The sequence below is a fragment of the Aulonocara sp. 'chitande type north' Nkhata Bay genome, linkage group LG9 (assembly GCF_057382095.1).
Source record: "Aulonocara sp. 'chitande type north' Nkhata Bay isolate Kocher_YH1m ecotype deep benthic linkage group LG9, A_spYH_male_GT1.1, whole genome shotgun sequence".
Taxonomy (NCBI): domain Eukaryota; kingdom Metazoa; phylum Chordata; class Actinopteri; order Cichliformes; family Cichlidae; genus Aulonocara; species Aulonocara sp. 'chitande type north' Nkhata Bay.
In genome coordinates, this window is record NC_141352.1 from 28778147 (window position 1) to 28850235 (window position 72089).

A 72089-nucleotide genomic window follows, 5' to 3' on the forward strand; every position below is an offset into this window, starting at 1 on the left:
TCTGTTGCTCTCTGTGAGAGGAGACCGTTAAAGGCGAGGCTCTCCAGAGTGTAGCAAAACAGGAAACCTCAGCTGTGTGTGTGTAAGTGTGCAAACGAATAGATTAGAAGTGCAAGTGAGCCACGAGTAAAGAAAGGTCACGTTTCGTGATTTGTTTTTCTCACCACTGATCACGCGCTCAACACTCTACACATACTTGCATCACACGCGCGCTCTCAAGCATCGGTATAGGGCTTTGAAGCTGACGTCACGCCGCAATGCATTGTGGGAGCGGATCTAGAAGGGTGGCAAGTGCCACCCTAAAATGATCCCTTGCCACCCCAGTTTTGCATATGAAAGTGTTGTTTATTAAAATAAGATAGCATTAACAGTTTGAGCGTAGTTACAGTCAGCTGTGAATATAAATGTTAAAACTGAATATATTGCATAGCGTCCCCCCCCCCCCCCCCCCCCCCCCTCCATCAGTAACAAATGGTTCAGCCCATAGCAGGACCGGCTTTTTTCTTTTTTTCAGTAGTTTCACATAAGTTTGTAATTTTTACTCCAGGATGCGGATGGATGATGTGCGTCCTGCGCCACCCATACGATCTGGGGCGTATCGGAGCCATTTTTGGACTGCTTGTGCAAAGACAAACTCGGACATAGAGTTTGCCCCTAACTGCTGCGTCAGGCCATCTAGGACAAAAATACACACACAAACAAAAAAAGTGAATTAGAGCACATGAATAAGCTCTTGTTAACTGTCTTCAGCGGGGAGAAAGTATGTAAACTCCTAGGCTGATAAACATGAAAGTTACCAGGCGTAAATCTGCAAACTGCCGCATTTGATTCCCAAAGAGCTATGAGCGGAAAAAGTGATAAGTCTTAGCATGGTGTGTCGTGTATCCTTTAAAACAAAATAAACATGGGGGTCCTCGGGCTGTACAAACTACAACCTGAGGACTAAACAAGCTGAAGACCAAAGACTCTATCTCCAGATTAACCGGACATGAAAGTCTTGTTATTAAGAAAGACAAAGTAATATAACAAAAACTGGACAGGAAATGTGAAACACACCCAGCAGATCAATTGATCCCTTTATTGTTCACTTTAGGCTCATAAAACTACAATAAACGGTAAAACTTACAGCGCTGTGCAGATGCATGTTTGGTATCTTTAAATGCCCTTTTTTGCTTTGTCTGGTCCTTGGTTTTTTTCCCTGCCCAGTTGAGTACCGAGGCTCGTTTGTAATGGCATAAGCCATTACACAGCGGACTCGCACCTCCAGTGTGGTCCCTCCAATCAAGGCAAAGCGTCTCACCTATAGACACATTTTAAGAGATGTAATTAGCGTGTCTCGTGTCTTAAATGTGTATGCAAGTGCTTGTGTGTATAATCAACATGCCGTCGTTATGTATTTAAATCACATCTGACAGCTATTACACTTTATAGTTACAAAGTGTACATAACCTTTATATACTTACCATTGCCTTATTTGCCTCTTGTGATCTAAGAGCTGCCTCTGCATTGTTTAGCTCCTCAATGTTGTGCAAGGGCAAATCCAGAGGCAGTACCCCAGCATCTACCGATTCATTGCAGCAGGGATGGCGGATGGCTCTGACCTCCTCACGGAGTTCATTAACTGCTCTGGTCCGGTCTGACAGCATAGTTAACATCTTTTGTGAGGTCGCATCTGTTTCAAAGAACAATTCTAGAAAGATTAATGGCTTAAGCAGTGAGAGGCGAAAAACTAATATATCCATAAATGATGGTGTAACATTCTGCATTCAAGTATAAGTTGTTCTAACTGCTAAAAGTGTTTGCTAGTTTTTGCCTGTCACATATATTTGATATTTGTATATGTAGCTGCCATCACCAGTGTGTGAATTGTGTGTGAATGGGTGGATGACTGAATGTGTAAAGCGCTTTGGGGTCCTTAGGGACTAGTTAAAGCGCTGTACAAATACAGGCCATTTACCATTTATACCATGTAAAATCTGAAATTCCAAGATTTTCAAACTTGCCTTGTAATAGTGGCCTCACAGAGTCTCTGGACTCTACAGAAAAAAATCACAACAAGATGACATTCAGGAGTATAAATTTGTGCTTTGAAGATAAGAGCACAATGACATTGTGATTCAGCTTTAAAACAATTTGAAAAGCATACCATCTATAGGGAAGTCCTCGACATCAGACTCTGCATGCTGGGGAGATCGCAAAGCTGTGTCATTTTGTGTGTCCTGCCAGAGTGGCGAAAGGTGCCGGAAGCTGGGCGGGGCATTATGATGCTCGCTGTCAGTGGGCTGGGGGGAAGACTGCGGAGTGGTGAGGGCTGTTTAGAAAAAGTTAATTTTTGTTAAGTGGATGGTAGTTACCAAATCAGATCTGAAAAAAAGAGGAAAAATAGGGCACAATGTCAATAAGGAGGGAAAACTAGATACAAAGACGGCTCATAGAAGCTGAACCGAGTCCTATGTGTGAAGGGACAGTAACTGCGTGTGCATATGTAAGCATTTAAACACTGAAGATAGTAAAATTAACAGTATTTTGTCTAAGTCTGCCATTGTAGGAATTCATGGCACCAAGACAAAAACGTGGCGCACAGTGTGACGTCAAAATAGGCGCACACCTTTGACGCTGCGTTTTCTCCGTTTTCCTCGTCCACACGTAAATGCTAAAACGGAGTTTTCGAAAATATCCACCCTAGCAGGCTTCTGTGGAGATCAGGGAAATTATTTTACTGCTATTGTTAAATAATCATCATCATTACCATTGCATTAATAATATAATTTACAGTATTGATATTGCATTCAGATGTTTAAACAGTGTGTGTGTCTTTCAGAAAGACTAAGTTGCAGGCTGACAGGAAGTTGCAGGCTTTGCAGAAATGAAACAAGTTATTCTGAGGAGCTGGTTAGACGAGGCTATTTGAATTACTAGGTTATTCAAATTGTCTGGTATACTTTTATATTCTTTTATTAAGCTTTTAGTAGAGGTTCTTGATTAGAACATTTATTCAATATAGTACATATAGTTTCAGTTAGGTTGTTACACATAGAGTTGGATGTCTCGAGACCACTTTTACGTGGTCTTGGTCTCGTCTTGGTCTCGGCGGACTTTTGTCTTGGTCTTGGTCTCGCTGTTTCGGTCTTGCGTTCTCAAATCGACATAGTGTTCGGAAGATTTGGAGTCAACCATCAGCGGAGTGGGGGGGGGGGTGGCTTACTGGGCTTAAGCCCGTGTCATTTTTTCAGAAGCATGGGGTCTTTTGGAGTGTAATTTTTTAGTTAGATGCCTGACTGACAACTGTATAAAACAAAAACAACACACGAAGCACAGAGCGCACCGTCGTAAATTCCCCCTAATTTTGGTATGATCCGAGCTCAGGCACTAGGCGACTGAGCACAGCACCCATGTGAGCGAGGGGGGAGAAGCTGCTGCCTGCGAGTTTGCTGCAGACAGAGGAGAGCTTAAGTTTGACCAGGTACCAAAGCAAATCATTCGTACTGAACTAATAATGTAAATATGACGGTGTATCACAAAAGATTGATATCAAACTGATCACTTGGTTGCGTTACTTGCTCTTCGAGTGAATCAACAAATGGATAAATAAAAAGCCGAACAGCAATGCTGATTTTTTAGAGAGTCTTAGCTTACATTTCATATTTTCAGTTGTTTCCCTCCACGGCTAAACAAACTCTCTAAATCGGTTTCAATTGTGTACTGATGAACACAACAATGGACATAAGGAGCTTCTTTCAAAGAAAAAACTCAGGTAGATGTTATTTTATATATTGTGCTTTGGATGTTGTTCAGTATATCTATGCAAAACAAGAGGAATTTCAATACACAGCAGTATATTCACAGTTGAAACCAGATATTTACATACACTTTATGGAGAAAACATAAAAACTTTTTTTACTGTTAAACATCAATTTAGAGTAAACTTTTGTTTTAGATAAATAAATGTTGAAATATCTTTTGAATTAGTTAAATGTCAGAATAAAAAGAGGGAGCTGTCTATTTTAATCACTTTCATGAAATTTAGGAGTACATATACACTAAGTTTATTGTTAATTAATAAGAAAACTCCAGACGATTCGATTCTGAGCTGAAGAAGCTTCTGATAGGTTAGTAGAGTCCATGTGAGTAAATTGGTGGCACAGCTGTGGATGCATATAAGGCAAAACACAGAGCCTGTTTCTGTGACATGGGAAAATCAAGAGATGTCAACCAAAACACCAGGAAAAGAATCGTGGAGCTCCATAAGTGTGGCTCAATTTTGAATACAATTTGGTGCCATTTGCAATTAAGAAATACAGATAGTTTCTCTCTTTACTCTTAAAGTTAACAAATATGTTTTTTATATTTATCAATCTAAAAAAGTAAACATTTAGTCTGATTTGATGTTACAATTAAAAAAGTGTTTGTGTTTTTATCTGAAGAGTACATAAATATGTGGTTTCAACTGTATATTTGATGATGTTGGTGTTTGGCTTGTCAGCACAAAGAGGGAGAGAGAGGAACAGAGAGGGAGAGAGAGGAACAGAGAGGGAGAGAGAGGAGCAGAGAGGGAGAGAGAGAATGACGACAGAACAGAGATGGAACAAGAGCAGGTGAGACACACATGTTAGTCAAATGGTTGTTTGCCAAAACTCATCAGAACATGTATCTAGTACCTAGTGTTTCTTTTTAGATACCATTTGTTACTTTTCAAATTCTATATTTATTAAGTTATGCAGGCTTGTTTGCACAACAAGGCTAAATAATTATATAAACTTTTCTCAATCTAAATATTGTACTTTGGTAGAATTAAAAAATAAGTGTAGTGCAGGTCTATGATGATTTTTAGTGCTACTATCATCTAGTTCTGATTCTGGTTCTGTCTTGGTTAAGTCCTCAGTAGTCCTGGGCCCTATTTCAGGAAGCCGGTTTAGTGCAAACTCTGAGTAAGTATACCCTGAGTTAACGAAAACTCTGGGTTATCGGTTTCACAAAGCGAGTTTAGATTAATCCTGAGTGAGTTACTATGACGACACACTCCGTGAAGCTAACCTGCCCCCTAGCAGGTTTACTTCAACTAACCCTGACGTTCTCCGCCTCTGTGTCGGAAACCTGACTGTAGGAAGTGTCAGACATGGCGTGCTCCTTCCTTGAAGAGCCAGTAGATGTTGAAGCCCAAATTCTCCGCAGAGCTCTCCGCTGGGAGAGAGTGATTAGAGCGCGTTTGGACATTTTATCATTTCCTGATGATTTTCTGTGTGAACGTCACCGTTTGTCAGCACAATCTATAATTCATTTGAATAACATCCTCAGGCCTAATATTGCTCATGTGACACATCGCGGACATTCTCTCAGTTCTGTACATATTATTTGTATTGCACTTCGGTTTTTTGCAAACGGGAGCTTTCTGTATAATATTGGTGACGCTGAGCACGTTTCCAAGGCTACCGTCTGTCGGGCAGTCAGGAATGTTACAGTTGCACTGAAACGTCTCCTGTACTTGTTTGTGGTGTTCCCATTATCACAAATGTGGAAGCCAACTGCTCAGCCTCTGTGAGTGGTGGTGGTGGAGGACCCCCACCTGTTTTTCGGGCCTCCGCTTTTTTTCTGTTGGCTATAATGGGTCACATTTGAGCATACAGAGTAATCAAATATGTACTTGTAATGTGCTCAGATAATTTCAATAAGTGCTTACAGAAAGAAAATTAATGTAGCCTCTAACTGCAATTGATTTACATCGGACAAACAGACCAAGCACTATGGCTCATAATACAATTACACCTTACCTGTTTGGACTATATTTTTATATTTCATTTTTACTTGCTGCCAGGCACGTTTGGGGCCTGTTGGGTTGCACCTGCGCTCACATCACATCACAAAATAAAATGTATGAGATAAAAAATAAAATATAATAAAATAACGTGTTAAATGGGTGGAAATCCCTAGATCAATGTTTAAATTAACACTCACGCATTGACTCTGTCGGCTATGTTTTGCCATGCATGCTCCCTTTGTTTTGCAGCTGAGGCTGTGTTACTTTTTTCCTGCAAAATTTGCATGTTATCGGCATATGCTGCCATCAGAATTTCGGCCTCAAGCGCTGTAAGGTACGTTGACCGCGCCTTCTTTCCCTCCGTCTCCATGGTGACTCGCTTAATCTGTGCTCCACTAATCAGGGCTTTATGTATCCTCGTGCGCGCGCTTAACTCGAGGTTAAAGCAACTCCGCGTTGATTGAACTAATTGTTATCAGCCTTTCTGAAACCGAATATTCCGAGTTGGACAGTTCGGGGTTACTCAACCCTGAGTATCATTTTTCACTCTGAGTTTTCTAAACCGGCTTCCTGAAATAGGGCCCTGATTTTGAACTGTTGTAGTCCTGTTTTAATTCCGGATCAGTTCTGGGTCTGGTTGAATTGGGGTTTAGTCCCTGTGTCTTGATACAGGCCCGACTTTGTTCTGCCTTGCTGCTTAATTAAAAAAAACTAGTTTAAGGTGTCCTGCATAGAATAGCATCTGGCTGCAGTTTAAAGACTTTTTTTGTCTCGGTCTCGGTCTTGGTCTTGGTCTCGTCTTGACTCGGTCTCGGTCTTGGTCTCGTCTCAACTTGTTCTTGGTCTTGTCTTGGTCTCGATACCCTCTGGTCTTGGTCTTGTCTTGGTCTCGATACCCCCCTGGTCTTGGTCTTGTCTTGGTCTCGGATTAGGCGGTCTTGACTACAAGTCTAGTTACACATAAGGATGAGCCTCTGTTCTGGTGAAAGGTCAGAAGTGCAACGGGTGAGATGAGAGAGCATTTAAGGGCGAGACACACATACAGTTAGTGAGCGTTAGTAGGCAAGAGGTGACATACACATATACGCACACACATTAGTTAGACTCATTTATAGGTGAGAAGTTGGTCATGTTTGTCTCTGGAAAGAGGAACAGTTTCTTGTTGTCTCTGCAAGAAAGAGGAACAGCGTCTGGCAGGATGTGGGGCTCGTGTTCCAGACGAGATAGAAGACAACGTTCTTTTAAACCGTGTTAAAAGTCATTGTGCTTTTGATTTGACGTATGTATATATTCTGTCTGTGACGTATGAAGGGGCGTCATTAATTCAAACCCTGATGCTATAAAAATCTGTGTATGCTTTGATTAAGTCGGAGAACCGTTCCTGTCTGCGAACAGGCACTGGTCTTCCCACGCGTGTATTCATTAAAATCAATTGTTTTGACCAAGATCTTCTGGACCATGGTTGTTTGTACTCTCCTTCATCAATATTTGAACCTTAACACTTCTTTAAAAATCTCAGTTTTCAGTTAACGAAAACGCAGTTTACGTGTGGACAAAAGGTGCAAACACAAGTTAGGTGAGCGTGCAACGTAAAGTTTGAATTGAGTGCGAATTGAAGCGGGTGCTCTCCAATCATTAAAAGTAACAAAGTCATTGAACACATTTATACAGTTACCTTTACGTTTATCAATTATATATCACAGATTTAATTTTTTTGTAGTACTATGCTAAAAAGCAACTACAGAGCGAAAGTCTGGGTCAAGCGCCGAGGCGATGGCAAGAACAAAGGAATCCTCGACGCGTTAAAGCTAGCTTTGTAAGGGATTATAACAGCAAAGTATGAAACGAAAATGTTTTCTTTGTTGATAGACTTTGTTTGCAGTGCAATTTATTTGTTGCCAGATTGTAAGATGAAAGTAGACACAGTTTCAGGCTCCCACATTTTGTCCGAAACTGTACATTAACGAGTTTTTTTTCTTTCTTTTTTTTCTTTCTTTTTTTTGCTGTTATTCAAATGCAACCGTGGAAATAACGAATAGAAAAAAATTCATTCATTCTTACCTTATACTAATCGTGGTGCAGGCCAGTGCAGTGCATGAACTGATGCCTTCTCCGGTCAATTCCGCTGAGAGTAAATCTAATGTCCTCCTCTACTGTACAAGACAATGGTTACCTGGAGGGATGTACCAATGTGATAGGGGTGCTGCAGAATAGTCCAAGTGATCGCTGCTTTAATTTCCCGGTCAACTATACATAAATTGCATGTCGACACGATTTTTTAAAGCTGGTGCACTAGACCAAAAGTCATTGATAACAAAAGAACAATAAATCTACTTTCTCCGGTACTTTATACGCGCTCAGTTGCAATGCAATTTAACGCTCAACTACAGATCGATGGCTTTTTGATGGTGGCCAGCGCCGAATGATGGTCAACTATAAATAGATGTTTTCTCGACGTTGTTGTTGTCACCTGGTCGACTACAAATAGATCAAATATCAATGACAAAAAAACAACGGTAAATCAACTTCATTACAAGGGCAAACCTGGTAGGGTCCGTCAGACCGGTGACAGCCATCCAGGGAACCTGTTTCAGTTGCCGAAGATTCCGCGAATTCGCTCCACCGCAGCGAAGATGAGGTAAGAGAAGGCGGTAATGCTGAATCTCTTCAGCCAAGCCGACAACAGGTACCAGCCAGGTGCCAATAGGTTCCAGGAAGCGACAGGAGACAAAACGCCAGTGCAAAGGTCTGAATTCAGTCAGAGTGCATTCGGAAACTAATCTGTTACTGCCAGAGGAAAGAGCCAAATATGATTTCAGTTTCACGAGTAGCCCGCTACGTTTTCCCCGACGTTTAAAGCGCTTCCTCTTATGAGATGTGGTAGGGGTGTAATCCAGGTGATGCGGTACTCCAGATAGTAGCAGAGGTAGAAAAAAGTCCTGTCCATCAGCGTTAGTCCTTCCCAAATTCTCTGTGGCAAATCGAATATTTAACAGAGCTTCACGATCGTAGGTCAATAGAGAGTCAGCGTTGTTCAATAAAAGTGACGAAAACAATAGAAACACGCAGAGCAAAAGTGGATCCGACAACCGTGGACGGCGAGCCATGCACACCGGCACCATCTTACACGGAAGAATATATATATTTCGAGATGATGGCAGCAGCAGCAGCCGTTCTCAGCATGAGTAGCTTAATGTTGTTCGTGTGTAATTCACGTTGAGTAGGCTAACCACGTTATTACATTAATGCATGTAAGGTGAACTAGCAAACATCATCATAGCTACATGCGGCTGTCTTCTTGTTTGATGGCAGATACTCCCTTCACCCTGGCCAAAAAGGCTAAAATGACCAAAGAAAAAGTGGAAAACAGTTAAACATGAGAGGTTTTTGGACAAAGTTTGTGTGTTTGTTTGTTTTTTTTGTTTTTGTTTTTTTGTTTTTTTTCCTTCATTGTTTAAGCACTGCTTCCAGCCAAGTGTGATACCATATATGCCTCATAGCTGTAGAAAAGGCTAAAATTGTTATCTTTTTACAAAAAACAGCTGAACATGAGAGGTTTTTGGACCAATTTTGTGTTCTCCATTCTTTAAGCACCGGTTTGAGCACCGTTTAAGCATCGGCACGGTTTCAAAAGTACCGGTTTGGCACCGGTATCGGATAAAACCTAAACGATACCCATCCCTAGTGTTGAGCGCTCAGTGCATCTGCGTTCGACTACTACGCCTAGGCTGCACTGTCGAGTGCAGATCCACTGAGCGTAGCGCAAGCTAGCAAGACAGAAGCTAAGCTCGTTGCAACATGGCAACTGCCTCAATGCTACCCGAAATTGAAGCTCCCCCACCCTCATTCAGATCTGGTGTTTGGAACTGTCTTGATTTTCATGTGAAGCATGACCCTGATGGTAAGCGCGTCATGGACAAAAGTAAAACAGTATGTCGGCTGTGCCACGGAATGCTCAATTGGTGGGAACTAGTGTGTTAGCGCAGTTAGCTTGTTAATGTGTTGACGCCGTCCAGCCCCACGCACGGGGCGATCCATGGTAACTCGTTAAGGGAGATTTGTGGCGTTAACGTCATTTTAACGAGATTAACGCTGACAGCACTAGTGGGAACACAATGAATATGACTACACATTTATGCCGACATCATCCTAGTGCAAAGACAAGTGGAAGCAGACAAAAACAACAAGCACGCATGCCACAAACTTTACAGAGTGATTTAGACAGCTGTTAGCACATGATTCTCCTTATAGGGACCTGATATGTTTAATATGCTGCTGAGAATATAGCCAGAAGAAGAGTATAGTATAGCTTTTATTTTGGAAAGAGCCATTTCTCTGTAATAAACTCTCTTTCCAAAGATGAGTGATTCCTCAATCAGATTTATTTATTTATTTTTTGTTGTTTCAGCAACATTAAATTTAAAAACTGTACTTTTGAGTTAAAATATATATTTATAATTTTAATAAATGACAAATTAAAAAGGCATGAAAATTTTTGTCTCTAAAAAAATATTGAACCGTGACACCAAAGTATCGAACCGACTGAACTGTGAATTTTGTGTATCGTTGCACTCCTAGTGTGAGGTAAAAGTGCTACAATGAAAAACATTTCAAGAAAATGTAAAATAAATGTATTCCAGGATAAAACACAGCTGTCTTTGTCTTGTGCAAATCGTTGTGTCGGCTCACTGGGCATTTGATTCCAATAACAGGCCTCAGTCTCTCCTGCTACTGGTCTGCATACTGCTAAATTTGGTATCGGTGCTCAAACCTTTTGTGTCTGTTTGCACACCTCGGGAAGCAAAAATTTGTTTTTTTGTCAGATGAACATATGAGACACTTTGACTCTTCAGTGCAGTGTGGAGCCTAACAAAGATCTGTTTTGTGTCCCAGCTGATCAGCAGGAGGAGAAGAGTCTGACGGAGCAGCAGAGGAACATTTTCAGCTACTTGGACTCAGCTCAGCCACTACAGAGGAAACAATGAGCTCAACACAGAAGGTGACAGACAGAGCAGGGCGATATGACCAAAAATATTTATCACGATATACATTTGAAAATTTGCGATAACAATACAACTGACGATATAATTGACACTAGACAAAATACTTTACAACTGCACAACTTTATTAGTGCAAAAAAACCCATCAATGTATTTTTACTTAAACAAGCAGCTGTTTTTTATGTGTATTAAAGTTATATAAAAATGTAACAGTGCAAATACAAATGCCTTGGAGCAAATGTCAGCCAATTTCCTCTGGAAAATCCTTTTGGTTAAACTCTCAGCAAGCAATTTGCATTTGCACTGTTAAATTTTTATATAACTTTAATGCACATAAAAAAACAGCTGCTTGTTTAAGTGAAAATACATTGATGGGATTTTTTGCACTAATAAAGTTGTGGAGTTGTAAAGTATTTTGTCTCGCCTCAATTATATCGTCAGTTATATCGTTATCACAAATTTTCAAATGTATATCGTGATAAATATTTTTGGTCATATCGCCCTACTCTACTTTCATGTGTTACTGTTTAGGCTTAAATAGGTTTGATGTTTGGTGCCTTTTTCTTAATGTAAAAAAACCCTCAGGTTACAATCAGACATTTTTCTTCACTGAACCAAGCTGGTCATTTTACCAGCTCAGCTCTAATTCATATGACAGATAATTTATGGTATAAACATCTAGATGATGGGAAAGTGGTATTCTTGGACTTTAGTGCTGCATTTGATTTGATAAATGATGATCTTTTGATTGATAAACTAAAATGTTATGGATTTTCACCAGCTGCTTTGTGCTGGATGAAAAGTTATTTGGACAGAAGATAGCAGAAGGTTTATTGTAATGGTTATTTCTCAGTTATGAACTGCGGTTTACCCCAAGGCAGCTGCCTCGCTCCACTTCTCTATTCAGTTTTCACTGACGATCTGCAATATGTCTTGGCTTAATCTTGGGTATGCCAAAGGTTCCACCTTGTTTTATTCAGCCAGTGACAATTCTGAACTGATCAGCGTGTCACAACAAAATTTGCTGAATGTGTTTGACTGGATAAGTAAAAACAACATGATTTTAAATGTATTTAAATCCAAATCTATGTTAATTACAGTGGGGCAAAAAAGTATTTAGTCAGCCACCGATTGTGCAAGTTCCCCCACCTAAAATGATGACAGAGGTCAGTAATTTGCACCAGAGGTACACTTCAACTGTGAGAGACAGAATGTGAAAAAAAAAGAATTTATTCGTAAATCAGGGTGGAAAATAAGTATTTGGTCACCTCAAACATGGAAAATCTCTGGCTCTCACAGACCTGTAACGTCTTCTGTAAGACGCTTTTCTGTCCACCACTCGTTACCTGTATGAATGGCACCTGTTTGAACTCATCATCTGTATAAAAGACACCTGTCCACAGCCTCAAACAGTCAGACTCCAAACTCCGCCATGGCCAAGACCAAAGAGCTTTCGAAGGACACCAGGAAAAGTATTGTAGACCTGCACCAGACTGGGAAGAGTGAATCTACAATAGGCAAGCAGCTTGGTGTGAAAAAATCAACTGTGGGAGCAATCATCAGAAAATGGAAGACATCAATCAATCAATCAATCAATCTTTATTTATAAAGCACTTTTCATACAAAAAAAATGTAGCACAAAGTGCTTTACATAGTTAAAAGCAGCCCACCCCACCCTCCAACTCACTCCCAACACTCTCAATACACATATATCCCCCCCCCCCCCCCCCCCCCCCCCCCCACACACACACACACGCACACACTTAAAGAGTAAAAATTGGGCTGGGCTCGCATGAGCCAAGTGAGGAAACACTATAACAGGGAGCCGTCTGCACCGGGAGCCGGTCACAGACCGCAGCCTCCAGGCTGGGCACACAGCAGGAGGGAGGCCAAGGAGCCCCCCAGCCAGGCTGAGAGGACCCCCAGAGACCCAGCAGCCACGGTCAATCACAGCCCCGGTGCAGAGAGCGCCCTCCGAGGAAACACTGGAGATATGACACAATACGATATATTCAGGGTAAAATGATAAAATAAATAAGAACAGGATACAATATAAATATCAATATAAATAGAGTAAGAAGATTAAAAAATGAATAAGAATAAAATCAAAAAATATTAGGTAAATCCTAAATTAATAATAGAATAACAGGATAGAATAAATAAGCATAAAATAAATAAACGCTAAGTAAAAGCTAAATTAAAAAGGTGGGTCTTGAGCCTGTTCTTAAAAACATGTACGTTCTCTGCGGCCCTGAGCTCCTCCGGCAGGCTGTTCCACAGACGAGGACCATACCACTGAAAAGCTGCCTCTCCGTGAGTATGTGTCCTGACTTTAGGGACAATCAAAAGGCCAGTACCAGAGGACCTCAGGGTCCGCGAGGGTTCGTATGGTAAAAGCAGATCTGAGAGATAAGAAGGCCCAAGACCATTAAGACATTTAAAAACCAATAAAAGAACTTTAAAATCGATCCTGAAACACACGGGGAGCCAGTGCAGCGATTCTAAAACCGGTGTAATGTGGGCCCGCCCTCTGGTCTTCGTCAGCACACGAGCTGCCGAGTTTTGCAAAAGTTGTAAAGTTGAAATATTCTTCTTAGGAAGACCAGAGAGCAGGGCATTACAGTAATCAATGCGACTGGTAATGAAAGCATGCATCAGCATCTCCGTGTTGGCCCGAGAGAGAATAGGGCGGACTCTGGCTATATTTTTTAGATGATAAAATCCAATTTTGGTTACATGTTTAACATGTGGGATAAAACCAAGCTCAGAGTCAAAAATAACACCCAGGTTTTTCACTTGTAGCGAAGGACATAGTGAAAATGCCTCTAATTTAGACAAGAGTTTCTCTCTCTGAGCCTCAGGACCGACGATTAAAACTTCAGTCTTGTCCTGGTTAAGCTGTAAAAAGTTTTCTGCCATCCAAGATCTTATATCCAAGATACAGTTAAAAAGGGCATCCATTGGTCTGGTGTCATCAGGAGACACGGAGATGTACAGCTGCGTGTCATCAGCGTAACTGTGGAAGTTCACTCCATGCCTCCTGATGACACTGCCGAGAGGGAGCATATACAAATTAAAAAGTACAGGGCCTAGAACCGACCCTTGAGGCACACCACATGTCATTTTATGGATCTTAGAGGAGCATGTATCCATACTCACCATAAAAGATCTGTCAGAGAGATAGGAAGTGAACCAGTTGTGTACAGCACCAGAGAGGCCCACCATGTGTTTCAATCTGTTTAAAAGAATAGCGTGGACATACAAGACCACTGATAACCTCCCACGATCTGGGGCTCCACGCAAGATCTCATCCCGTGGGGTCAAAATGATCATGAGAACGGTGAGCAAAGATCCCAGAACCACACGGGGGGACCTGGTGAATGACCTGCAGAGAGCTGGGACCAAAGTAACAAAGGTCACCATCAGTAACACACTACAACGGCAGGGAATCAAATCCCGCAGTGCCAGACGTGCTCCGCTGCTGAAGCCAGTGCATGTCCAGGCCCGTCTGAAGTTTGCCAGAGAGCACATGGATGATACAGCAGAGGATTGGGAGAATGTCATGTGGTCAGATGAAACCAAAGTAGAACTTTTTGGTATAAACTCAACTCGTCATGTTTGGAGGACGAAGAATACTGAGTTGCATCCCAAGAACACCATACCTACTGTGAAGCATGGGGGTGGAAACATCATGCTATGGGGCTGTTTTTCCGCCAAGGGGACAGGACGACTGATCCGTGTTAAGGACAGAATGAATGGGGCCATGTATCGTGAGATTTTGAGCCAAAACCTCCTTCCATCAGTGAGAACTTTGAAGATGAAACGAGGCTGGGTCTTCCAACATGACAATGATCCAAAACACACCGCCCGGGCAACAAAGGAGTGGCTCCGTAAGAAGCATTTGAAAGTCCTGGAGTGGCCTAGCCAGTCTCCAGACCTCAACCCCATAGAAAATCTGTGGCGGGAGTTGAAAGTCCGTGTTGCTCGGCGACAGCCCCAAAACATCACTGCTCTCGAGAAGATCTGCATGGAGGAATGGGCCAAAATACCAGCTACTGTGTGTGCAAACCTGGTAAAGACCTATAGTAAACGTTTGACCTCTGTTATTGCCAACAAAGGTTATGTTACAAAGTATTGAGTTGTATTTTTGTTATTGACCAAATACTTATTTTCCACCCTGATTTATGAATAAATTCTTTACAAATCCTACCATGTGGATTCATGGATTTTTTTTTTTTCCACATTCTGTCTCTCACAGTTGACGTGTACCTCTGGTGCAAATTACTGACCTCTGTCATCATTTTAAGTGGGGGAACTTGCACAATCGGTGGCTGACTAAATACTTTTTTGCCCCACTGTAGAAGCAGATTAGTCAACAGCCCACAACTGAGTCTTTCCATAGCCAGTGTTAGAAATCGTCACCCAGATGAAACTACTCGGCATTACCATAAATCACCACCTTTCATGGTCTCAGCACATCAATTGTTTTTAAGAAAATGGGACAAGGCATAGCTATGGCTATGAAATGCTCTTTCTGTATCACTTCTTCAATTATGAAAGATGTCATTAATGCACTAGTAATGTCTCATCTGGAGTATTGTTCAATCATTTGGTCAGCAGCTAATAAGACAGATCTTAACAGACTTCAGTTAGTCCAGAATAAAGCGTCCAGATTAGTGTTAAGATGTTCATACTATACTAATATTGATAAAATGCATAATCAACTTTCTTGGCTTCCTGTACAGACTAAAATATTCTATGGCTTACTTGTATTTATAAAGAAAGCAATTCTGTTAAACACACCACATTTATTTCTGCTCAGCTGCAGTATCCAGATGAAATACATAATCATATTACACAGTTTTCAACAAACTGCAATTTAGTAAATGCTCGAGTTAAAAGTAACTTTTTGTAAAACTGTTACATTTAGAGCAACGTTTAAGTGGAATAAATTGCCTTATAAAATTAGAGAATTATTCAAACTATTCAAAACTTCAATGAACACTTAACTATGGAAGCCCATTTCCGCCACTAAAAAAAAAAAAAAGGATCCATAACTCGAAATTTCGAGTTAGCGCTGCCAATCAGTAATCTATGTGAATGACGTCATTTCCTCGTTACCCGGAAGCTGAAGCCCTCAGCTACAAATGCTACAACTAAGCTAACGGTAGTACATCCAGTCGTGAATGCACAGATTGCTGAGTGTTTTCAGCCTGGCTTCACAAATGATGAAATCCCTGTGTTATTAGCTGAATCACATGGTGTTACTATCAGCAAACGTACTCGCGAAAGCGCCAATTTGTTGGGATCCGTTTTTGAGTGCACGTTCCTCTGCCATGTGCTTCCGGGTAACAAGAAAGCGACCTCATTCACCTATATTTTTGATTGGCAGAGCTAACTCGAAGTTTCGAGTTACTTTTCTCAAAATTTCGAGTTATATTTCTCAAAATTTCATCTTATGGATACTAGCTGTTTTGTTTTTATTTAGTGGCGGAAACGGGCTCCCATACTTAAAAGCCGATTCACAGAGCTTTTAGTTGTTGTAAATATTGTAAGAGATGATTTGTTTTTGAAATTTGTGTAATGTGCCTGAATGTTATTGATATTATTATTATATTGTTATTATTGATTGCTTATATTTTAACAATTGTGAAACCTCACTGTGGATGTAAGAGCCAAATTATGCGGATATCTTGAATCCACTTTATTGTATAATATTTTATGTGATTGTATTTGACGGAAGATGAGCAACATCTGTTGTGGAAGCTAATGGGGTTCTTTTTAAATAAACAAAAATACGATTTAATATCACTGAATAATTATGTATAAATCTATAAAAATTAAAGAAATATGTAATAGGAAACTACACTATAATATAAATTATAAAATAATATAAAAGTGTGTGTGCATGTGCGCGTGCAATCAGGAGGGATGGGCATGATTTTAGTGTTTGAACAGTCATGAATTATTTTTAACAGCAGGTTGGATGTAATGTGTTAGAACTACCAGCAGGTGGGGATAAGAGACCTTTAAGGTGTTTGGTGCCACACTCCACCTTCAGGTTTAAAACTAGTGTTAATGGAGGGAGTTTGAAGGTTGAGTTTGTTCCACGACTGCATTTCACTCACTGCCTCTGTTTGTATCTCTGTCACTGCAGGACCAACATGGAGCGAGAAGTCAGCGCTCTCAGGAGGCCGACAAACCTCACAGAAGAAAGGGAGAGAAAAAACACACCTGTGACGAGTGTGGGAAGGGTTTTACTTTGAAGGCTAATCTAAAACAGCATCAGCTCATCCACACTGGAGAGAGACCGTTCAGCTGTGACTTGTGTGGAAAGTCTTTTTCCTGGAAGGAATCCCTAAAACAACACCATCTCATCCACAGTGGAGTTAAAGCGTACAGCTGTGATCAGTGTGGCAGAGCTTTTACTCAAAGTGGCCACTTACAGAGGCATCTAGTTACCCACTCTGGAATTAAGGCATACAGCTGTGACATCTGTGGAAAAACTTTCAGCCATAGAGGGAACCGAAATATACACCTACGCATTCACACCAGACATGATGTGTACTGCTGTGAACAGTGTGGCAAAGAGTTTACAACAGGCTCACAGTTACAACAACACATGTTTATCCACACTGAGGAGAGACGTTATAAATGTGACCTGTGTGAGAAGACTTTTAAAGCTCCACATTACCTGAGACTACACCAACAGATCCACACCAGAAAGAGACTCTACAAGTGCAGTTACTGTGAGGTATGTATTTATATTGTTATCTTGTCATTTTAGCCTGACTGTTTGGAACAACTCTGCTCATTAAACTGTGTTAGCATGTTAGCAATTCTACTGCATGGAAAAGCAGCTCTGAGTGATTATTCAGATTTTCATGTCAGTTATGATTTTAGTATTACTGTAGTATTATGGTGGTAGTATTGTAGTTATTGCAGCCCAGTAAACTGAGTGTGTTAACTGAAACAGTCAAATGTAATTGGACGTCTGCAGAGATGCTCTTTATTTCAGGCGACGTTCAGGATAAAAGTGTTGAAGGACTGACTTACACTGTCTTTGTGTCTTTGTTTAGAAGCAGAGTGACACAGATGGATCCAGTTCTCAACCCTGTCATCACTGTGGTGGTGGGAAAGATTTTCGTTGTGACCTTTGTGGAAAAACTTTCAGTCAGCAAGCCACCCTAAAAAGACATCAACGTAGACACACTGGAGACAAACTGAAATACTGCAAAGAATGTGGGAGTAGCTTCCCCACATCAACTGAGTTAAAACAACATGAACTGATTCACAGTGGGGTTAAAAAGCACCTCTGTGATCAGTGTGGGTCATCCTTCACCACTGCATGTGAGCTTAAATCACACAAACGAGTCCACACAGGAGAGAAACCATACAAGTGCAGACACTGTGACAAAAGCTTCTCACAGTCAAATGGTCGTAACAATCATGAACGTACACACATGGAAGGAAACTACAGCTGTGACCAGTGTGACAAGAGCTTCAGGAATCTCAGTTCATACTCCAAACACAAACGATCCCACGTTACTAATAAACTGTTTCACTGTTACCAATGTGCCCAAACATTCACCTCATTGTCTGCTCTGTGCAAACATCAGCGTGATCACTCAGGGCTGAAATCACTCCCATCACTGGATCACAGTGAATCTGAAGAGACAGAAAGATCCTCTGGTTTCAGTGTCAGACTCAAAAAGCTTGAGATCAGGCTCCACAGAGTTCAGATAGAATCATTTGAACTTGTGTTGAACTGAACTGGTTGCTGGGCTGAACTTCTACATAATACAGATTTACATGAGATCTTATTTTCTGTCGTTTTACTGAGTCAGTTTTGTCCTTTTTTCTCTGTCCAGGGGCCCGTTCTTCGTACGTCGCTCACTACATCCAAGATCAAATGACACATCCAAGACCAAACCATCGCGCTAACCGTGAGCTCGCTAATCCGGTTCCCCGAACACACCTGCCGTTGACGATTAGTACAGCTGGACGCAGTAATGTGACATCACTGGGTGTCGTAAAAGGGGCTACGCATCGATAGTAGAAACATTGATCGGCAACCCGCTGATTGGTCAGCGAAAATGTCGAAGGAGCGCGCTCAGTATTGTTCGGCAGCAGAGCAAGAACTCTTGATTGAGGGATTTCAGGAGTTTCAGAGTTTAATTAAAACGCAAGGGAACACTGCAAAGGCTGCAAAAGCAAGGAGAGAGGGCTGGCAGAAAGTTGCTGACAAATTAAACTCGTAGGTGATTTAATAATAATAATAATAATAGATTGGATTTATATAGCGCTTTCCAAGGCACCCAAAGCGCTTTACAATGCCACTATTCAGTCACTCTCACATTCACACACTGGTGGAAGCAGCTACGGTTGTAGCCACAGCTGCCCTGGGGCAGACTGACAGAAGCCAGGCTGCCATATCGCGCCATCGGCCCCTCCGGCCAACACCAGTAGGCGGTAGGGTAGATCTATCATATGACACGATATTATCCAATATTATATGGCATTATATTGTATTATAATATGTTATATTATATCCCCTTACACATTAGAGCCAGAACAGGACCCACTAGAACATGGGAACAAATAAAAGTGAAATACAGGAGTATTCTACAGAATGGTAATATTTATCTCTTATATTGCTTTTCGTCTCTTGGAAAGAGACCCTGTAATAGTCTGTTAGTTTGTTCATAACAGCAACCAAGAAAAGGGCAGAGCAAAAAAAGACAGGTGGTGGTCCTGCACCCCCTTGTCAACAAGTTGGTTAGGTAAATAATACCCTCACGGGAATATCGATATCTCTCAATGAGCACACTGTCACGCTGAGCTGAAGGATCCTGTCTGTCCCGCAATATACGCTGAATTCTGAGGACTCTCCTTATCAATCTTGCACCTTCCTCAATGGGTTGGTTGCGTATACGGACAGGACATGGCTGCGACAGGCTTCCCAAATCCACCTTCGCTTTTATAGCCGTGGTCTCTCATCTTGATTACACGGAGTGATTTACAATTACTACTCTGAAATATGAATTACATCTGTAATAATCACATACACGTAATAGAATGTTAATAGTACATTTCCCTTTTTTAGGAAATGACCTGTATGTATCTGTGTGAAATCAATAAAAGGATCAAGTGCTGCATTATCTTTAGTTACATTGATGTTATTTATTTATGGTGAAACAGTGGTGGAATATCGCTGTTGCTTTCGTATAAATGAAGCGGACATACCTGCATGGCCGCGATCTAATCCTGTTTACATAAAGTAAACCTGCTCCCGAGCAGGTTTATGCTTACGGCCCTGCTGCTATGACAGCAAGTCCCGGATGAGCTTCGGGGAACCGAACGATCCAAGATCACGTGAAATCGTCAACAATCAAATCCAGCTAACTTACTTAGCGAGGTACGAAGAACGGACCCCTGGTTTTGCTCGTCTGTAAATAATTGAAACTCAGTCAAATAGTTCATTGTTCTCCAGCAAAACGTTTTGGAAACTCATGTTTAACCTTTCAAACTCTGACATGTTTTAGCACACAAGGCTTCATCGGGGAGTTCACTCATGATTGGACCATGAGAATAAAGGTTTTTAGTTCTCTCAAAGAGAGTCTTGGAGGTGTTCGATGTTTCTGTTTTTTCTACATATAGGAAGAAACTATTTTTCTAGCTTTGTGTAGTGTGGAAGTTTTTAATGTTTCTTTCATCTGTGATGTTCTTGAATGTGTTCACATGAAGATGGTACAAATAAACTGTCCTTTTAGCTTTAGCTCCTAATTTATTCATTATTTATGGATGTAGCACAGCAGCAGTGTCTTGATTAACACATGGAGGGCTCGGGATCTGATGGTGTCATCTCTCTAATTTGCCCACTGCGTAAATCTCACTCTTTGCCAAGAAATTGAAATAAATCTTGTTTCCCTGCTGGATAGTGATCCACTGTAACTCTGCTCCTCCTTCCTGTTTAGGATTTCTGTGGCTGAAGTAAAATTCCCTCCATCCATCACTTATCCCAGCTAACCCAAAGTAAAATAAAGTTTTGCTCATCTTAAAAAAGCATTACAATAATGGGCATTACCAATGCAAACTGAATAATACAGAAGATGAAAGAAGAGACTTGGATCAGTTAATAAAGCTCATGATCTTGATTCATTGTGGCTGCTACACAGATACTTCTGGGTCACTTCTCTCAGTTAGGAACCTTCCTCACCAGTGGCGTCGTTAGGCCTATTTTAGGGGTGCTGAAGCCTCCCTAAAATATTCTTAAGCCCCCCTAAATAATTTGGCGGGGTTTTTTTGTTTTTTTTTTAAACTTATTCGATTTTTGTTTTTTTACAGAACTTGCAGACAAATTCAATATAAAGATGCAGGAATATGAGTCTAAAGAAATAATAATATAAACCTGTCGCTATTCACACAAATATGATCATAACTCGGTTGGTCCCTTTCGCTTTACATTGTTAAGGTAGCGTCAGTGCTTCAACCTCCTTGATTCAGACATGTTTCCCTCTCTGAAGGCAACCATCCAAGTTGCCCTAACAGTGCCTGTCAGCAGCTGCTCGTGCGAACGGTCCTTTAGTGCACTGCGTCGGCTGCACTCCTGGCTGCGTCAAACAATGGGTCAGAAAAGACTTCACAGTCTTGCAGTCATGTCTATTGAAAAAGACACGATTCAGCATCTGAGTCACAACAGAGTGATTGACCGATTTGCAACTCTTAAAAACAGACGTCATTCTTTGATGCTTCCACCCACCAAGTAACTGGTGATTGCAGCCAGAAAAATGTACTTTTTTATTTTCAGTTTTTTTTCTTGTTATTGATGCGGCAAACACATTTCCTCTGTTTTTTTGTTGTACTGTATTATAAAGCAGACTGAAATAAAACAATAGATCTATTGGTGGCCTAGGATGTTTAATCTGTCCAAAAAAGTAGGAAAACAATTTCTCAGTCTTTGTTTTCTGTTTGTGAAATTTTGTGCTCATTCACTACGTTCGTTCATGTCGTGTACATCTCTTGGGGGTTAAGCCCCCCCTGTCCTTAAAACCTAGTGACGCCCCTGTTCCTCACCAAAACTGACTGTTGGACCACACCCCTGGTTTCATGAGAAGTTGTTTCAGCCATGATTTCTCTTCCTGTATTTCAGAGTAAAGACTGAAGTGACAAATGGAAACATGTTTAAAAAACGCAATGTGAGAGAGACGTTGAGGTCCTTAGAAGTTACCCTGGGTTTTTCTGTCACCCTGCTAGATGTTACACACCTTGTCATTGGACTGATTTCTACTGCTGGACTACTCCTGGGGAGAGTAACAATACTCTTACTAATTAGCTCCCTTTCACACCTTTGGGGATATTTATTTTTGTGCTTGCAGCGCTGTGAGCCAGAACAGCGAGAGAAAAATCTGCAACAGCGACGAGCCGAATGCTTAAGTGAATCCCAGCAGCTGCACATGTGCTACGCTGATTTAGAGGATATCTTTGCTCTTCATAATTCATAACTTCATAATTACACAGGGTGTAATTATGAAGTTATTGAGCTGCACATACTTTACGACCTGCTTAAGTTCGAGGTCACAGCGTCTGTAGAGCAGCTGGAACATAATGAAGTCTACAAGGTTAAAGATTTATCTTCACTTGTTGTTCTCTCTGCTGCTTGGTTTGATGGATCTGAGAGCTTTTGTTTTTATTACTGTTATTATAATTATCATTAATATTTTACTCTTTAAAAGCTTTAAAATAGTGTTTGTGTTTTGAAAAGTTGATTTAAGAATTGAACAGAAACATCTGTCATAAAAATCGCCCAAAGGCACAGAGACAAACTCAAAGGATGCAACCTGTAACTTTCTCTTCCTTCATGTCAGCACCATCATCGATTATTTATAGTAAATGCATATAGCAACAGTAACACTTTAGTTTGGATTTCATAATTTCTGTAACTGGAAAATATTATTTTGTTTAAAGACAGAAGTGAGTGCGTAGTTGCAACATTAAAGTGAAATATTTAATAGTCTAATAACAGATTATGTGTTGAAGCTGTCGTTTCAGGAGGAGAGAAGCTGCAGAGAGGCGTGTAAGACTGCAACTCTGCTTCCTGGTCCCAGCTCTGGATAGTCATATTTTAGGGGGTTTAATAAATGTGTCCATATTTCTAGAAATGAGAGCTGCTCCATCCAAAGTGGGATGGATGCCGTCTCTCCTAACAAGACCAGGTTTCCTCCAGAAGATTTGCCAATTATCTATGAAGCCCACATCGTTTCTTGGACACCACTCAGACAACCAGCAACTTAAGGAGAACATGTGGCTAAACATGTCACTCCTGGGCTGTATCCCAATTCAGGGTCTGCCGCGTTTTAAGGCCGATTACGTCACAGCAACGCGACGAAGTCACTCCTGGGCTGTATCCCAAAGGCTGCTCGAAATGCGGCCCTCAAATGTTTCCTTCATTTCCCTGAATTTTAAAGATGTGTCGGTGTAGACTTCGTGGCCCAACATATCCCAGATTGCATAGCGCGGCGGTGGGTGTGGATAATTTTGCCGAAAAAAACGGTGGAAGCGGAGCGGCCAAAGTGTAAACGTTTAAAAGTAAGTACTGTTATGATGTGTCAACAGGACCTGGAAAAAGTAGTCCATGCATTCATTTTTAGTAGGCTTGATTATTGTAACAGCATCTTTACAGGTCTACCTAAAAAATCAGTCAGACAACTGCAGCTCATTCAGAACTCTGCTGCTCGAGTCCTCACTAAGACCAAACAAGTGGACCACACCAGTCCAGCTCTGAGGTCTTTACTCTGGCTGCCTGTCTGTCAGAGGATAGACTTTGAAGTTCTGATGCTGGTCTATAAAGCTCTGAATGGTTTAGGACCAAGATACATCAGTGACCTCCTGACCCAGTATGAACCTTCCAGATCCCTCAGGTCACCTGAATCCGTTTTTTTTATCAGTTCCCAGAGTCAGAACCAGACACGGAGAAGCTGCATTCAGATTTTATGCTCCATATATCTGGAACAAACTCCCAGAAACCTCAGATCAGCTGAAACACTCAGTTTATTTAAATCCAGGTTGAAGACTCACCTGTTCTCAGCTGCATTTGAATTACATTTTGAATTGCATTTGAATTGCATTTGAACTACACCTCTTATAAGGTGTAGTTACACACCTTATAAGAGAAGCACATGAGAAGAGAGGCGACCTAGCTGTATTGTGGCTGGACCTAACTAATGCGTATGGGTCGATCCCACACAAACTGGTTGAGCATGCTTTGCACCTCCACCATGTCCCCAGCAAGATCAAGGACCTAATCCTGGACTATTACGCCAATTTCAGGCTTAGGGTCACTTCTAGGGCAGTTACTTCAGACTGGCACCGACTCCAAAAAGGTATAATAACAGGCTGTACCATCTCAGTTACGCTCTTTGCCCTGGCAATGAACATGGTGGTAAAGGCTGCGGAGGTGGAGTGCAGAGGGCCGTTAACAAGGTCAGGTGTTCGTCAGCCCCCTATCAGAGCCTATATGGATGACCTCACCATTACAACATCATCAGTTCCCGGGTGTAGGTGGATCTTGCAAGGTCTTGAGAGACTCATCTCATGGGCAAGGATGAGTTTTAAACCTTCCAAGTCAAGATCGATGGTACTGAAGAAGGGCAAGGTGACGGACAAGTTCCGGTTCTCAATTTCAGGAACCATTATTCCATCCATAACGGAACAACCAGTTAAGAGCTTGGGGAAACTCTTTGACTCCAGCCTGAAAGACTCTACTGCTATTCAGAAGGCAAATGAGGAGCTGGGAGCGTGGCTTATTAAGGTGGATAAGTCCGGCTTGCCTGGAAGATTTAAAGCCTGGATCTACCAGCATTCCATCCTGCCCCGAATCCTGTGGCCCTTGCTTGTCTATACAGTTCCAATAACTACTGTGGAATCCCTTGAAAGAAAGATCAGTGGCTTTCTTCGTAAGTGGCTGGGACTTCCCCGCAGTCTCACCAGCGCTGCCTTGTATGGGACAAGCAACAGCGTGCAGTTACCCTTCAGTGGTCTCACAGAAGAGTTCAAGGTGGCTCGCACACGAGAAGCCCTACAGTACAGAGATTCTAAAGACTGCAAGGTGGCATCAGCAGGCATTGAGGTAAGGACAGGAAGAAAGTGGAAGGCTGAGAAGGCAGTTGAGGTGGTGGAGTCACGCCTAAGGCAGAAAACACTAATGGGGGTCTTAGCAACAGGGGGAGCAGGCTTGGGGTACGTCCCAAAGGCCCAGGTCAGCAGGGCACAGGGAAAGGAGAGACACCAGCTACTCCAGGAAGAGGTCCGAGCAGGTGTGGAGGAGGAGCGAGTAAGCAGAGCTGTAGGCCTTGAGCGGCAGGGAGCATGGACAAGGTGGGAGGGCACCTTGCAGCGCAAGGTCACCTGGGCAAACATCATGCAGGCAGACTTCCACCGGATCCGATTCCTAGTGCAGGCAGTATACGACACTCTGCCAAGCCCAGCAAACCTCCATCTGTGGGGAAAGCGCGAGACACCTGCCTGTCCCCTGTGCTCTGGAAGAGGGACCCTAGAACACCTCCTTAGCAGCTGCCCAAGGGCCCTGGCCGATGGTCGGTATCGTTGGCGGCACGACCAGGTGCTCAGAGTAGTTGCTGAAAAGATTGCCTCAGCAATCAGCACCAGCAAGCATCATCATGCTCCGAGGAAGGCAATCTCTTTTATTAAGGCTGGAGAGAAACCCCAGGTGCGCCCACATTTGACAACTGGCCTTCTCAACACAGCCTCTGATTGGCAGCTACAGGCTGACCTGGGTAAACAACTAAAGTTCCCTCAGAACATTGCAAAAACATCACTCCGGCCAGACATGATAATTATTTCTGAGGCCTCAAAACAGCTGATCATGCTGGAACTCACAGTGCCCTGGGAAGAGCGGATTGAGGAGGCTAATGAAAGGAAACGAGGAAAGTACCAGGAACTAGTGCAAGAGTGCAGGGGAAGGGGCTGGAAGACTTTCTATGAGCCCATAGAAGTGGGTTGTAGGGGCTTTGCAGGACGATCACTCTGCAAAGTCCTAGGCCGGCTGGGCGTGGCTGGGGCAGCCAAGAAGAGGGCCATCCAGGCTGTGAGTGAAGCGGCAGAGAAAGCCACAAGGTGGCTGTGGATTAAGAGGGCTGATCCGTGGGTAGCTACTGGTACGCAAGTCGGGGCCTGATCACCCCCGGCTGGGTCGCCTGGGCGAGGGTGTATGATGTTGTGAGACCCGAAACACCTGATGACCCTAGGATACATCACTGAAGATGCGTACCAGTGCATCCAGGAGATGTGTCTTTATAGTTAAACTCTGGCTGAGCCAGTGACGCCTAGGAAGAGTCTAGGTGACAACCAAGAAAGTTTGGTGACGACTGGAGAGACAGATGACAGCTCGGAAAGACGGCTCCAGGGGCAGGGTGGGCTAGCATCCCGGTCTGCAGTTTTCGCGAGAAAGCACCCAAAAAGCTATGGAAAGCCCTAAAGAAAGATACCCCCAGGAGACCCCGAGAGGGGGGGAGGATGAGGTCTCCAATCGGACGGACTTAAGGTTAACGACTAATGCAATGGAAAGGACTACGAGTAAGACATGTATCTGCGGCAAGCTGTGCAAGAACCAGCGTGGCCTAAATGTCCATCAGGCTAGAATGAAATGTTTGGAGCGGGAGAGTGAGGTGCAACGCACAGGTCCTGAACCTGGTGAGACGCAGGAGGAGCCCGGCCAGGAGGCACCCCACAGAGCCCAGTCCCTCCATGCACAGGACTCTTCCAATCCAAGCAGTGTAGTTCCACAACAGCGGATTAAGTGGCCCCCAGCCAGCAGCCAGAGCGAGTGGCAGAAGTTTGATGAGGATGTCTCCAACATCATACAAGCTGTGGCCAAAAGAGAGAGACCCGAAACACCTGATGACCCTAGGATACATCACTGAAGATGCGTACCAGTGCATCCAGGAGATGTGTCTTTATAGAATAAAGCACCAAATCCACACTTTTAAGCTTAAATTCTTTTTAATCAATTTTAAATCATGCTTTTTATTTTTGTTTTTTAATGTCTCTGTAAAGCACTTTGAATGACCTTGTTGTTGAATTGTGCTATATAAATAAACTCGCCTTACTGAATACTATGTCACTTATTTATGTGCAAATGTTTAATAATGAAGAACATTAAAGCATTACTGTTGGCCACATGTCGGCAAAGTTATGTGACATTAGTGATGTTTGTACTAACTTGGTTTTAAAGCCTTTAAAATATTCGCTGTTCAATAGTCGACCTTAATCTTACAGAGAATGTGATGATTTTATGGATAATTAAAGTCAGTCATATATCCACAAACACAACAAGCTGAAAGTCAGTGATGCTGCTCGGTTTGCAGTCCTGAATATCACGGCACAAGCAGGATTCACTGCACTGTTAATGTTAGCTATGTTATATTGCTGCCTCTGTTCGGTGGTGTCGAGCCAAACGGACTTTAACGTGTGTTTGAACGAGCTGACGGTTCACTCGTTAAGCTGAAAGAAAGATGCCTCCGTGCAAGCTTGAACATGTTGCGTGTGCCGTCGGAACTGGATTTCAGTCTAAACTGGTGTCCGTGTTGGTCCTGCAGAGAATCAGAGTTGGAAAAGTTGTTAATGTAGCAAAAAACAAAATGTAATGCATTTTGTTCATAATCTCTTTAAAGTCATGATCTTTTTTTTTTATCGCTGTCACTGGAGTGGGTAAATGAGTCTGCAAAGTTAAAAAAACAGATTTACATTTATTGTTTATTACTTTTATCGTCATCATCCCATTTATACACATTTAAGAAATAACGTGTAAAATAACCTTTTGTTTGCCTTTGGAGACTCGGCGTTTGAACCATCCCAGATATCTGCACCAGGGAACCAACTCCTCAAGCCGGTAAAAAGGTCAAGGACACAGTTACACGATCGCTAAACTAACCTGTTTTTGAATAAAACAAAACCATATAAGCATGATCCCTGGAATCTCGGTTTAAAAAAAAGAGAAGCACTACAAATTACTTTTCTTATGTTTAGTATACAGGAGTTGCTGCTCACACTCTGAGTTGCACTAGTGTGTCTGTCAGACGCCCGCACGCGCAGTCACACCGGACACTTCCTGACCTTATTTCCACGAGCCCTCGACTCAGCTGCAAAGTTCTTACGGGGTCAGTTTCATCAGAATTATCTGCCATCATTCAGACATAAGTTGAGCAATGGTTTAACCAATTTTTTCCATCAAGCCATAAAGGGATGCCGGAATTAAACAGAACATAGGATGTAAGTTAAGGAAATATAAGTTTGACCTTGGAGCACATCTCCTTCAGCGTTCACAATAATGGATTGCATTTCTCTCAGTCAACTGACTGTTTAGGGGGGAAAGCGGCTAATAGTTAGTGGGCTCTGTGTTTGTTGTTTTTTAATCACACTAGGAGTGAACAAAAGCAGAAAACAACCCTGTAAAGATGCAGACTGTGATAGTCTGGTTTATACCACAAATCTTACCAGCTGTAACTGAGTTTTTTGTGGTTTAAGTTATAAGTACGTGTCAAGACTTCTGTCTCCCAGCAACATTGCCGATGTGATCCTTCTTTTTTGTTCCCTATTAATGATCTACGGTAATATGTGATATTGCCCCCATAAAATAATAAGGCTTTAATGAAATCATTGTGATACAGAGATTTGGATTCTTGTGCGTGCAATGTGCATGAAGTAGATAAACAAGAAATTTAGTCAAGATTGGATGTACTTCTGTGTTTACCAACTGCTCCAAACTGACTTTATGCTTCATACGTGTCAACTCAGGGAACTCCTGTTGTGACCTCCCCTCTGTGAGCACACACGCACGCACGCACGCACGCACACACACACATGCACACACACACACACATGCACACACACACATGCACACACAGAAAGAGAGAAACAGAGATCATTAATGCAGAGGATTGCAGCAGCTCTTGTATTTTCACTCTCTGCTGGATTTTAGATGAACAGTCACATAAATCTCGCTCCAAATTATTTGAAAAAAACATCAAAGTATCACAGTATCGTGTTTTTTTGTTAGGGTCAAACTTCTCTTTGGGTAAAAATTAAGCCAACATCCAAGTGTCAAAGGTCGGTTCCAGGATGAAGGTCAAAGGGAAAGTCCCTGGGACGCTTCCGGTTATGTTTCCATCCGGCGTAGTCATCTGACGGGTCCGTGCTATATCGCCCTTCCTGACCCGGACTGGTATAACGTTTTGTAGAAAAGTTTGATCGATTCGCATGTCTGTCTGTGCTGTGCTTTACAAACACTCTTAAAGAAAAACAAACATCAGCCAAACACACGGTTCATCCTGATTGTCAGGTGTCGGCCATCCAGATTCCAGAGGTGCTGTGAAAGGTCATAAAGTTAACACTGTGCTGTAAAAAGAAGGCTGGAGTGCACCGAAACTGGTAGAGATGCAGGTATCTGGTCGTCCTGGGTTCCACAGACTATCAGCTAAAAAGAATAAACACATTAAATTGCTGCACATTTGTAGAATAACATTTAAGATTACTTTAAAAATATTTTTTTATTACATTAAATGTAAACAGTCAAATGGAAGTCTTTCTAAAGTTATATCATGATATTTATATTATGAAAAGCAGATTTTTGACAATTTAAGGTTTTTACATTTTTAGATAAAATAAACACAAAAAAACAAATAACAAGAACACAAAACTGGCAAACCCAACCAAAACTGACCAAAATCTACTGAAAATACTCCCACATGACAGAACCTCTCCTCTGCCTCTCTGGCTCCATATCTCTCAATAGAACGATCTGTGGTTTGCTATCTCTCACCATCAGAACACTCCACAAATCCTGCGAATGACTCACTTCCTTATAAACAGTGTTGGCAAGTTATTTTGAAAAAGTAATTAATTATAGTTACTAGATACTTCTTCAAATAAGTCACTTAGTTAGTAACTGAGTTACAAGATTCTGAAAGTAATGAATTACTTGAAAAGTAACTATAGCGTTACTTTAAAAAAACGTTTAACCCTCTGGGCTCCAGGGGATAATTGGCCATTTTTAACTACTTTTGATTTTACCTCCATATTTCACCTTTACAAACGATTTACTTTGCCTTGTTTGGCATCATTCTTTTCAGCACAACCTCACATGTCTGAATTTACAGTCATGTTCTCATTTTGACATACTGTACTGACACAATTGATCTAAAATCAGACAAAAACATAAAATCCGAGTAGAAAAAGTTATATATTTTACTGTAACCACCACAAACATGTTTAATGAATCAAATTTCATAATTTTACATGCAAATATTAATTGACAATTTTAAAATCATATGCAAAAGTTTTGCAAACAACAAAGTTTTTGCAGCCATTTACCTTTTACCCCTTTTTTATAACCATTTCAAACAATTTACAGAACAATCAGCTGTTCTGCATTCAATAAGATGCCACACAAATTATTTGTGCCACTCCAAATATTTCTGTCCACTATAAAGGAAAACATCACAGCCTGATACCTGCAGGTCTGACAGCAGCAGGTGTATCACTGCTGTTTCTACCTGGAGACAGCAGTCGCTACTACTAGACACTACCTTTGTTCAATAATTAGACACAATAACAGTACTTTCATTACAGCAAATATATATGGTTACAATAATAAATCTGAAAATGATAAATTACTTGACTCCTTAGAAGAAATAATGAATAACTCCTTACTAAAAGATAAAATGGTTAGAATGCAGATTAATAAATTAATGGCTCATTATGGAATAAAGCTAACAGAGAGAAGTCCTTTTGTACCAATTGGGAACTTTTTAAATTTGAAGCATGCAAATTCTTGAGAAGATATGGGAGTCAAATTATTAAATCAAGGAAAGCTGAAGAGGAAGAAGTGATCAGCAAAATTGCCTCTTATTACCAGAAATCCCCAGAAGAAATCTCAGAGGAAGATAAATTAACTTTACTAGACCTTCAAAATAAATTGGACGGTTTATATCAGAATCAGAATCAGAATCAGAATCAGAATACTTTATTGATCCCTGGGGGAAATTATTTTTTGTTACAGTGCTCCATTTTAAACCAATATTAAAACAAGACAGACAATACGCTAATATATATCGATGCAAGGCTGAGGGTGCTTTTGTAAGATCCAGGAAGAGGTGGCTGGAGGAGGGAGAACAAAATTCTGCTTTTTCAGGCTTGACAAATACAGATCCAAAACCAACTAAATATTAATGGCACTGTTTCTGACAATCCTAGAGAAATTTCACATTTCTGTGCCAAATTCTATACTAAACTGTACAACTCAAACTATAATGAGGATGTCTCAACACTGTTTCTCAATAATATTAAAAACCTAAAAACTATTGTTGTGGAAGATAGAAGTCTCTGTGACAGCCCTCTGACTGTGGAGGAAGTTTGTAATTCTATTTCTGCACTTAAGGCCAACAAATCTCCTGGCACAGATGGTTTAACTGCAGAGTTTTATACATCATTTACTAATCTCCTGGCTCCGTTCTTACTGCAGGTTTTCATAGAAAGTATAGAGAATAACACCCTCCCTCCTACTCTTACTCAGGGTCTCATAACACTTATTCCAAAGCCAAACAAAGACTTACTTCTTATTGATAATTGGAGACCCGTCTGTCTGCTCAATAATGACTATGAGATTATGGCTTTAGTACTTGCTAACAGAATTAAAGAGTTCTTGGATACAATTATCGATGAGACACAATCAGGCTTTATGAGAAACAGACACATTTCTAATAACATTAGACTGGTTTTGGATCTACACTCAACAAAAATATAAACGCAACACCTTTGTTACTGCTCCCATTCCCCATGGGATGGATGTAGAGACCTAAAATTCATTCCAGATACACAATATAACCATCCCTCCCAAACAGTGGTCACAAATCAGTCCAAATGTGTGGTAGTGGGCACATCTGCCATATTGAGATAATCCATCCCACCTCACAGGTGTGCCACATCAGGATGCTGATCTGACATCATGAGTAGTGCACAGGTGTACCTCAGACTGCCCACAACAAAAGGCCACCCTGGAATGTGCAGTTTTTTGCGCTATTGGGGGTCTGGGGACCCAGAACCGGTCAGTATCTGGTGTGACCACCATTTGCCTCATGCAGTGCAACACATCGTCGCATGGAGTCTATCAGATTGTCAATTGTGGCCTGTGGAATGTTGGTCCACTCCACTTCAATGGCTGTGCGAGGTTGTTGGATATTCGTGGGAACTGGTACACGCTGTCGTGAAAATTAGTAAAGACATCGACCGCATGCTCTTTAATTTTATATGGAAAAACCATAAGCAGGTCCTCTTAGCGTGGACCCTCATTTATAAACACAACTTCTCACCACACATATAACTCATCTGGAACAACAGAGATATTTTATTTCTTTTATTATCACTTTTCCTGGAAACTTGGGTCCAAAATGGGATCCTATTGGTGGCTCAGCTGGTTAATAAAGAGGGAGTACGACTTACTTACAATGAATCCCTTACACTATATAATTTCCCGTAAGTGTTTGGGAATTCTCAATGGTGCTTGGTGCCATACCCTCAGGTACTTTAATGTTATATAAAAACACTGACAGTTCAATATCTACCTCTGTCACTCTCCCTGATCCAGCTGAGTCAGCAGTGGGAAAAATCTGCTTTTCACAGGAACTTGGTAACAGCAATAAGAGAATACGTAGTTTATTCCAAGAATATATCGTGTCTCTCCCATATATATAATATCTTACTGGAACCAACATGTTCCAGATATCACCTGGAAGACCGTCTGGATGATCCCATAAATATCTAATTGTAAACAAGGTGAAGGAAATCTCATATAAAATTCTTCATAAATGTTACCCAGCCAGTCACTATATGGTAACATTTAAAAGAGACTCACGTACTCATATAATTATTTTTTTTACCCCCGGTTTTGTATGTTCATGTTCTGTTCTTTCTTAAACTTCATCTATTTGTATGTTGTATACTTATTGTGTTTCAATAAAGTTCAGTAAAAAAGTACGTTCTAAATGAAGCTTCAGACGTCACTAATCACGTGACTCTGGCCAAACGAATCAAGCCTCGACACGGTGCTTCTGAAGCAGCGTGTTGATCTTTTTCACACACGCACCGGAGCGTCAGCTTCAAGCGGACCATCGCTACCTCTCACATCTAAAGGTAAGTGTCAAGGTAACTTTGAACTGAGTTCAGTCAATCTCGAGTTTTTCGAAGTTTTCTGAATGAAGTTTTCTGTTGCTCTCTGTGAGAGGAGACCGTTAAAGGCGAGGCTCTCCAGAGTGTAGCAAAACAGGAAACCTCAGCTGTGTGTGTGTAAGTGTGCAAACGAATAGATTAGAAGTGCAAGTGAGCCACGAGTAAAGAAAGGTCACGTTTCGTGATTTGTTTTTCTCACCACTGATCACGCGCATCACACGCGCGCTCTCAAGCATCGGTATAGGGCTTTGAAGCTGACGTCACGCCGCAATGCATTGTGGGAGCGGATCTAGAAGGGTGGCAAGTGCCACCCTAAAATGATCCCTTGCCACCCCAGTTTTGCATATGAAAGTGTTGTTTATTAAAATAAGATAGCATTAACAGTTTGAGCGTAGTTACAGTCAGCTGTGAATATAAATGTTAAAACTGAATATATTGCATAGTGTCTCCCCCCCCCCTCCATCAGTAACAAATGGTTCAGCCCATAGCAGGACCGGCTTTTTTCTTTTTTTCAGTAGTTTCACATAAGTTTGTAATTTTTACTCCAGGATGCGGATGGATGATGTGCGTCCTGCGCCACCCATACGATCTGGGGCGTATCGGAGCCATTTTTGGACTGCTTGTGCAAAGACAAACTCGGACATAGAGTTTGCCCCTAACTGCTGCGTCAGGCCATCTAGGACAAAAATACACACACAAACAAAAAAAGTGAATTAGAGCACATGAATAAGCTCTTGTTAACTGTCTTCAGCGGGGAGAAAGTATGTAAACTCCTAGGCTGATAAACATGAAAGTTACCAGGCGTAAATCTGCAAACTGCCGCATTTGATTCCCAAAGAGCTATGAGCGGAAAAAGTGATAAGTCTTAGCATGGTGTGTCGTGTATCCTTTAAAACAAAATAAACATGGGGGTCTTCGGGCTGTACAAACTACAACCTGAGGACTAAACAAGCTGAAGACCAAAGACTCCATCTCCAGATTAACCGGACATGAAAGTCTTGTTATTAAGAAAGACAAAGTAATATAGCAAAAACTGGACAGGAAATGTGAAACACACCCAGCAGATCAATTGATCCCTTTATTGTTCACTTTAGGCTCATAAAACTACAATAAACGGTAAAACTTACAGCGCTGTGCAGATGCATGTTTGGTATCTTTAAATGCCCTTTTTTGCTTTGTCTGGTCCTTGGTTTTTTTCCCTGCCCAGTTGAGTACCGAGGCTCGTTTGTAATGGCATAAGCCATTACACAGCGGACTCGCACCTCCAGTGTGGTCCCTCCAATCAAGGCAAAGCGTCTCACCTATAGACACATTTTAAGAGATGTAATTAGCGTGTCTCGTGTCTTAAATGTGTATGCAAGTGCTTGTGTGTATAATCAACATGCCGTCGTTATGTATTTAAATCACATCTGACAGCTATTACACTTTATAGTTACAAAGTGTACATAACCTTTATATACTTACCATTGCCTTATTTGCCTCTTGTGATCTAAGAGCTGCCTCTGCATTGTTTAGCTCCTCAATGTTGTGCAAGGGCAAATCCAGAGGCAGTACCCCAGCATCTACCGATTCATTGCAGCAGGGATGGCGGATGGCTCTGACCTCCTCACGGAGTTCATTAACTGCTCTGGTCCGGTCTGACAGCATAGTTAACATCTTTTGTGAGGTCGCATCTGTTTCAAAGAACAATTCTAGAAAGATTAATGGCTTAAGCAGTGAGAGGCGAAAAACTAATATATCCATAAATGATGGTGTAACATTCTGCATTCAAGTATAAGTTGTTCTAACTGCTAAAAGTGTTTGCTAGTTTTTGCCTGTCACATATATTTGATATTTGTATATGTAGCTGCCATCACCAGTGTGTGAATTGTGTGTGAATGGGTGGATGACTGAATGTGTAAAGCGCTTTGGGGTCCTTAGGGACTAGTTAAAGCGCTGTACAAATACAGGCCATTTACCATTTATACCATGTAAAATCTGAAATTCCAAGATTTTCAAACTTGCCTTGTAATAGTGGCCTCACAGAGTCTCTGGACTCTACAGAAAAAAATCACAACAAGATGACATTCAGGAGTATAAATTTGTGCTTTGAAGATAAGAGCACAATGACATTGTGATTCAGCTTTAAAACAATTTGAAAAGCATACCATCTATAGGGAAGTCCTCGACATCAGACTCTGCATGCTGGGGAGATCGCAAAGCTGTGTCATTTTGTGTGTCCTGCCAGAGTGGCGAAAGGTGCCGGAAGCTGGGCGGGGCATTATGATGCTCGCTGTCAGTGGGCTGGGGGGAAGACTGCGGAGTGGTGAGGGCTGTTTAGAAAAAGTTAATTTTTGTTAAGTGGATGGTAGTTACCAAATCAGATCTGAAAAAAAGAGGAAAAATAGGGCACAATGTCAATAAGGAGGGAAAACTAGATACAAAGACGGCTCATAGAAGCTGAACCGAGTCCTATGTGTGAAGGGACAGTAACTGCGTGTGCATATGTAAGCATTTAAACACTGAAGATAGTAAAATTAACAGTATTTTGTCTAAGTCTGCCATTGTAGGAATTCATGGCACCAAGACAAAAACGTGGCGCACAGTGTGACGTCAAAATAGGCGCACACCTTTGACGCTGCGTTTTCTCCGTTTTCCTCGTCCACACGTAAATGCTAAAACGGAGTTTTCGAAAATATCCACCCTAGCAGGCTTCTGTGGAGATCAGGGAAATTATTTTACTGTTATTGTTAAATAATCATCATCATTACCATTGCATTAATAATATAATTTACAGTATTGATATTGCATTCAGATGTTTAAACAGTGTGTGTGTCTTTCAGAAAGACTAAGTTGCAGGCTGACAGGAAGTTGCAGGCTTTGCAGAAATGAAACAAGTTATTCTGAGGAGCTGGTTAGACGAGGCTATTTGAATTACTAGGTTATTCAAATTGTCTGTTATACTTTTATATTCTTTTATTAAGCTTTTAGTAGAGGTTCTTGATTAGAACATTTATTCAATATAGTACATATAGTTTCAGTTAGGTTGTTACACATAGAGTTGGATGTCTCGAGACCACTTTTACGTGGTCTTGGTCTCGTCTTGGTCTCGGCGGACTTTTGTCTTGGTCTTGGTCTCGCTGTTTCGGTCTTGCGTTCTCAAATCGACATAGTGTTCGGAAGATTTGGAGTCAACCATCAGCGGAGTGGGGGGGGGGGGTGGCTTACTGGGCTTAAGCCCGTGTCATTTTTTCAGAAGCATGGGGTCTTTTGGAGTGTAATTTTTTAGTTAGATGCCTGACTGACAACTGTATAAAACAAAAACAACACACGAAGCACAGAGCGCACCGTCGTAAATTCCCCCTAATTTTGGTATGATCCGAGCTCAGGCACTAGGCGACTGAGCACAGCACCCATGTGAGCGAGGGGGGAGAAGCTGCTGCCTGCGAGTTTGCTGCAGACAGAGGAGAGCTTAAGTTTGACCAGGTACCAAAGCAAATCATTCGTACTGAACTAATAATGTAAATATGACGGTGTATCACAAAAGATTGATATCAAACTGATCACTTGGTTGCGTTACTTGCTCTTCGAGTGAATCAACAAATGGATAAATAAAAAGCCGAACAGCAATGCTGATTTTTTAGAGAGTCTTAGCTTACATTTCATATTTTCAGTTGTTTCCCTCCACGGCTAAACAAACTCTCTAAATCGGTTTCAATTGTGTACTGATGAACACAACAATGGACATAAGGAGCTTCTTTCAAAGAAAAAACTCAGGTAGATGTTATTTTATATATTGTGCTTTGGATGTTGTTCAGTATATCTATGCAAAACAAGAGGAATTTCAATACACAGCAGTATATTCACAGTTGAAACCAGATATTTACATACACTTTATGGAGAAAACATAAAAACTTTTTTTACTGTTAAACATCAATTTAGAGTAAACTTTTGTTTTAGATAAATAAATGTTGAAATATCTTTTGAATTAGTTAAATGTCAGAATAAAAAGAGGGAGCTGTCTATTTTAATCACTTTCATGAAATTTAGGAGTACATATACACTAAGTTTATTGTTAATTAATAAGAAAACTCCAGACGATTCGATTCTGAGCTGAAGAAGCTTCTGATAGGTTAGTAGAGTCCATGTGAGTAAATTGGTGGCACAGCTGTGGATGCATATAAGGCAAAACACAGAGCCTGTTTCTGTGACATGGGAAAATCAAGAGATGTCAACCAAAACACCAGGAAAAGAATTGTGGAGCTCCATAAGTGTGGCTCAATTTTGAATACAATTTGGTGCCATTTGCAATTAAGAAATACAGATAGTTTCTCTCTTTACTCTTAAAGTTAACAAATATGTTTTTTATATTTATCAATCTAAAAAAATAAACATTTAGTCTGATTTGATGTTACAATTAAAAAAGTGTTTGTGTTTTTATCTGAAGAGTACATAAATATGTGGTTTCAACTGTATATTTGATGATGTTGGTGTTTGGCTTGTCAGCACAAAGAGGGAGAGAGAGGAACAGAGAGGGAGAGAGAGGAACAGAGAGGGAGAGAGAGGAGCAGAGAGGGAGAGAGAGGAGCAGAGAGGGAGAGAGAGGAGCAGAGAGGGAGAGAGAGGAGCAGAGAGGGAGAGAGAGGAGCAGAGAGGGAGAGAGAGGAGCAGAGAGGGAGAGAGAGAATGACGACAGAACAGAGATGGAACAAGAGCAGGTGAGACACACATGTTAGTCAAATGGTTGTTTGCCAAAACTCATCAGAACATGTATCTAGTACCTAGTGTTTCTTTTTAGATACCATTTGTTACTTTTCAAATTCTATATTTATTAAGTTATGCAGGCTTGTTTGCACAACAAGGCTAAATAATTATATAAACTTTTCTCAATCTAAATATTGTACTTTGGTAGAATTAAAAAATAAGTGTAGTGCAGGTCTATGATGATTTTTAGTGCTACTATCATCTAGTTCTGATTCTGGTTCTGTCTTGGTTAAGTCCTCAGTAGTCCTGGGCCCTATTTCAGGAAGCCGGTTTAGTGCAAACTCTGAGTAAGTATACCCTGAGTTAACGAAAACTCTGGGTTATCGGTTTCACAAAGCGAGTTTAGATTAATCCTGAGTGAGTTACTATGACGACACACTCCGTGAAGCTAACCTGCCCCCTAGCAGGTTTACTTCAACTAACCCTGACGTTCTCCGCCTCTGTGTCGGAAACCTGACTGTAGGAAGTGTCAGACATGGCGTGCTCCTTCCTTGAAGAGCCAGTAGATGTTGAAGCCCAAATTCTCCGCAGAGCTCTCCGCTGGGAGAGAGTGATTAGAGCGCGTTTGGACATTTTATCATTTCCTGATGATTTTCTGTGTGAACGTCACCGTTTGTCAGCACAATCTATAATTCATTTGAATAACATCCTCAGGCCTAATATTGCTCATGTGACACATCGCGGACATTCTCTCAGTTCTGTACATATTATTTGTATCGCACTTCGGTTTTTTGCAAACGGGAGCTTTCTGTATAATATTGGTGACGCTGAGCACGTTTCCAAGGCTACCGTCTGTCGGGCAGTCAGGAATGTTACAGTTGCACTGAAACGTCTCCTGTACTTGTTTGTGGTGTTCCCATTATCACAAATGTGGAAGCCAACTGCTCAGCCTCTGTGAGTGGTGGTGGTGGAGGACCCCCACCTGTTTTTCGGGCCTCCGCTTTTTTTCTGTTGGCTATAACGGGTCACATTTGAGCATACAGAGTAATCAAATATGTACTTGTAATGTGCTCAGATAATTTCAATAAGTGCTTACAGAAAGAAAATTAATGTAGCCTCTAACTGCAATTGATTTACATCGGACAAACAGACCAAGCACTATGGCTCATAATACAATTACACCTTACCTGTTTGGACTATATTTTTATATTTCATTTTTACTTGCTGCCAGGCACGTTTGGGGCCTGTTGGGTTGCACCTGCGCTCACATCACAAAATAAAATGTATGAGATAAAAAATAAAATAAAATATAATAAAATAACGTGTTAAATGGGTGGAAATCCCTAGATCAATGTTTAAATTAACACTCACGCATTGACTCTGTCGGCTATGTTTTGCCATGCATGCTCCCTTTGTTTTGCAGCTGAGGCTGTGTTACTTTTTTCCTGCAAAATTTGCATGTTATCGGCATATGCTGCCATCAGAATTTCGGCCTCAAGCGCTGTAAGGTACGTTGACCGCGCCTTCTTTCCCTCCGTCTCCATGGTGACTCGCTTAATCTGTGCTCCACTAATCAGGGCTTTATGTATCCTCGTGCGCGCGCTTAACTCGAGGTTAAAGCAACTCCGCGTTGATTGAACTAATTGTTATCAGCCTTCCTGAAACCGAATATTCCGAGTTGGACAGTTCGGGGTTACTCAACCCTGAGTATCGTTTTTCACTCTGAGTTTTCTAAACCGGCTTCCTGAAATAGGGCCCTGATTTTGAACTGTTGTAGTCCTGTTTTAATTCCGGATCAGTTCTGGGTCTGGTTGAATTGGGGTTTAGTCCCTGTGTCTTGATACAGGCCCGACTTTGTTCTGCCTTGCTGCTTAATTAAAAAAACTAGTTTAAGGTGTCCTGCATAGAATAGCATCTGGCTGCAGTTTAAAGACTTTTTTTGTCTCGGTCTCGGTCTTGGTCTTGGTCTCGTCTTGACTCGGTCTCGGTCTTGGTCTCGTCTCAACTTGTTCTTGGTCTTGTCTTGGTCTCGATACCCTCTGGTCTTGGTCTTGTCTTGGTCTCGATACCCCCCTGGTCTTGGTCTTGTCTTGGTCTCGGATTAGGCGGTCTTGACTACAAGTCTAGTTACACATAAGGATGAGCCTCTGTTCTGGTGAAAGGTCAGAAGTGCAACGGGTGAGATGAGAGAGCATTTAAGGGCGAGACACACATACAGTTAGTGAGCGTTAGTAGGCAAGAGGTGACATACACATATACGCACACACATTAGTTAGACTCATTTATAGGTGAGAAGTTGGTCATGTTTGTCTCTGGAAAGAGGAACAGTTTCTTGTTGTCTCTGCAAGAAAGAGGAACAGCGTCTGGCAGGATGTGGGGCTCGTGTTCCAGACGAGATAGAAGACAACGTTCTTTTAAACCGTGTTAAAAGTCATTGTGCTTTTGATTTGACGTATGTATATATTCTGTCTGTGACGTATGAAGGGGCGTCATTAATTCAAACCCTGATGCTATAAAAATCTGTGTATGCTTTAAGTCGGAGAACCGTTCCTGTCTGCGAACAGGCACTGGTCTTCCCACGCGTGTATTCATTAAAATCAATTGTTTTGACCAAGATCTTCTGGACCATGGTTGTTTGTACTCTCCTTCATCAATATTTGAACCTTAACACTTCTTTAAAAATCTCAGTTTTCAGTTAACGAAAACGCAGTTTACGTGTGGACAAAAGGTGCAAACACAAGTTAGGTGAGCGTGCAACGTAAAGTTTGAATTGAGTGCGAATTGAAGCGGGTGCTCTCCAATCATTAAAAGTAACAAAGTCATTGAACACATTTATACAGTTACCTTTACGTTTATCAATTATATATCACAGATTTAATTTTTTTGTAGTACTATGCTAAAAAGCAACTACAGAGCGAAAGTCTGGGTCAAGCGCCGAGGCGATGGCAAGAACAAAGGAATCCTCGACGCGTTAAAGCTAGCTTTGTAAGGGATTATAACAGCAAAGTATGAAACGAAAATGTTTTCTTTGTTGATAGACTTTGTTTGCAGTGCAATTTATTTGTTGCCAGATTGTAAGATGAAAGTAGACACAGTTTCAGGCTCCCACATTTTGTCCGAAACTGTACATTAACGAGTTTTTTTTTCCTTTTTTTTCTTTCTTTTTTTTGCTGTTATTCAAATGCAACCGTGGAAATAACGAATAGAAAAAAATTCATTCATTCTTACCTTATACTAATCGTGGTGCAGGCCAGTGCAGTGCATGAACTGATGCCTTCTCCGGTCAATTCCGCTGAGAGTAAATCTAATGTCCTCCTCTACTGTACAAGACAATGGTTACCTGGAGGGATGTACCAATGTGATAGGGGTGCTGCAGAATAGTCCAAGTGATCGCTGCTTTAATTTCCCGGTCAACTATACATAAATTGCATGTCGACACGATTTTTTAAAGCTGGTGCACTAGACCAAAAGTCATTGATAACAAAAGAACAATAAATCTACTTTCTCCGGTACTTTATACGCGCTCAGTTGCAATGCAATTTAACGCTCAACTACAGATCGATGGCTTTTTGATGGTGGCCAGCGCCGAATGATGGTCAACTATAAATAGATGTTTTCTCGACGTTGTTGTTGTCACCTGGTCGACTACAAATAGATCAAATATCAATGACAAAAAAACAACGGTAAATCAACTTCATTACAAGGGCAAACCTGGTAGGGTCCGTCAGACCGGTGACAGCCATCCAGGGAACCTGTTTCAGTTGCCGAAGATTCCGCGAATTCGCTCCACCGCAGCGAAGATGAGGTAAGAGAAGGCGGGAATGCTGAATCTCTTCAGCCAAGCCGACAACAGGTACCAGCCAGGTGCCAATAGGTTCCAGGAAGCGACAGGAGACAAAACGCCAGTGCAAAGGTCTGAATTCAGTCAGAGTGCATTCGGAAACTAATCTGTTACTGCCAGATGAAAGAGCCAAATATGATTTCAGTTTCACGAGTAGCCCGCTACGTTTTCCCCGACGTTTAAAGCGCTTCCTCTTATGAGATGTGGTAGGGGTGTAATCCAGGTGATGCGGTACTCCAGATAGTAGCAGAGGTAGAAAAAAGTCCTGTCCATCAGCGTTAGTCCTTCCCAAATTCTCTGTGGCAAATCGAATATTTAACAGAGCTTCACGATCGTAGGTCAATAGAGAGTCAGCGTTGTTCAATAAAAGTGACGAAAACAATAGAAACACGCAGAGCAAAAGTGGATCCGACAACCGTGGACGGCGAGCCATGCACACCGGCACCATCTTACACGGAAGAATATATATATTTCGAGATGATGGCAGCAGCAGCAGCCGTTCTTCTCAGCATGAGTAGCTTAATGTTGTTCGTGTGTAATTCACGTTGAGTAGGCTAACCACGTTATTACATTAATGCATGTAAGGTGAACTAGCAAACATCATCATAGCTACATGCGGCTGTCTTCTTGTTTGATGGCAGATACTCCCTTCACCCTGGCCAAAAAGGCTAAAATGACCAAAGAAAAAATGGAAAACAGTTAAACATGAGAGGTTTTTGGACAAAGTTTGTGTGTTTGTTTTTTTTTTGTTTTTTTGTTTTTTTTCCTTCATTGTTTAAGCACTGCTTCCAGCCAAGAGTGATACCATATATGCCTCATAGCTGTAGAAAAGGCTAAAATTGTTATCTTTTTACAAAAAACAGCTGAACATGAGAGGTTTTTGGACCAATTTTGTGTTCTCCATTCTTTAAGCACCGGTTTGAGCACCGTTTAAGCACCGGCACGGTTTCAAAAGTACCGGTTTGGCACCGGTATCGGATAAAACCTAAACGATACCCATCCCTAGTGTTGAGCGCTCAGTGCATCTGCGTTCGACTACTACGCCTAGGCTGCACTGTCGAGTGCAGATCCACTGAGCGTAGCGCAAGCTAGCAAGACAGAAGCTAAGCTCGTTGCAACATGGCAACTGCCTCAATGCTACCCGAAATTGAAGCTCCCCCACCCTCATTCAGATCTGGTGTTTGGAACTGTCTTGATTTTCATGTGAAGCATGACCCTGATGGTAAGCGCGTCATGGACAAAAGTAAAACAGTATGTCGGCTGTGCCACGGAATGCTCAATTGGTGGGAACTAGTGTGTTAGCGCAGTTAGCTTGTTAATGTGTTGACGCCGTCCAGCCCCACGCACGGGGCGATCCATGGTAACTCGTTAAGGGAGATTTGTGGCGTTAACGTCATTTTAACGAGATTAACGCTGACAGCACTAGTGGGAACACAATGAATATGACTACACATTTATGCCGACATCATCCTAGTGCAAAGACAAGTGGAAGCAGACAAAAACAACAAGCACGCATGCCACAAACTTTACAGAGTGATTTAGACAGCTGTTAGCACATGATTCTCCTTATAGGGACCTGATATGTTTAATATGCTGCTGAGAATATAGCCAGAAGAAGAGTATAGTATAGCTTTTATTTTGGAAAGAGCCATTTCTCTGTAATAAACTCTCTTTCCAAAGATGAGTGATTCCTCAATCAGATTTATTTATTTATTTTTTGTTGTTTCAGCAACATTAAATTTAAAAACTGTACTTTTGAGTTAAAATATATATTTATAATTTTAATAAATGACAAATTAAAAAGGCATGAAAATTTTTGTCTCTAAAAAAATATTGAACCGTGACACCAAAGTATCGAACCGACTGAACTGTGAATTTTGTGTATCGTTGCACTCCTAGTGTGAGGTAAAAGTGCTACAATGAAAAACATTTCAAGAAAATGTAAAATAAATGTATTCCAGGATAAAACACAGCTGTCTTTGTCTTGTGCAAATCGTTGTGTCGGCTCACTGGGCATTTGATTCCAATAACAGGCCTCAGTCTCTCCTGCTACTGGTCTGCCATACTGCTAAATTTGGTATCGGTGCTCAAACCTTTTGTGTCTGTTTGCCCACCTCGGGAAGCAAAAATTTGTTTTTTTGTCAGATGAACATATGAGACACTTTGACTCTTCAGTGCAGTGTGGAGCCTAACAAAGATCTGTTTTGTGTCCCAGCTGATCAGCAGGAGGAGAAGAGTCTGACGGAGCAGCAGAGGAACATTTTCAGCTACTTGGACTCAGCTCAGCCACTACAGAGGAAACAATGAGCTCAACACAGAAGGTGACAGACAGAGCAGGGCGATATGACCAAAAATATTTATCACGATATACATTTGAAAATTTGCGATAACAATACAACTGACGATATAATTGACACTAGACAAAATACTTTACAACTGCACAACTTTATTAGTGCAAAAAAACCCATCAATGTATTTTTACTTAAACAAGCAGCTGTTTTTTATGTGTATTAAAGTTATATAAAAATGTAACAGTGCAAATACAAATGCCTTGGAGCAAATGTCAGCCAATTTCCTCTGGAAAATCCTTTTGGTTAAACTCTCAGCAAGCAATTTGCATTTACACTGTTAAATTTCGAGTTAGCGCTGCCAATCAGTAATCTATGTGAATGACGTCATTTCCTCGTTACCCGGAAGCTGAAGCCCTCAGCTACAAATGCTACAACTAAGCTAACGGTAGTACATCCAGTCGTGAATGCACAGATTGCTGAGTGTTTTCAGCCTGGCTTCACAAATGATGAAATCCCTGTGTTATTAGCTGAATCACATGGTGTTACTATCAGCAAACGTACTCGCGAAAGCGCCAATTTGTTGGGATCCGTTTTTGAGTGCACGTTCCTCTGCCATGTGCTTCCGGGTAACAAGAAAGCGACCTCATTCACCTATATTTTTGATTGGCAGAGCTAACTCGAAGTTTCGAGTTACTTTTCTCAAAATTTCGAGTTATATTTCTCAAAATTTCATCTTATGGATACTAGCTGTTTTGTTTTTATTTAGTGGCGGAAACGGGCTTCCATACTTAAAAGCCGATTCACAGAGCTTTTAGTTGTTGTAAATATTGTAAGAGATGATTTGTTTTTGAAATTTGTGTAATGTGCCTGAATGTTATTGATATTATTATTATATTGTTATTATTGATTGCTTATATTTTAACAATTGTGAAACCTCACTGTGGATGTAAGAGCCAAATTATGTGGATATCTTGAATCCACTTTATTGTATAATATTTTATGTGATAGTATTTGACGGAAGATGAGCAACATCTGTTGTGGAAGCTAATGGGGTTCTTTTTAAATAAACAAAAATACGATTTAATATCACTGAATAATTATGTATAAATCTATAAAAATTAAAGAAATATGTAATAGGAAACTACACTATAATATAAATTATAAAATAATATAAAAGTGTGTGTGCATGTGCGCGTGCAATCAGGAGGGATGGGCATGATTTTAGTGTTTGAACAGTCATGAATTATTTTTAACAGCAGGTTGGATGTAATGTGTTAGAACTACCAGCAGGTGGGGATAAGAGACCTTTAAGGTGTTTGGTGCCACACTCCACCTTCAGGTTTAAAACTAGTGTTAATGGAGGGAGTTTGAAGGTTGAGTTTGTTCCACGACTGCATTTCACTCACTGCCTCTGTTTGTATCTCTGTCACTGCAGGACCAACATGGAGCGAGAAGTCAGCGCTCTCAGGAGGCCGACAAACCTCACAGAAGAAAGGGAGAGAAAAAACACACCTGTGACGAGTGTGGGATGGGTTTTACTGAGAAGGGTAATCTAAAACAGCATCAGCTCATCCACACTGGAGAGAGACCGTTCAGCTGTGACTTGTGTGGAAAGTCTTTTTCCTGGAAGGAATCCCTAAAACAACACCATCTCATCCACAGTGGAGTTAAAGCGTACAGCTGTGATCAGTGTGGCAGAGCTTTTACTCACAGTAGCCACTTACAGAGGCATCTAGTTACCCACTCTGGAATTAAGGCATACAGCTGTGACATCTGTGGAAAAACTTTCAGCCACATAGAGACCCGAAATACACACATACGCATTCACACCAGACATGATGTGTACTGCTGTGAACAGTGTGGCAAAGAGTTTACAACAGGCTCACAGTTACAACAACACATGTTTATCCACACTGAGGAGAGACGTTATAAATGTGACCTGTGTGAGAAGACTTTTAAAGCTCCACATTACCTGAGACGACACCAACAGATCCACACCAGAAAGAGACTCTACAAGTGCAGTTACTGTGAGGTATGTATTTATATTGTTATCTTGTCATTTTAGCCTGACTGTTTGGAACAACTCTGCTCATTAAACTGTGTTAGCATGTTAGCAATTCTACTGCATGGAAAAGCAGCTCTGAGTGATTATTCAGATTTTCATGTCAGTTATGATTTTAGTATTACTGTAGTATTATGGTGGTAGTATTGTAGTTATTGCAGCCCAGTAAACTGAGTGTGTTAACTGAAACAGTCAAATGTAATTGGACGTCTGCAGAGATGCTCTTTATTTCAGGCGACGTTCAGGATAAAAGTGTTGAAGGACTGACTTACACTGTCTTTGTGTCTTTGTTTAGAAGCAGAGCGACACAGATGGATCCAGTTCTCAACCCTGTCATCACTGTGGTGGTGGGAAAGATTTTCGTTGTGACCTTTGTGGAAAAACTTTCAGTCAGCAAGCCACCCTAAAAAGACATCAACGTAGACACACTGGAGACAAACTGCAATACTGCAAAGAATGTGGGAGTAGCTTCCCCACATCAACTGAGTTAAAACAACATGAACTGATTCACAGTGGGGTTAAAAAGCACCTCTGTGATCAGTGTGGGTCATCCTTCACCACTGCATGGGAGCTTAAATCACACAAACGAGTCCACACAGGAGAGAAACCATACAAGTGCAGACACTGTGACAAAAGCTTCTCACAGTCAAATGGTCGTAACAATCATGAACGTACACACATGGAAGGAAACTACAGCTGTGACCAGTGTGACAAGAGCTTCAGGAATCTCAGTTCATACTCCAAACACAAACGATCCCACGTTACTAATAAACTGTTTCACTGTTACCAATGTGCCCAAACATTCACCTCATTGTCTGCTCTGTGCAAACATCAGCGTGATCACTCAGGGCTGAAATCACTCCCATCACTGGATCACAGTGAATCTGAAGAGACAGAAAGATCCTCTGGTTTCAGTGTCAGACTCAAAAAGCTTGAGATCAGGCTCCACAGAGTTCAGATAGAATCATTTGAACTTGTGTTGAACTGAACTGGTTGCTGGGCTGAACTTCTACATAATACAGATTTACATGAGATCTTATTTTCTGTCGTTTTACTGAGTCAGTTTTGTCCTTTTTTCTCTGTCCAGGGGCCCGTTCTTCGTACGTCGCTCACTACATCCAAGATCAAATGACACATCCAAGACCAAACCATCGCGCTAACCGTGAGCTCGCTAATCCGGTTCCCCGAACACACCTGCCGTTGACGATTAGTACAGCTGGACGCAGTAATGTGACATCACTGGGTGTCGTAAAAGGGGCTACGCATCGATAGTAGAAACATTGATCGGCAACCCCCTGATTGGTCAGCGAAAATGTCGAAGGAGCGCGCTCAGTATTGTTCGGCAGCAGAGCAAGAACTCTTGATTGAGGGATTTCAGGAGTTTCAGAGTTTAATTAAAACGCAAGGGAACACTGCAAAGGCTGCAAAAGCAAGGAGAGAGGGCTGGCAGAAGGTTGCTGACAAATTAAACTCGTAGGTGATTTAATAATAATAATAATAATAGATTGGATTTATATAGCGCTTTCCAAGGCACCCAAAGCGCTTTACAATGCCACTATTCAGTCACTCTCACATTCACACACTGGTGGAGCAGCTACGGTTGTAGCCACAGCTGCCCTGGGGCAGACTGACAGAAGCCAGGCTGCCATATCGCGCCATCGGCCCCTCCGGCCAACACCAGTAGGCGGTAGGGTAGATCTATCATATGACACTATATTATCCAATATTATATGGCATTATATTGTATTATAATATGTTATATTATATCCCCTTACACATTAGAGCCACAACAGGACCCACTAGAACATGGGAACAAATAAAAGTGAAATACAGGAGTATTCTACAGAATGGTAATATTTAGGGCCCGAGCACTGACTGTGCGAAGGCCCTATTGTATCTGCTCTGTTTCTTATTATTATTAGGGCCCGAGCACTGACTGTGCGAAGGCCCTATTGTATCTGCTCTGTTTCTTATTATTATTATTATTCAGGCAAAACAAGGGCCTTTTTGAGGGCCTAAACATGCTCAAAAACTCATGAAATTTTGCACACATGCCAGGTCTGGTGAAAAATTTTGTATTTTAATGGTTTTACATATGAGCACTGGGACATGGCTCTACAGCGCCACCTATGCCTTGTAAAATGCAGCCCTACGACCACATCGTTTGGGCTACATGTATGAAATTTGGCACACATGTGTATCATGCCAAGACGAACAAAAAAGTCAGTGGGCCCATTGACGCAAACCCAACAGGAAGTCCGCCATTTGGACGTGAAGGTGACATTTTGGCTCTAATTTTGCCGTTTCCATGCCTCGAACTTTTTCGAACTCCTCCTTGGGATTTGGTCGTATAAGCTTCATCTTTGGTCAGTTTCAACTACACACCTGGGCCATGTTAAATTGCGGAGCTTTTGAGTTTTCACAATACCATGAGGCCGTGGCGCCACGGCGAATTTCGATGACTCGCCATGAAAATCTTATTGCCTCTCATTTTGTCATACATTTTCTGACCTTGACCAAAGTGAACACATATGATAAGGCTCCACCCCTGAACATATTTCAACTGCCATATTTGACACCAGGGACAGCGCCACCTAGTGGGAACAGGAAATGTCATGTTTTACACTTTGGGGTACAGTATTGTGATGGGTGACATCTGCAGCCTCAAATTTCTCCAGGAAAGCCTTAAGGAGTTGGTCTTGGGTTACAGTGAAAACTGTGACTTTTCGCAAAAGGGTGTGACCCCAGCGGCATGGCGAACTTTGATGTCACGCCATGAAGAAACAAATTAGTATAACTCAATGAAATCCAGTCTGATCAGTACCAGACTTTACAGGCATGATGTCAGACCCGCCCTGAACAGATTGATGTGCCCATTGTCGGGAATACGGACAGCGCCACCTAGTGGGAACAGGAAATGTCATGGCTTTAATTTTGTTGTACTGATTTTCACAGGTTCATCGTGGCCACCTCAAAAGCGGTGAATATCACCATCAGTCCCTTGTGATGCTTCAGTGCAAAAATTGTGACTTTAAACTGAACGCCGCACCCTGGTGGCAACGCGGTTCACCATGAAAGATGAAGTGGCTTTTGAGGGGCTTGGAAAGTTTAAAAAGTCTTGAAATTTGGCGCACACCTCCAATGTGGTTAAGGCTTTGTTGTTATGTGATCATTTTCATTGAATATCCCAAAATGGCTCCACAGCGCCCCCTACAATATTTCAAAATCACAGCCCCTGCTCTGTGTTTTATGTATGAGTCTGAAACCTGGTAAGCTTATAGGAGATATCAAGATGTACAAAAAAGTCTCTTGGAGCAATATCCCAAATCCAACAGGAAGTCAGCCATTTTAAAATTAATGTGCAATTTTGGCAACATTTTCCCCTCTTTTCAGGCATCGTTCTTTGACGAACTCCTCCAAGGGATTTCATCATATTGCACTATTCTTCAGTGTGTGGAATCCAAAGACCTTTGTGTTGTTAAATTGCGAAGCTTTTTACGTTCAGGGAAACGGGGTGGTTATGGCGGCACGTAGACTCTCAATCACTCGCCAAAACGCAGTAATCTGCTGTTACTCAAAAACACAATGTCCAATCTCACCCAAAGGTCGCAGGCATAATGAGACTCGAGTTCGGAAATGTTTGTTATGCCATTTGTACATAATGGTTAGAGTGCCACCTAGTGGAACGACTAGCTAATCATGAATGAATGAGTTGAAATGTTAGCTGGTGGTTAAATGCATGAATTCCATCAATGTGACATCGATCGGACGTGCTGGTTTTAGGTGTTGGGCGTGGCTCGACGCGCCGGGGGTGCGAGGGCCCTCATAACGCTGCTTGCAGCTTTAATTAGGGCCCGAGCACTGAGAGTGCGAAGGCCCTATTGTATCTGCTCCGTTTCTTATTAGGGCCCGAGCACCGAGAGTGCGAAGGCCCTATTGTATCTGCTCCGTTTCTTATTAGGGCCCGAGCACTGAGAGTGCGAAGGCCCTATTGTATCTGCTCCGTTTCTTATTATTAGGGCCCGAGCACTGAGAGTGCGAAGGCCCTATTGTATCTGCTCCGTTTCTTATTATTATTATTATTATTATTATTATTATTATTATTATTCAGGCAAAACAAGGGCCTTTTTGAGGGCCTAAACATGCTCAAAAACTCATGAAATTTTGCACACATGCCAGGTCTGGTGAAAAATTTTGTATTTTAATGGTTTTACATATGAGCACTGGGAAATGGCTCTACAGCGCCACCTATGCCTTGTTAAATGCAGCCCTACGACCACATCGTTTCAGCTACATGTATGAAATTTGGCACACATGTGTATCATGCCAAGACGAACAAAAAAGTCTGTGGGCCCATTGACGCAAACCCAACAGGAAGTCCGCCATTTGGAAGAGAAGGTGACATTTTGGCTCTAATTTTGCCATTTCCATGCCTCGAACTTTTGCGAACTCCTCCTTGGGGTTTCATTTCATAACCTTCAAATTTGGACAGTGTCAACTACACCCTTGTGCCATGTTAAATTGCGGAGCTTTTGAGTTTTCACAATACTATGAGGTCGTGGCGCCATGGCGAATTTCGATGACTCGCCATGAAAATCTTATTGCCTCTCATTTTGTCATACATTTTCTGACCTTGACCAAAGTGAACACATATGATAAGGCTCCACCCCTGAACATATTTCAACTGCCATATTTGACATAAAGGACAGCGCCACCTAGTGGGAACAGGAAATGTCATGTTTTACACTTTGGGGTACAGTATAGTGATGGGTGACATCTGCAGCCTCAAATTTCTCCAGGAAAGGCGTAAGGAGTTGGTCTTGGGTTAGAGTGAAAACTATGAGTTTTCGCAAAAGGGTGTGACCCCAGCAGCATGGCGAACTTTGATGTCACGCCATGAAGAAACAAATTAGTATAACTCAATGAAATCCAGTCTGATCAGTACCAGACTTTACAGGCATGATGTCAGACCCGCCCTGAACAGATTGATGTGCCCATTGTCGGAAATACGGACAGCGCCACCTAGTGGCAACAGGAAATGTCATGGCTTTAACTTTGTTGTACTGATTTTCACAGGTTGATCGTGGCCACCTCAAAAGCGGTGAATATCACCATCAGTCCCTCGTGATGCTTCAGTGCAAAAATTGTGACTTTAAACTGAACGGCGCACCCTGGTGGCAACGCGGTTCATCATGAAAGATGAAGTGGCTTTTGAGGGGCTTGGAAAGTTTATAGAGGCTTGAAATTTGGCACACACCTCCAAATGGATGAAGGCATTGTTGTTATGTAACCATTTTCCTTGAATAGCGCGAAATGGCTCCACAGCGCCCCCTACAATATTTCAAAACATCAGCCCCTGCTCTGTGTTTCATCTATAAGTCTGACACTTGGTAAGCTTGTGTAAGATATCAAGGTGTACAAAAAAGTCTCTTGGAGCAATATCCCAAATCCAACAGGAAGTCAGCCATTTTAAAATTAATGTGTAATTTTGATGACATTTTCCCCCCTTTTCAGGCCTCATACTTTGACGAACTCCTCCAAGGGATTTCATCATATTGAAGCATTCTTCAGTGTGTAGAATCTAAAGACCTTTGTGATGTTAAATTGCGAAGCTTTTTCCGTTCAGGGAAACGGGGTGGTCAGGGCGGCACGTAGAGTTTCAATCACTCGCAAAAAGCAGTAATCTGCTGTCACTAAAAAACACAATGTCCAATCTCTCCCAAAGGTCGCAGGTGTGATGAGACTCGAGCTTGGAAATGTTTGTTATGCTATTTGTCAATAATGGTTAGAGCGCCACCTAGTGGCATGACTATAATCCTGGTTGAATAAGATGAAATGTTAGCTGGTGATTAAAAGCATGAAATCCATCAATGTGACATCACATCGGACGTGCCGGTTTGAGGTGTTGGCAGTGGCTCGACGTGCCGGGGGTGCGAGGGCCCTCATAACGCTGCTTGCAGCTTTAATTATTATTATTATTATTATTATTATTCAGGCAAAACAAGGGCCTTTTTGAGGGCCTAAACATGCTCAAAAACTCATGAAATTTTGGACACATGCCAGGTCTGGTGAAAAATTTTGTATTTTAATGCATTTACATGTGAGTACTGGAAAATGGCTCTACAGCGCCACCTATGCCTTGTTAAATGCAGCCCTACGACCACATCGTTTGAGCTACATGTATGAAATTTGGCACACATGTGTATCATGCAAAGACGAACAAAAAAGTCTGTGGGCCCATTGACGCAAACCCAACAGGAAGTCCGCCATTTTGGATTGAAGGTGACATTTTGGGTCTGATTTTACCGTTTCCATGCCTTGTACTTTAACGAACTCCTCCTTGGGATTTGGTCCTATAAACTTCAAATTTGGACAGTGTCAACTACACCCTTGTGCCATGTTAAATTGCGGAGCTTTTGAGTTTTCACAATACTATGAGGCCGTGGCGCCATGGCGAATTTCGATGACTCGCCATGAAAATCTTATTGCCTCTCATTCTATCATACATGTTCCGATCTGGACCAAAGAGCACACATATGATAAGGCTCCACCCCTGAACATATTTCAACTGCCATATTTGACATCAAGGACAGCGCCACCTAGTGGGAACAGGAAATGTCATGTTTTACACTTTGGGGTACAGTATAGTGATGGGTGACATCTGCAGCCTCAAATTTCTCCAGGAAAGCCTTAAGGAGTTGGTCTTGGGTTACAGTGAAAACTGTGACTTTTCGTGAAAGGGTGTGACCCCAGCAGCATGGCGAACTTTGATGTCACGCCATGAAGAAACAAATTAGTATAACTCAATGAAATCCAGTCTGATCAGTACCAGACTTTACAGGCATGATGTCAGACCCGCCCTGAACAGATTGATGTGCCCATTGTCGGAAATACGGACAGCGCCACCTAGTGGCAACAGGAAATGTCATGGCTTTAATTTTGTTGTACTGATTTTCACAGGTTCATCGTGGCCACCTGAAAAGCGGTGAATATAAACATCAGTCCCTCGTGATGCTTCAGTGCAAAAATTGTGACTTTAAACTGAACGGCGCACCCTGGTGGCAACGCGGTTCACCATGAAAGATGAAGTGGCTTTTGAGGGGCTTGGAAAGTTTATAGAGGCTTGAAATTTGGCACACACCTCCAAATGGATGTAGGCTTTGTTGTCATGTGATCATTTTCATTGAATAGCGCGAAATTGCTCCACAGCGCCCCCTACAAAATTTCAAAACATCAGCCCCAGCTCTGTGTTTCATCTATGAGTCTGAAACCTGGTAAGCTTATGGAAAATATCAAGATGTACAAAAAAGTCTCTTGGTGCAATATCCCAAATCCAACAGGAAGTCAGCCATTTTAAAATTAATGTGTAATTTTGGCGGCATTTTCCCCTCTTTTCAGGCCTCATACTTTGACGAACTCCTCCAAGGGATTTCATCATATTGAACCATTCTCCAGTGTGTGGAATCTAAAGACCTTTGTGATGTTAAATTGCGAAGCTTTTTACGTTCAAGGAAACGGGGTGGTCATGGCGGCACGTGGAGTTTCAATCACTGGCCAAAAAGCAGTAATATGCTGTCACTCAAAGACACAAAGTCCAATCTCTCCCAAAGGTCGCAGGCGTGATGAGACTCGAGCTCGGAAATGTTTGTTATGCCCTTTGTCTATAATGGTTAGAGCGCCACCTAGTGGGACGACTATACTCATGGTTGAACCAAATGAAATGTTAACTGGTGGTTAAATGCATGAATTCCATCAATGTGACATCAGATCGGACGTGCTGGTTTCAGGTTTTGGGCATGGCTCGACACGCCGGGGGTGCGAGGGCCCTCATAACGCTGCTTGCAGCTTTAATTATTATTATTATTATTATTCAGGCGAAACAAGGGCCTTTTTGAGGGCCTAAACATGCTCAAAAACTCATGAAATTTTGCACACATGCCAGGTCTGGTGAAAAATTTTGTATTTTAATGGTTTTACATATGAGCACTGGGAAATGGCTCTACAGCGCCACCTATGCCTTGTTAAATGCAGCCCTACGACCACATCGTTTGAGCTACATGTATGAAATTTGGCACACATGTGTATCATGCCAAGACGAACAAAAAAGTCTGTGGGCCCATTGACGCAAACCCAACAGGAAGTCCGCCATTTGGAAGAGAAGGTGACATTTTGGCTCTAATTTTGCCATTTCCATGCCTCGAACTTTTGCGAACTCCTCCTTGGGGTTTCATTTCATAACCTTCAAATTTGGACAGTGTCAACTACACCCTTGTGCCATGTTAAATTGCGGAGCTTTTGAGTTTTCACAATACTATGAGGCCGTGGCGCCATGGCGAATTTCGATGACTCGCCATGAAAATCTTATTGCCTCTCATTTTGTCATACATTTTCTGACCTTGACCAAAGTGAACACATATGATAAGGCTCCACCCCTGAACATATTTCAACTGCCATATTTGACACCAGGGACAGCGCCACCTAGTGGGAACAGGAAATGTCATGTTTTACACTTTGGGGTACAGTATAGTGATGGGTGACACCTGCAGCCTCAAATTTCTCCAGGAAAGCCTTAAGGAGTTGGTCTTGGGTTACAGTGAAAACTGTGACTTTTCGCAAAAGGGTGTGACCCCAGCAGCATGGCGAACTTTGATGTCACGCCATGAAGAAACAAATTAGTATAACTCAATGAAATCCAGTCTGATCAGTACCAGACTTTACAGGCATGATGTCAGACCCGCCCTGAACAGATTGACGTGCCCATTGTCGGAAATACGGACAGCGCCACCTAGTGGCCACAGGAAATGTCATGGCTTTAATTTTGTTGTACTGATTTTCACAGGTTGATCGTGGCCACCTCAAAAGCGGTGAATATCACCATCAGTCCCTCGTGATGCTTCAGTGCAAAAATTGTGACTTTACACTGAACGGCGCACCCTGGTGGCAACGCTGTTCAACATGAAAGATGAAGTGGCTTTTGAGGGGCTTGGAAAGTATATAGAGGCTTTAAATTTAGCACACCCCTCCAAATGGATGAAGGCTTTGTTGTCATGTGATCATTTTTATTGAATAGCGCGAAATGGCTCCACAGCGCCCCCTACAAAATTTCAAAACCACAGCCCCAGCTCTGTGTTTTATGTATGAGTCTGAAACCTGGTAAGCTTATAGGAGATATCAAGATGTACAAAAAAGTCTCTTGGAGCAATATCCAAAATCCAAAAGGAAGTCAGCCATTTTAAAATTAATGTGCAATTTTGGCGACATTTTCCCATCTTTTCAGGCTTCATACTTTGACGAACTCCTCCAAGGGATTTCATCATATTGAACCATTCTGCAGTGTGTGGAATCTAAAGACCTTTGTGATGTTAAATTGCGAAGCTTTTTACGTTCAAGGAAACGGGGTGGTCATGGCGGCACGTGGAGTTTCAATCACTCGCCAAAAAGCAGTAATATGCTGTCACTCAAAGACACAAAGTCCAATCTCTCCCAAAGGTCGCAGGCGTGATGAGACTCGAGCTCGGAAATGTTTGTTATGCCATTTGTGCATAAGGGTTAGAGCGCCACCTAGTGGAACGACTAACAAATCATGAATGAATGAGTTGAAATGTTAGCTGGTGGTTAAATGCATGAATTCCATCAATGTGACATCACATCGGACGTGCTGGTTTTAGGTGTTGGGCGTGGCTCGACACGCCGGGGGTGCGAGGGCCCTCATAACGCTGCTTGCAGCTTTAATTATTATTATTATTATTATTATTATTATTCACCCCAAACAAGGGCCTTTTTGAGGGCCTAAACATGCTCAAAAACTCATGAAATTTTGCACACATGCCAGGTCTGGTGAAAAATTTTGTATTTTAATGGTTTTACATATGAGCACTGGGAAATGGCTCTACAGCGCCACCTATGCCTTGTTAAATGCAGCCCTACGACCACATGGTTTGAGCTACATGTATGAAATTTGGCACACATGTGTATCATGCCAAGACGAACAAAAAAGTCTGTGGGCCCATTGACGCAAACCCAACAGGAAGTCCGCCATTTGGAAGAGAAGGTGACATTTTGGCTCTAATTTTGCCATTTCCATGCCTCGAACTTTTGCGAACTCCTCCTTGGGGTTTCATGTCATAACCTTCAAATTTGGACAGTGTCAACTACACCCTTGTGCCATGTTAAATTGCGGAGCTTTTGAGTTTTCACAATACTATGAGGCCGTGGCGCCATGGCGAATTTCGATGACTCGCCATGAAAATCTTATTGCCTCTCATTTTGTCATACATTTTCTGACCTTGACCAAAGTGAACACATATGATAAGGCTCCACCCCTGAATATATTTCAACTGCCATATTTGACACCAGGGACAGCGCCACCTAGTGGGAACAGGAAATGTCATGTTTTACACTTTGGGGTACAGTATTGTGATGGGTGACATCTGCAGCCTCAAATTTCTCCAGGAAAGCCTTAAGGAGTTGGTCTTGGGTTACAGTGAAAACTGTGAGTTTTCGCAAAAGGGTGTGACCCCAGCAGCATGGCGAACTTTGATGTCACGCCATGAAGAAACAAATTAGTATAACTCAATGAAATCCAGTCTGTTCAGTACCAGACTTTACAGGCATGATGTCAGAACCGCCCTGAACAGATTGATGTGCCCATTGTCGGGAATACGTACAGCGCCACCTAGTGGCAACAGGAAATGTCATGGCTTTAATTTTGTTGTACTGATTTTCACAGGTTCATCGTGGCCACCTCAAAAGCGGTGACTATCAACATCAGTCCCTCGTGATGCTTCAGTGCAAAAATTGTGACTTTAAACTGAACGGCGCACCCTGGTGGCAACGCGGTCCACCATGAAAGATGAAGTGGCTTTTGAGGGGCTTGGAAAGTATATAGAGGCTTTAAATTTAGCACACCCCTCCAAATGGATGAAGGCTTTGTTGTCATGTGATCATTTTTATTGAATAGCGCGAAATGGCTCCACAGCGCCCCCTACAAAATTTCAAAACCACAGCCCCAGCTCTGTGTTTTATGTATGAGTCTGAAACCTGGTAAGCTTATAGGAGATATCAAGATGTACAAAAAAGTCTCTTGGAGCAATATCCAAAATCCAACAGGAAGTCAGCCATTTTAAAATTAATGTGCAATTTTGGCAACATTTTCCCCTCTTTCCAGGCACCGTTCTTTGACGAACTCCTCCAAGGGATTTCATCATATTGAACCAATCTCCAGTGTGTGGAATCTAAAGACCTTTGTGATGTTAAATTGCGAAGCTTTTTACGTTCAGTGAAACGGGGTGGTTATGGTGGCACTTAGAGTTTGAATCACTCGCCAAAAAGCAGTAATCTGCTGTCACTCAAAAACACAATGTCCAATCTCTCCCAAAGCTCATAGGCGTGATGAGACTCGAGCTCGGAAATGTTTGTTATGCCATTTGTGCATAAGGGTTAGAGCGCCACCTAGTGGAACGACTAACAAATCATGAATGAATGAGTTGAAATGTTAGCTGGTGGTTAAATGCATGAATTCCATCAATGTGACATGAGATCGGAGGTGCTGGTTTTAGGTGTTGGGCGTGGCTCGACGCGCCGGGGGTGCGAGGGCCCTCATAACGCTGCTTGCAGCTTTAATTAGGGCCCGAGCACCGAGAGTGCGAAGGCCCTATTGTATCTGCTCCGTTTCTTATTATTATTATTATTATTAGGGCCCGAGCACTGAGAGTGCGAAGGCCCTATTGTATCTGCTCCGTTTCTTATTATTAGGGCCCGAGCACTGAGAGTGCGAAGGCCCTATTGTATCTGCTCCGTTTCTTATTATTAGGGCCCGAGCACTGAGAGTGCGAAGGCCCTATTGTATCTGCTCCGTTTCTTATTATTATTATTATTATTATTATTATTATTCACCCCAAACAAGGGCCTTTTTGAGGGCCTAAACATGCTCAAAAACTCATGAAATTTTGCACACATGCCAGGTCTGGTGAAAAATTTTGTATTTTAATGGTTTTACATATGAGCACTGGGAAATGGCTCTACAGCGCCACCTATGCCTTGTTAAATGCAGCCCTACGACCACATCGTTTGAGCTACATGTATGAAATTTGGCACACATGTGTATCATGCCAAGACGAACAAAAAAGTCTGTGGGCCCATTGACACAAACCCAACAGGAAGTCCGCCATTTGGAAGAGAAGGTGACATTTTGGCTCTAATTTTGCCATTTCCATGCCTCGAACTTTTGCGAACTCCTCCTTGGGGTTTCATTTCATAACCTTCAAATTTGGACAGTGTCAACTACACCCTTGTGCCATGTTAAATTGCGGAGCTTTTGAGTTTTCACAATACTATGAGGCCGTGGCGCCATGGCGAATTTTGATGACTCGCCATGAAAATCTTATTGCCTCTCATTTTGTCATACATTTTCTGACCTTGACCAAAGTGAACACATATGATAAGGCTCCACCCCTGAACATATTTCAACTGCCATATTTGACATGAAGGACAGCGCCACCTAGTGGGAACAGGAAATGTCATGTTTTACACTTTGGGGTACAGTATAGTGATGGGTGACATCTGCAGCCTCAAATTTCTCCAGAAAAGCCTTAAGGAGTTGGTCTTGGGTTACAGTGAAAACTGTGAGTTTTCGCGAAAGGGTGTGACCCCAGCAGCATGGCGAACTTTGATGTCACGCCATGAAGAAACAAATTAGTATAACTCAATGAAATCCAGTCTGATCAGTACCAGACTTTACAGGCATGATGTCAGACCCGCCCTGAACAGATTGATGTGCCCATTGTCGGAAATACGGACAGCGCCACCTAGTGGCAACAGGAAATGTCATGGCTTTAACTTTGTTGTACTGATTTTCACAGGTTGATCGTGGCCACCTCAAAAGCGGTGAATATCACCATCAGTCCCTCGTGATGCTTCAGTGCAAAAATTGTGACTTTAAACTGAACGGCGCACCCTGGTGGCAACGCGGTTCATCATGAAAGATGAAGTGGCTTTTGAGGGGCTTGGAAAGTTTATAGAGGCTTGAAATTTGGCACACACCTCCAAATGGATGAAGGCCTTGTTGTTATGTAACCATTTTCCTTGAATAGCGCGAAATGGCTCCACAGCGCCCCCTACAATATTTCAAAACATCAGCCCCAGCTCTGTGTTTCATCTATGAGTCTGACACTTGGTAAGCTTGTGTAAGATATCAAGATGTACAAAAAAGTCTCCTGGAGCAATATCCCAAATCCAACAGGAAGTCAGCCATTTTAAAATTAATGTGTAATTTTGATGACATTTTCCCCCCTTTTCAGGCCTCATACTTTGACGAACTCCTCCAAGGGATTTCATCATATTGAAGCATTCTTCAGTGTGTAGAATCTAAAGACCTTTGTGATGTTAAATTGCGAAGCTTTTTCCGTTCAGGGAAACGGGGTGGTCATGGCGGCACGTAGAGTTTCAATCACTCGCAAAAAGCAGTAATCTGCTGTCACTAAAAACACAATGTCCAATCTCTCCCAAAGGTCGCAGGTGTGATGAGACTCGAGCTTGGAAATGTTTGTTATGCTATTTGTCAATAATGGTTAGAGCGCCACCTAGTGGCATGACTATAATCCTGGTTGAATAAGATGAAATGTTAACTGGTGATTAAAAGCATGATATCCATCAATGTGACATCACATCGGACGTGCCGGTTTGAGGTGTTGGCAGTGGCTCGACGTGCCGGGGGTGCGAGGGCCCTCATAACGCTGCTTGCAGCTTTAATTATTATTATTATTATTCAGGCGAAACAAGGGCCTTTTTGAGGGCCTAAACATGCTCAAAAACTCATGAAATTTTGCACACATGCCAGGTCTGGTGAAAAATTTTGTATTTTAATGGTTTTACATATGAGCACTGGGAAATGGCTCTAGAGCGCCACCTATGCCTTGTTAAATGCAGCCCTACGACCACATCGTTTGAGCTACATGTATGAAATTTGGCACACATGTGTATCATGCCAAGACGAACAAAAAAGTCAGTGGGCCCATTGACGCAAACCCAACAGGAAGTCCGCCATTTGGAAGAGAAGGTGACATTTTGGCTCTAATTTTGCCATTTCCATGCCTCGAACTTTTGCGAACTCCTCCTTGGGGTTTCATTTCATAACCTTCATATTTGGTCAGTGTCAACTACACCCTTGTGCCATGTTAAATTGCGGAGCTTTTGAGTTTTCACAATACTATGAGGCCGTGGCGCCATGGCGAATTTCGATGACTCGCCATGAAAATCTTATTGCCTCTCATTTTGTCATACATTTTCTGACCTTGACCAAAGTGAACACATATGATAAGGCTCCACCCCTGAACATATTTCAACTGCCATATTTGACACCAGGGACAGCGCCACCTAGTGGGAACAGGAAATGTCATGTTTTACACTTTGGGGTACAGTATAGTGATGGGTGACACCTGCAGCCTCAAATTTCTCCAGGAAAGCCTTAAGGAGTTGGTCTTGGGTTACAGTGAAAACTGTGACTTTTCGCCAAAGGGTGTGACCCCAGCAGCATGGCGAACTTTGATGTCACGCCATGAAGAAACAAATTAGTATAACTCCATGAAATCCAGTCTGTTCAGTACCAGACTTTACAGGCATGATGTCAGACCCGCCCTGAACAGATTGATATGCCCATTGTCGGGAATACGGACAGCGCCACCTAGTGGGAACAGGAAATGTCATGGCTTTAATTTTGTTGTACTGATTTTCACAGGTTCATCGTGGCCACCTCAAAAGCGGTGAATATCAACATCAGTCCCTCGTGATGCTTCAGTGCAAAAATTGTGACTTTAAACTGAACGGCGCACCCTGGTGGCAACGCGGTCCACCATGAAAGATGAAGTGGCTTTTGAGGGGCTTGGAAAGTATATAGAGGCTTGAAATTTAGCACACCCCTCCAAATGGATGAAGGCTTTGTTGTCATGTGATCATTTTCATTGAATAGCGCGAAATGGCTCCACAGCGCCCCCTACAAAATTTCAAAACCACAGCCCCAGCTCTGTGTTTTATGTATGAGTCTGAAACCTGGTAAGCTTATAGGAGATATCAAGATGTACAAAAAAGTCTCTTGGAGCAATATCCCAAATCCAACAGGAAGTCAGCCATTTTAAAATTAATGTGCAATTTTGGCAACATTTTCCCCTCTTTTCAGGCTTCATACTTTGACGAACTCCTGCAAGGGATTTCATCATATTGATGCGATCTCCTGTGTGTGGAATCTAAAGACCTTTGTGATGTTAAATTGCGAAGGTTTTTACGTTCAAGGAAACGGGGTGGTCATGGCAGCATGTGGAGTTTCAGTCACTCGCCAAAAAGCAGTAATCTGCTGTCACTCAAAATCAAAATGTCCAATATGTCCCAAAGGTCGCAGGCGTGATGAGACTCGAGCTCGGAAATGTTTGTTATGCCATTTGTCAGTAATGGTTAGAGCGCCACCTAGTGGGACGACTAACTAATCATGATTGAACGAGATGAAATGTTAGCTGGTGGTTGAATGCATGAATTCCATCAATGTGACATCAGATCGGACGTGCTGGTTCCGGTGTTGGGCGTGGCTCGACACGCCGGGGGTGCGAGGGCCCTCATAACGCTGCTTGCAGCTTTAATTAGGGCCCGAGCACTGAGAGTGCGAAGGCCCTATTGTATCTGCTCCGTTTCTTATTATTATTATTATTATTATTCACCCCAAACAAGGGCCTTTTTGAGGGCCTAAACATGCTCAAAAACTCATGAAATTTTGCACACATGCCAGGTTTGGTGAAAAATTTTGTATTTTAATGGTTTTACATATGAGCACTGGGAAATGGCTCTAGAGCGCCACCTATGCCTTGTTAAATGCAGCCCTACGACCACATGGTTTGAGCTACATGTATGAAATTTGGCACACATGTGTATCATGCCAAGACGAACAAAAAAGTCAGTGGGCCCATTGATGCAAACCCAACAGGAAGTCCGCCATTTGGAAGAGAAGGTGACATTTTGGCTCTAATTTTGCCATTTCCATGCCTCGAACTTTTGCGAACTCCTCCTTGGGGTTTCATTTCATAACCTTCAAATTTGGACAGTGTCAACTACACCCTTGTGCCATGTTAAATTGCGGAGCTTTTGAGTTTTCACAATACTATGAGGCCGTGGCGCCATGGCGAATTTCGATGACTCGCCATCAAAATCTTATTGCCTCTCATTTTGTCATACATTTTCTGACCTTGACCAAAGTGAACACATATGATAAGGCTCCACCCCTGAACATATTTCAACTGCCATATTTGACATCAAGGACAGCGCCACCTAGTGGGAACAGGAAATGTCATGTTTTACACTTTGGGGTACAGTATAGTGATGGGTGACATCTGCAGCCTCAAATTTCTCCAGGAAAGCCTTAAGGAGTTGGTCTTGGGTTACAGTGAAAACTGTGAGTTTTCGCAAAAGGGTGTGACCCCAGCAGCATGGCGAACTTTGATGTCACGCCATGAAGAAACAAATTAGTATAACTCAATGAAATCCAGTCTGATCAGTACCAGACTTTACAGGCATGATGTCAGACCCGCCCTGAACAGATTGATGTGCCCATTGTCGGAAATACGGACAGCGCCACCTAGTGGCAACAAGAAATGTCATGGCTTTAACTTTGTTGTACTGATTTTCACAGGTTGATCGTGGCCACCTCAAAAGCGGTGAATATCACCATCAGTCCCTCGTGATGCTTCAGTGCAAAAATTGTGACTTTAAACTGAACGGCGCACCCTGGTGGCAACGCGGTTCATCATGAAAGATGAAGTGGCTTTTGAGGGGCTTGGAAAGTTTATAGAGGCTTGAAATTTGGCACACACCTCCAAATGGATGAAGGCATTGTTGTTATGTAACCATTTTCCTTGAATAGCGCAAAATGGCTCCACAGCGCCCCCTACAATATTTCAAAACATCAGCCCCTGCTCTGTGTTTCATCTATGAGTCTGACACTTGGTAAGCTTGTGTAAGATATGAAGATGTACAAAAAAGTCTCTCGGAGCAATATCCCAAATCCAACAGGAAGTCAGCCATTTTAAAATGAATGTGTAATTTTGATGACATTTTCCCCCCTTTTCAGGCCTCATACTTTGACGAACTCCTCCAAGGGATTTCATCATATTGAAGCATTCTTCAGTGTGTAGAATCTAAAGACCTTTGTGATGTTAAATTGCGAAGCTTTTTCCGTTCAGGGAAACGGGGTGGTCATGGCGGCACGTAGAGTTTCAATCACTCGCAAAAAGCAGTAATCTGCTGTCACTAAAAAACACAATGTCCAATCTCTCCCAAAGGTCGCAGGTGTGATGAGACTCGAGCTTGGAAATGTTTGTTATGCTATTTGTCAATAATGGTTAGAGCGCCACCTAGTGGCATGACTATAATCCTGGTTGAATAAGATGAAATGTTAGCTGGTGATTAAAAGCATGAAATCCATCAATGTGACATCACATCGGACGTGCCGGTTTGAGGTGTTGGCAGTGGCTCGACGTGCCGGGGGTGCGAGGGCCCTCATAACGCTGCTTGCAGCTTTAATTATTATTATTATTATTATTCAGGCGAAACAAGGGCCTTTTTGAGGGCCTAAACATGCTCAAAAACTCATGAAATTTTGCACACATGCCAGGTCTGGTGAAAAATTTTGTATTTTAATGGTTTTACATATGAGCACTGGGAAATGGCTCTACAGCGCCACCTATGCCTTGTTAAATGCAGCCCTACGACCACATCGTTTGAGCTACATGTATGAAATTTGGCACACATGTGTATCATGCCAAGACGAACAAAAAAGTCTGCGGGCCCATTGACGCAAACCCAACAGGAAGTCCGCCATTTGGAAGAGAAGGTGACATTTTGGCTCTAATTTTGCCGTTTCCATGCCTCGAACTTTTGCGAACTCCTCCTTGGGGTTTCATTTCATAACCTTCAAATTTGGACAGTGTCAACTACACACCTGGGCCATGTTAAATTGCGGAGCTTTTGAGTTTTCACAATACTATGAGGCCGTGGCGCCATGGCGAATTTCGATGACTCGCCATGAAAATCTTATTGCCTCTCATTTTGTCATACATTTTCTGACCTTGACCAAAGTGAACACATATGATAAGGCTCCACCCCTGAACATATTTCAACTGCCATATTTGACATCAAGGACAGCGCCACCTAGTGGGAACAGGAAATGTCATGTTTTACACTTTGGGGTACAGTATAGTGATGGGTGACATCTGCAGCCTCAAATTTCTCCAGGAAAGCCTTAAGGAGTTGGTCTTGGGTTACAGTGAAAACTGTGACTTTTCGCGAAAGGGTGTGACCCCAGCAGCATGGCGAACTTTGATGTCACGCCATGAAGAAACAAATTAGTATAACTCAATGAAATCCAGTCTGATTAGTACCAGACTTTACAGGCATGATGTCAGACCCGCCCTGAACAGATTGATGTGCCCATTATCGGGAATACGCACAGCGCCACCTAGTGGCAACAGGAAATGTCATGGCTTTAATTTTGTTGTACTGATTTTCACAGGTTCATCGTGGCCACCTCAAAAGCGGTGAATATCACCATCAGTCCCTTGTGATGCTTCAGTGCAAAAATTGTGACTTTAAACTGAACGGCGCACCCTGGTGGCAACGCTGTTCAACATGAAAGATGAAGTGGCTTTTGAGGGTCTTGGCAAGTTTATAGAGGCTTGAAATTTGGCACACACCTCCAAATGGATGAAGGCTTTGTTGTCATGTGAGCATTTTCATTGAATATCCCAAAATGGCTCCACAGCGCCCCCTACAAAATTTCAAAACCACAGCCCCTGCTCTGTGTTTTATGTATGTGTCTGAAACCTGGTAAGCTTATAGGAGATATCAAGATGTACAAAAAAGTCTCTTGGAGCAATATCCCAAATCCAACAGGAAGTCAGCCATTTTAAAATGAATGTGCAATTTTGGCAACATTTTGTCCTCTTTCCAGGCTCCGTTCTTTGACGAACTTCTCCAAGGGATTTCATCAGATTGAACCAATCTCCAGTGTGAGGAATCTAAAGACCTTTGTGATGTTAAATTGCGAAGGTTTTTACGTTCAGGGAAACGGGGTTGTCATGGCGGCACGTGGAGTTTCAATCACTCGCCAAAAAGCAGTAATCTGCTGTCACTCAAAATCAAAATGTCCAAACTCTCCCAAAGGTCGCAGGCGTGATGAGACTCGAGCTCGGAAATGTTTGTTATGCCATTTGTCAGTAATGGTTAGAGCGCCACCTAGTGGGACGACTATAATGATGATTGAATGAGATGAAATGTTAGCTGGTGGTTAAATGCATGAATTCCATCAATGTGACATCAGATCGGAGGTGCTGGTTGTAGGTGTTGGGCGTGGCTCGACGCGATGGGGTGCGAGGGCCCTCATAACGCTGCTTGCAGCTTTAATTATTAGGGCCCGAGCACCGAGAGTGCGAAGGCCCTATTGTATCTGCTCCGTTTCTTATTATTATTATTATTATTATTATTATTCACCCCAAACAAGGGCCTTTTTGAGGGCCTAAACATGCTCAAAAACTCATGAAATTTTGCACACATGCCAGGTCTGGTGAAAAATTTTGTATTTTAATGGTTTTACATATGAGCACTGGGAAATGGCTCTACAGCGCCACCTATGCCTTGTTAAATGCAGCCCTACGACCACATCGTTTGAGCTACATGTATGAAATTTGGCACACATGTGTATCATGCCAAGACGAACAAAAAAGTCTGTGGGCCCATTGACGCAAACCCAACAGGAAGTCCGCCATTTGGAAGAGAAGGTGACATTTTGGCTCTAATTTTGCCATTTCCATGCCTCGAACTTTTGCGAACTCCTCCTTGGGGTTTCATTTCATAACCTTCAAATTTGGACAGTGTCAACTACACCCTTGTGCCATGTTAAATTGCGGAGCTTTTGAGTTTTCACAATACTATGAGGCCGTGGCGCCATGGCGAATTTCGATGACTCACCATGAAAATCTTATTGCCTCTCATTTTGTCATACATTTTCTGACCTTGACCAAAGTGAACACATATGATAAGGCTCCACCCCTGAACATATTTCAACTGCCATATTTGACACCAGGGACAGCGCCACCTAGTGGGAACAGGAAATGTCATGTTTTACACTTTGGGGTACAGTATAGTGATGGGTGACATCTGCAGCCTCAAATTTCTCCAGGAAAGCCTTAAGGAGTTGGTCTTGGGTTACAGTGAAAACTGTGAGTTTTCGCGAAAGGGTGTAACCCCAGCAGCATGGCGAACTTTGATGTCACGCCATGAAGAAACAAATTAGTATAACTCAATGAAATCCAGTCTGATCAGTACCAGACTTTACAGGCATGATGTCAGACCCGCCCTGAACAGATTGATGTGCCCATTGTCGGAAATACGGACAGCGCCACCTAGTGGCAACAGGAAATGTCATGGCTTTAACTTTGTTGTACTGATTTTCACAGGTTGATCGTGGCCACCTCAAAAGCGGTGAATATCACCATCAGTCCCTCGTGATGCTTCAGTGCAAAAATTGTGACTTTAAACTGAACGGCGCACCCTGGTGGCAACGCGGTTCATCATGAAAGATGAAGTGGCTTTTGAGGGACTTGGAAAGTTTATAGAGGCTTTAAATTTGGCACACACCTCCAAATGGATGAAGGCATTGTTGTTATGTAACCATTTTCCTTGAATAGCGCAAAATGGCTCCACAGCGCCCCCTACAATATTTCAAAACATCAGCCCCTGCTCTGTGTTTCATCTATGAGTCTGACACTTGGTAAGCTTGTGTAAGATATCAAGATGTACAAAAAAGTCTCTTGGAGCAATATCCCAAATCCAACAGGAAGTCAGCCATTTTTTAAATTAATGTGTAATTTTGATGACATTTTCCCCCCTTTTCAGGCCTCATACTTTGACGAACTCCTCCAAGGGATTTCATCATATTGAAGCATTCTTCAGTGTGTAGAATCTAAAGACCTTTGTGATGTTAAATTACGAAGCTTTTTCCGTTCAGGGAAACGGGGTGGTCATGGCGGCACGTAGAGTTTCAATCACTCGCAAAAAGCAGTAATCTGCTGTCACTAAAAAACACAATGTCCAATCTCTCCCAAAGGTCGCAGGTGTGATGAGACTCGAGCTTGGAAATGTTTGTTATGCTATTTGTCAATAATGGTTAGAGCGCCACCTAGTGGCATGACTATAATCCTGGTTGAATAAGATGAAATGTTAGCTGGTGATTAAAAGCATGAAATCCATCAATGTGACATCACATCGGACATGCCGGTTTGAGGTGTTGGCAGTGGCTCGACGTGCCGGGGGTGCGAGGGCCCTCATAACGCTGCTTGCAGCTTTAATTATTATTATTATTATTATTCACCCCAAACAAGGGCCTTTTTGAGGGCCTAAACATGCTCAAAAACTCATGAAATTTTGCACACATGCCAGGTCTGGTGAAAAATTTTGTATTTTAATGGTTTTACATATGAGCACTGGGAAATGGCTCTACAGCGCCACCTATGCCTTGTTAAATGCAGCCCTACGACCACATCGTTTGAGCTACATGTATGAAATTTGGCACACATGTGTATCATGCCAAGACGAACAAAAAAGTCTGTGGGCCCATTGACGCAAACCCAACAGGAAGTCCGCCATTTGGAAGAGAAGGTGACATTTTGGCTCTAATTTTGCCATTTCCATGCCTCGAACTTTTGCGAACTCCTCCTTGGGGTTTCATTTCATAACCTTCAAATTTGGACAGTGTCAACTACACCCTTGTGCCATGTTAAATTGCGGAGCTTTTGAGTTTTCACAATACTATGAGGCCGTGGCGCCATGGCGAATTTCGATGACTCGCCATGAAAATCTTATTGCCTCTCATTTTGTCATAGAAGTTCTGACCTTGACCAAAGTGAACACATATGATAAGGCTCCACCCCTGAACATATTTCAACTGCCATATTTGACACCAGGGACAGCGCCACCTAGTGGGAACAGGAAATGTCATGTTTTACACTTTGGGGTACAGTATAGTGATGGGTGACATCTGCAGCCTCAAATTTCTCCAGGAAAGCCTTAAGGAGTTGGTCTTGGGTTACAGTGAAAACTGTGAGTTTTCGCGAAAGGGTGTGACCCCAGCAGCATGGCGAACTTTGATGTCACGCCATGAAGAAACAAATTAGTATAACTCAATGAAATCCAGTCTGATCAGTACCAGACTTTACAGGCATGATGTCAGACCCGCCCTGAACAGATTGATGTGCCCATTGTCGGAAATACGGACAGCGCCACCTAGTGGCAACAGGAAATGTCATGGCTTTAACTTTGTTGTACTGATTTTCACAGGTTGATCGTGGCCACCTCAAAAGCGGTGAATATCACCATCAGTCCCTCGTGATGCTTCAGTGCAAAAATTGTGACTTTAAACTGAATGGCGCACCCTGGTGGCAACGCGGTTCATCATGAAAGATGAAGTGGCTTTTGAGGGGCTTGGAAAGTTTATAGAGGCTTGAAATTTGGCACACACCTCTAAATGGATGAAGGCATTGTTGTTATGTAACCATTTTCCTTGAATAGCGCAAAATGGCTCCACAGCGCCCCCTACAAAATTCCAAAATATCAGCCCCTGCTCTGTGTTTTATCTATGAGTCTGAAACTTGGTAAGCTTATGGAAGATCTTAAGATGTACAAAAAAGTCTCTTGGAGCAATATCCCAAATCCAACAGGAAGTCAGCCATTTTAAAGTTAATGTGTAATTTTGGCGACATTTTCCCATCTTTTCAGGCACCGTACTTTGACGAACTCCTCCAAGGGATTTCATCAGATTGGACCGATCTGAAGTTTGTGGAATCTAAAGACCTTTGTGATGTTAAATTGCGAAGCTTTTTACATTCAGGGAAACGGGGTGGTCATGGCGGCACGTAGAGTTTCAATCACTCGCCAAAAAGCAGTAATCTGCTGTCACTCCAAAACAAAATGTCCAATCTCTCCCAAACATCGCAGGCATGAGTCGAGAGTCAAGCTCAGAAATTTTTGATATGCCATTTATCAGTAATGTTAGAGCGCCACCTAGTGGGACAAAAATAATGATTGTTGAATGAGATTAAATGTTAGCTAGTTGTTTGGCCATGGTGCCACAGTGAGTTTTGATATATTGCCATAAAAATTATCTGATTTCCTATTTTATTCATGTTTTATGGTCAGTGTCATGGATCAATGCAAACATTTTTGCATGTTTTTGACTTTAAAATGTGATTCTTGCAGCATTCTGTTTCACATTTTAGGCCTTGTAATTTCCCTCATGTAACATCCTAACACATATACAAAATTGTGTTAGAAATGTGCCCTCAACCAGAATTTAGTGTTCCATTTGGAATTTTTTTGGTCATTATGACACATTTTTGCAATTTCCAGATTGTATACTTTTGTACTCATTGTAGAGGTCTGCGAGTCACATGGAGTTCCTTTCCCTTTCAGCTGTGGCTTCTACAAGAATTGGGTGAAAAACATAAAAACAAATAAAAAACAAATTAATTAATAGCCTTGAAACATAATATAATCTGTGCCACAGGTTCAATGTGGTAGAGAAGACAAGGACAACCTCTCTTTGTGTGGTGTTTGCACATTAGTGAGTGAGAGTTTGAAGTTAAAGTTTACAGAGAGTGACAAAAAGAAAAGTTACTGTAGAGTTTCTCAAGAGCCCGTTTTGGGTGAAATATTAGTGTTCAGCTGTATATTGTGTTCACTGCCTCCACAGGAATAAAGTTCTGCTGGTGCATTCTTACGTCATCCCTCTCCATCTGTCTGCTAAGGTTTCGCAATTCGATGATATGGGCGATTTATTTATTTGCCCATAAGTAAGTTTGCTAACAATGATGGAGCTAATAGAAGCAGTTAACAGGATAGAAATTACAGCACTGTTTGAACACCACCTTTTTTGCACTCTCCTCAGAGTGTGCCGAAGTGCAGTGATTTAATTACTGAAATTCAAAACAGACACAAAGAAAGGCACGAGCCTATGTTAGAAAAAATGTTTGGATGGTGGACACATACATGCTCATGCAAGTTAGTCGTGTTTGATTCCTTTGCTTGCATTATACATCTGCACAAGTAGCACACTGTTTTGGTAGTCAAATAAAATCCTAAATTGGTGACTTTATTTTTTATGGCAATTAGTTTGGACTTCTTTGTTGTAAACGTTCAAATCAGTCTGTGCATGATTACATTGCCCCGCCCATCAAAAAGTATGCACATGCATGTATATATATCTTATATTGTTGATTGTTGGACTTAAAATTGTTGGTTGGCAAATTTTTACATATCACTTAACCCTACTTTACACTTTGCTATTAGACTTTATTTGCCCAGGCCAGAAAGCTAATTACAAGCTACAAACCAAACTCGAAGCACTAATCATCAATCAGAAGCACCCTCGATATAGATGTAACTGGATTGACATGGTTGTTTATTACTTTAATGTAAATGTAATGGTCAATAGCATGTATTAGTCCGTTATAGCCATAAGCAAGGACACCACAGGGAGTCGAACCCTATCCCAGTAAACCAGGAGTACCATTACCAGTGTCTTTTTGCTTTTTAAGGCTAAGTGGATAAAGCAAAACCTGCATTAACAACATGTGAGCATGACTACTCTGTTTGATAGCACAACTGTACTATGTGCTATTTAAAAGTGAATACTTACTGCTATCTTTAGCAAATTGTACATTTTATTTTTCTATGTGTGATGCATACATTGTATCTGAAAGATGAATGAAAAAACAGTTACAGTTATTTAGAAGTCTATGGACAGAATTTCCTCATGTGCACAAGAACCCAGTAAATTTTTGTGAAATACCCAAAGATATCTACAAAAAACTTTAAAATATTGCGTTTATTAATTAATGGTAAAGTCACTTAATGCAGGAAAAAAAAACCACTGTAATAGCAATTGGCTGAGGTTAGTCATTAAGAATGAGTGTGCACAGAATTGGGCTGACTAACATATAAAGCATAGCTAGAAGTGAGGTGTAACCTTTCCACTTCCCTCCCTTACTCAGCCATTGTGATTCAGTTAAAGGACTAGATATTACAGTCCCTGATAATGCATTGCTTTAGGATAGGAGAGAGCAGAGAGGAGAGCTAGAAGGGGGGCTGCACCAAGACACCAGACGTTCAACCTCCCTCCTGTAGGCAGACTCGTCCCCGTCCGAGATGAGTCCAATAACGGTGGTGTCATCTGCAAACTTGATTAGCTTGACAGACTGGTGGGTGGAGGTGCAGCAGTTGGTGTACAGGGAGAAGAGCAGAGGAGAAAGAACACAGCCCTGAGGGGAGCCGGTGCTGATGGTCCGGGAGTCCGAGACATTCTTTCCCAGCCTCACATGCTGCTTCCTGTCCGTCAGGAAGTCAGTGATCCACCGGCAGATGGGATCAGGCACATTCATCTGGGAAAGCTTGTCTCGGAGATGGTCTGGAAGGATGGTGTTGAAGGCAGAGCTGAAGTCCACAAACAGGATCCTGGCGTAGGTTCCTGGGGAGTCCAGATGCTGCAGGATGAAGTGTAGGGCCATGTTGATGGCGTCGTCTACAGACCTGTTGGCTCTATATGCAAACTGCAGGGGGTCCAGGAGGGGGGCGTCCGAGATGAGTCCAATAACGGTGGTGTCATCTGCAAACTTGATTAGCTTGACAGACTGGTGGGTGGTGGTGTCATCTGCAAACTTGATTAGCTTGACAGACTGGTGGGTGGAGGTGCAGCAGTTGGTGTACAGGGAGAAGAGCAGAGGAGAAAGAACACAGCCCTGAGGGGAGCCGGTGCTGATGGTCCGGGAGTCCGAGACATTCTTTCCCAGCCTCACATGCTGCTTCCTGTCCGTCAGGAAGTCAGTGATCCACCGGCAGATGGGATCAGGCACATTCATCTGGGAAAGCTTGTCTCGGAGATGGTCTGGAAGGATGGTGTTGAAGGCAGAGCTGAAGTCCACAAACAGGATCCTGGCGTAGGTTCCTGGGGAGTCCAGATGCTGCAGGATGAAGTGTAGGGCCATGTTGATGGCGTCGTCTACAGACCTGTTGGCTCTATATGCAAACTGCAGGGGGTCCAGGAGGGGGGCGTCCGAGATGAGTCCAATAACGGTGGTGTCATCTGCAAACTTGATTAGCTTGACAGACTGGTGGGTGGTGGTGTCATCTG

The 72089-nt window shown here is 42.2% G+C and overlaps 3 protein-coding genes and 2 long non-coding RNA genes across 6 annotated transcripts; 3 read left to right on the forward strand and 2 right to left on the reverse strand.

The window, feature by feature from the left end:
• Positions 1-497: 497 nt before the first annotated feature.
• On the reverse strand, positions 498-2345 carry LOC147322302 (uncharacterized). Its single transcript, XR_015131089.1, has 5 exons — positions 2147-2345; positions 2004-2036; positions 1464-1672; positions 1127-1300; positions 498-675 (listed from the first exon to the last, which is right to left on the reverse strand). It is a non-coding gene; the product is annotated as an uncharacterized LOC147322302 (long non-coding RNA).
• Positions 2346-10652: 8307 nt separating this feature from the next.
• On the forward strand, positions 10653-21912 carry LOC147322303 (uncharacterized). Its single transcript, XM_086306908.1, has 3 exons — positions 10653-10754; positions 16913-17509; positions 17835-21912. Exons 1-3 carry the CDS (start codon positions 10737-10739, stop codon positions 18525-18527), a joined length of 1308 nt encoding a protein of 435 aa, XP_086163034.1. The 5' UTR covers positions 10653-10736; the 3' UTR covers positions 18528-21912.
• Positions 21913-23653: 1741 nt separating this feature from the next.
• On the forward strand, positions 23654-27372 carry LOC147322304 (uncharacterized). Its single transcript, XM_086305038.1, has 2 exons — positions 23654-23675; positions 23910-27372. Exons 1-2 carry the CDS (start codon positions 23654-23656, stop codon positions 25949-25951), a joined length of 2064 nt encoding a protein of 687 aa, XP_086161164.1. The 3' UTR covers positions 25952-27372.
• Positions 27373-32859: 5487 nt separating this feature from the next.
• On the forward strand, positions 32860-47719 carry LOC147322305 (uncharacterized). Of its 2 annotated transcripts, XM_086306870.1 has the most exons (4): positions 32860-32961; positions 43737-43842; positions 45248-45844; positions 46170-47719. In XM_086306870.1, the coding sequence occupies exons 2-4, from the start codon at positions 43825-43827 to the stop codon at positions 46860-46862; spliced, it is 1308 nt and encodes a 435-aa protein (XP_086162996.1). In that variant the 5' UTR covers positions 32860-32961; positions 43737-43824; the 3' UTR covers positions 46863-47719. The 2 variants fall into 2 exon arrangements, with proteins under 2 accessions (XP_086162996.1, XP_086162995.1); XM_086306869.1 differs by lacking the exon at positions 32860-32961 and having other exon boundaries at positions 39347-43842.
• Positions 33496-35343, reverse strand: LOC147322306 (uncharacterized). The gene is made up of 5 exons (XR_015131090.1): positions 35145-35343; positions 35002-35034; positions 34462-34670; positions 34125-34298; positions 33496-33673 (listed from the first exon to the last, which is right to left on the reverse strand). It is a non-coding gene; the product is annotated as an uncharacterized LOC147322306 (long non-coding RNA).
• Positions 47720-72089: the final 24370 nt, after the last annotated feature.

What these genes read in the sequence shown, in the direction of transcription:
- LOC147322304 (XM_086305038.1), top strand. Translation starts at nt 23,654, where the DNA reads ATGAACCTTCCAGATCCCTCAG. An exon ending in GAACCTTCCAGATCCCTCAG is followed by an intron (nt 23,676 to 23,909) that starts GTCACCTGAATC and finishes TATAAGGTGTAG; the next exon opens with TTACACACCTTATAAGAGAA.
- LOC147322305 (XM_086306870.1), top strand. An exon ending in ACAAGTGCAGTTACTGTGAG is followed by an intron (nt 45,845 to 46,169) that starts GTATGTATTTAT and finishes GTCTTTGTTTAG; the next exon opens with AAGCAGAGCGACACAGATGG.
- LOC147322303 (XM_086306908.1), top strand. An exon ending in ACAAGTGCAGTTACTGTGAG is followed by an intron (nt 17,510 to 17,834) that starts GTATGTATTTAT and finishes GTCTTTGTTTAG; the next exon opens with AAGCAGAGTGACACAGATGG.